Source organism: Cyprinus carpio, chromosome A1, assembly GCF_018340385.1.
Source record: "Cyprinus carpio isolate SPL01 chromosome A1, ASM1834038v1, whole genome shotgun sequence".
Taxonomy (NCBI): domain Eukaryota; kingdom Metazoa; phylum Chordata; class Actinopteri; order Cypriniformes; family Cyprinidae; genus Cyprinus; species Cyprinus carpio.
This window is the reverse complement of record NC_056572.1, coordinates 14285734-14357822: the sequence shown is the minus strand read 5'-3', so window position 1 is coordinate 14357822 and position 72089 is coordinate 14285734. Positions and strand designations below refer to the sequence as shown.

The following is a 72089-nucleotide window of genomic DNA, read 5'->3' as shown; positions in this document are numbered from 1 at the left end:
ACAATGGATTAAATGTAAAGTAATTTCCTTTTGGTGACATTTTTGACGACAAAGGTCTGAAATCATTTCAAGATATTAAGACTCTTTTTAATCTACCAGGTACCTCCTTTTTCATGTATCTTCCCATTAGGTCGGCACTTCGCGCGTATGGAGTTCCCTGGGATGCACAATTGCCTGTACATCCCTTGCGAAAAGTTATTCTCCCCACTGATAATTATATTATTTCTGCTTCAGTTATTTACTCTTTTCTCCTCAAACAAACATATAAACCATTATCCATAACAACTATCTGGTCTAAGGACTGGTTTTGACTCCAGATCTTTTCTTTTTAAATAATTTTTCAACATTGTCACTGTCTCCGCAACAGAGAAACTTACTTTTAGCTGCTCTTACTGCTGCAAAAAAAATGTTAGTTAGTCGCTGGGTTCCTCCCCATTCAATGACCAGACATGTATGGGGCTTATCTTTGCTTGACATTGTTTCTATGGAACTATCTACAGCTCATATTCATGGAGCAACGACAAAACCTTTGAAAGCCTGGAGTGTTATCTTTGAAATTGTTAAATCTTTTGTATCTTCTTTTTGATGTATAATTTATTTTGAATTTGTGTATAATTTGATTTATTTGGTTATCTATTTATTTATTTATTTTTTAATTTTTTGTGCTTGAGTATTGCAGTTTGAACTTTTCGCCACTGCAGTATCTTGTTTCTCTCGGGGTGGGTCTGCCTGGTGGGTTGGTGGGTGGAGGGTATGGCCGCAGTCTAGATTGGTGTCTCATATTTTGTATTGTACTGGAATGTCTGCTTAATAAAAACAATTGTTCACAAAAAAAAAAATAAAAGCCGTGGGGCAGCATTGACAAGAAGTTTCTGTGCTCACTGGCGCAACGCGACCTCTCTCTCTCTCTCTCTGATTCAGATTTTTCAGATTCTAATAGCTTTATTGGCTATACAGATTTACAACACACATGCACGCACACACACACACACACACACACACACACACACACACACACACACACACACATACTAGATTTAAATATGGAATATGGTTGAGAATATATTCAGCAACAGATTTTTTTTTTTTTTTATTTTTTATTTTTTTAATCTTAAAAATAATCAGACATAAAAGTGTCTGTGCATATAGTGAAGTGTGGAGGTAGTTCTCACGTTGGTTGTCCTGTCCCGCTAGATGGTCTTTTGTCATGACAGGACCTCACATCTCTCTATCTATATATATTTCTCAGGACCACACCCCTCTCTCAGTTTTTCAGGTGCTTTATTGGCATGATAAATATTTGTATATTCGCATTGCCAAAGCATTGCAGCATTGCTGCATACAATCAAAAAGAGTGCAAAATAATATAACAAGACAACATAAAGAAAGATAGATAGAAATACATAAGTTTAAATAAAATAAATAAATAAAATATATGGCATTATTATGGTGGCCAAGAGAGCTCAACTGAGCTGCAAATGAAAAAGAAAAAAAAAACCTGCAAATAGAAAAAAAAACACCAGCAAATTAAGAAAACATCTTCATCAGTTTGACAGCACATGCCTTGAATACAGAAACACTCTGCAAATACGCAAAATACAGCCAAATACAGAAACGCGCTGCAAAGACAACACAATTAAATACAGAAACGAAATGGTAATGGTAAAATGGTAAACACTAAAAACATAATTACTACACTTTTACTATAATAAAACCATGGTTAGTTTTTGTAAGGGTTGTTGGAGTCCCCTTGAAACATTTCTGTTGTGGTCTGTGCTACATGCAACACTTTTCAGTATTTGGTTGTGTTGTACGTATTTGCAGCGCGTTTCTGTATTTGGTCGCATTGTAAGTATTTACAGCATGCGTATTGTCAAACTGATGAAGATGTTTTCTTAATTTGCTGGTGCTTTTGCATGTGTTTTCTTAAGTTGCAGTGTGTTGAGCTCTCTCGCCACCGTACATTGAAGAATATAATAAATTCACAAGTAAATTAATTTCAATAATACAGTATATGAAAGTGCATTTACAAATTTTGCAGGAGACAGACTGGCGCTGGGTCACTCACTGTCCCTCATGTTGTGACAGGCAAACACATATACTGTGCTGTTAGATGTGCAGCAGTCTGCACATCCCCTATAAGATGGGCAGTTTCTCATAGTCTGACAGAGATTTAAAGTTGTGATGTACAGTATATGTTTATGATAAAAACTTTTTCAGAATTTGTGAGTATTTTGTGCATTCGGTGAGAAAGTGCAGCTCTGTCTCAATTTTGTTTTGATGACAGTGCAACTTCTCTTCCTGTGGCAGCCAAATTTTCCTGTGTCTGCCCGTCTCTATCATGAGCTTGTGTCCACTCAGTCTGTAGGTGGCTCTCAGTTTTTTATTTGTCACTTTGTACTGATATTCTGCCATTTTAGGGCCAAATAGCAGTGCAATTTTACTTTGTTGTTTGTGTTTCCTAATGATTGATGTATTTGTTTCATTTGTTCTGTAATTTGAATAAAACCCTTTAATGCACGAATGTTTCGCCAATCATTATTACATATTTGGGTCTTTAGTGATCCAGACGTATATATCCAGCACGGATGGACATCTAACTGCTGCAATAACAAAAAAAAAATATATAATAATAATAATATTCTTGATATTTTAAGAACAATTACAGAAGAATAAAATAAAGCATATTTTGTTTCCTTTTGAAACTTAAAAGTAAAATTTGAGCAGATGATTTTATCGCTGTCATGGTCAGAGCGCACTTCTCAACCATATTCTCAAAACTAGCGTTTTCATTGACTTCATATTCAATATTTTGATCACTGGCAGCTTATTTACCACATCCAGCATCAAATGGCAGTGACATTTATATTTCATTGCGTAAAGTAATTGCTCTGCAGTAAAGCCATTCAAACCAGTTCCATTTTTGCTAATGATACTCGACTGTTTTATGCCTGAGGTTATTATGAGTAAAACATCACGTCATCATTGTGTATGAAACAGTGCCACCTTGAGGAATAAGATGCATTGCACAAATTGAGATATGTAAATAAAGTCGCACAGGAAAAAATACTTACACATTTACACACCTTGGGTCTGTAGTAGTCTCAGCCTCAGACGCCACGCTCATGGACCATTGGCTAAACGTCTGATGCATATGGGACACAAAAGTGGAAACACTTTAGAAGTGTCGAAGTCATCATCGGATTGGTTGAATTCTACAGGATTTCCGGGAGACGTGTGTGTTGCGTTCTTTTATGTTCCGCCTGGAAACTAAGATACCGTGGCGCCAAATGCCCTCATGAAAGAAGAAAGCCATTGTGTTTACAACTGTGACAACGAGCGCTTATCAGGATCAACTAAACACTGGATTTTCGAAAGTATGTGAAATATTTAAAGTTTGTGGCATCAGTCTGAAGGTCTGACTACGCAAGACTAGGTCTGTAGCAACCCTATACACTTCTTACTAAAAATGTATCAGAAAACAGGCATTCTTTTATGCCTTTTATTACGTTTTTCTTTTTTCCTTGTTACATTGTTTCTAATGAATAGATTGAGGAATACTAAGAAAGTTGATATCTAACTTTAAAAAATAAAGGAAGGAGAGGGTAGAGAATGATGTCCTGGCCTGGGTTGCTAAAGACACTAGGTATGTACCATTTAAGGGTTAATTTAATTTGTTTGGCAGTATTGCTCTGGTCCAGAGCATCAGTGTGATTATAAAAACTTTTAAACCACGGCCTGTCTGAATCCTCTCTTTCCCTCTGTGTGTGTGTGCATCAATGAAAGCAGCGCATTAATATAGAATGGTGATTAAACTGACTTGGAACTAGCTGTGCATTAATTGTTTTGTTGCATACCTGCCAGCCAATCATAATTGAGTATTCAGACAGACAATGGTATAAAAGTTTTTATAATAGTTTATATTAGTGTGTTGCTATTAAGTTGTTAGGGTGTTTCTGGGGTGGTTTGAGTGGTTGCTAAGTTGATTTATTGGCCCAAAACAATATATATATTTTGTTATTATTTTTTTTTATTTTTGTGGTTGCTAGGGTGTTGCTAGGGTATTTCTTCCTATGTAATTCGACTGGAAAATCTGTAGTGATAGAGCAAAACTACTCTGTGCCAACTATGCAGTTGCTTTCAAAAACCACAAAAGCACTAATCAATGAATCGCATCTCAACTCCAATTACAGATCAGCAACTCACACATGTGAGACAAAGGGCTTCTAATCCTGAGTGAGGGTCTGACAACAAAACAAAGTCGTGCTTTGCACATCTGTGATCTTATCAGAGCTGCTAACCTCAACAGCTCAGCACACAAGGCACAATCTCATGCACCAGATATTCACACACACACACACACACACATTGGCTCCCTCACATTTCGGTGTGTGATGCCACTAGGTAGGTTGTTTCTTATTTTATATATATATATATATATATATATCTATATATATATATATATATATATTGCTGGCTTAAATAATTGCTATATTTTTATCTCACCAAAGAAACTTAAAAAGCTGGCCAGCTAGTAGACGGTTGAGTGTAAAACTCTACATGAGTGCATTCACACTCAGGTGGAGGGAGCATTCTGATGGCCCTCCTGAGGGAAGCTGTGGTGAACCTGTTGTGAAAGCCGCACAGGTGTTGATTTATGGAGTGAGCCAGCCAGTGTTAATTACAGCTAGAGGGGGAAAAGAGCAAATATCCAGACAGCCTACCTTTCCTTCTGTTTCTCGTTCTATCTCTGGTTTCTCCTCCATCTCAATTACTTCCATTTTCTGTTTTTAAACATTCTTGCCCTTCATATATCTCCATTCCAAGAAAGTCACCTATACGTTCCTTTACGTAAGATTTTTTTTTTTTTGATTCATCTCTCTCGCTCTCTCTCAGACCCTGGAGTCGTACCCACGGGCCATTAATTTCATTTCCACAATGCTCCAAAGGGGAAGACGGTCACCAATCTCAAATTTAAATGTAATTTTCCTTTGGGTCCTTGAAGGTGAGATACCAATCTTGCTCTCATTCTCTTCAGAACTGAAACATTGACCAGCCAATGTCACTGCTTCATAGAGAGATGTGGGACTCGCTGATTCACATCTGAAGGGTGCGGTGAGTCTGAGCCCAGAGATTGAAAACTGACTGGCATTTCACTAACCTCTGAATAGACTTATTCCTATGTTTAACGTCCAGAGACTGACACCAAATAAGAGATCTGACTGGTCAAGAAGCTTCTTTTAACACAGAGTCCAAATATACAGGGAACTGAGCTGCTAATGCTGGGAAAATCTTTGAATTACTTTCTGTTTGGAAAAATAACACAAAAACTGCCAGACCATGAAACTATGTCCCATTTTCCAGGTGTCCCAGAGATGATGGTCACAGGATGCATCCTGTGCCACTTTCCTGGCAGTGGTGAGGAAGTCGACTGCTATGCTGGTACATTAGCCAGTGCTGGAAGACCGTCCCTTTTCTCTGATCTGAGGACAGTTTTAAAGTTTCTGGTATAATGGCTTAGGGAAAACTTTGGGATGGTAGAACAGGTCCTAAATCAGGAGGAGCTGGTACATTACGCTCACAATTGACAAACTCCATGTACTGAGTACAGTGTTCGGCTCATTAGTTTCAGAGCTGAGAGGATGTGGTGACCGGTGGAGTGATAAACTGAGTGAGTCTGATAGGGTGCAAGATGTCTTGTAGGGTGGCTGGACTCAGATGAAAAGATTTTTATGAGGTCCAGTGATAAAGAATCATTCAGAGCAGAAATTCAAGTGATTTAAAAACACTGGACACCACTATAAACATTTTAAAGTATTGGAGAGTGAAGGCAACCATAGTTTGCACACTACACTGTAAAATGTTATGTCAAATAATCTAAAAAAAAAACTTTATTAATTGATTTTATGTAATATGATTTAATATGACTGAAACAACTTAAATACACTACTGTTAAAAGGTTTACAACACAGTAATAACAGTAATATTGTGAAATATTATTACAGTTTAAATTAACTGTTTTCTCTTTGAATATATTGTAAAATGTAATATATCCCAGTGATCAAAGCAGATTTTGCATTTTTTTTTTTTTTTGCCCCATCTTCAGTGTTACATAATGCTTCAGAAATCATAATATGCTGCTCAAGAAACATTTCTTATTATTATCAATGTTGAAAACAGTAATTGCTGCTTCATATTTTTTGTTGAAAATCATGATGTTTTATATATATATACATATAGAAGAAAAGGTTTTATTTGAAACCGAAATCCTGAATAACATTACAAATATCTTTACTCTCACTTTTTATCAATTTAATGCATCCTTGATTAATTATTATTATTATTATTATTTTTTTTTTTTTTTCAAAATACAATTTTAGGTAGTGTTTAAAAACACAGCTTTTTAAGATAATAACCTCCATATTTACTTTATACAGTGCATATACATTGATGAGTCATTACATTATGACCACCTATCTAATAATCTGTAGGACCTCCTTTAGGCCACAAAACAGCAGCCACGTGGCAAGGCATTGATCCAATGGCGATAGGTCTCCTGGGGTATTTGGTACTGTCATAACATCTCCCATAGAGATCAAGGGAGGTGGTAGATAGGCTCAGGACTCATGGATACCATCAAAAAGGGTATTTATTAAATGCCAGTGGAGATGTAGGGGGTGTATATGTTCGTAGCAAAGTGGAGAAAAAAATACATAAAAAATATTTACAAAAAAAATAAAAAAAATAAACACTTGACTACAAGCAGCAAAATATATTCAGATACTTTCAGTGGTATGCCCCCATTGTTCCTGTCCATTAACACGGGACACTACAGGGACATTAACACAAGACATCTTCAAATTCTTTAACATATGACCATTTAAATTTAAAGAAAAAATAAATAAACACATCAACATAATTCTCCAAATAAAACAGAACCAACAGCATAGGACATCTCTTCATGTCCATATCACCAAAACATAAGTTCCCTCCCTACTAGTTTTCATGGTTTTACCAAACACCAGAAAAAGGGAAGTGATGACATCATCTTAGCCCCCTTCATTACAATTACCATAATGTCAACAGTACATGTAGGTCCTCCAGTTCCCATATATTGCGGGGTGGTGGTGATGTAGTGCAAACCTGCTTTTCGAAGTCAAACCACAGATGTTTGATTTGATGATTTTGGTGTCTAAGGCATTAACAGAAATTCACCATCATCTTCCTCAAACCACTCCTTGACGATTCTGCCAGTGTGCCATGGCACATTATCCTGAGGTCGTCACTGGCAGGGAACACAGTTGCCATTAAAGGATGCACAAGATGTTCAGATACCTGACAGCTGTCAGGAATTGTGCTATTGGGAAAATAAGGCCTAAAACATCACCCACAGGATAACACTGCCATTGCCAGCCTGTGACCGCCCCACAGTGCATCCAGGTGCCATAGCCTTTGTTGGTAATTGACATATCTGTGCTCGGCCATCAACGTGATGCATCAGGAATCTTGATTCGTCAGACAAGGCCACTTTCTTCCAATCATCCATTGATCATCAGTGAGCTGCGGTTCGTCGTTTGGCCATCCGTGCACCACTTGTGATACATACTCACTACTGCGGTATGTGAACAACCCACAAGATGTGCTGTTTCCAAGATCGAAGTTCCGAGATGCTGTGCCATCACAATTTGTCCTTTATCAAAATCTGATAAATCGGCAGCTTTTCCCATTCTGACATCGAACACTGTACTGATCGAAAGCCGGTCCTCGGGTGGTGTGTGTACTGCTCTGTGTACCATTGCTCTAGGCTGGGGGTGGTCATAATATAATGGCTCATCAGTGTATATGTGTGGCTTATACAAAAAAAAGAGGCATAAAGGAAACTCTTTGTTGAACACTATTTGCTTGATGGATGTGAGTGACTCAACAATGTGGAGGAAGATTTTGTGGTAGAAATTAAAACCTGAATAATTTGCTCAATAATTAGAGTTATATTTAATACAAATGTGATTGAAGCATTACAGTATTTGTGGTTTGATTTTACTCCCCTGTGGGACAAGAAAACCCATCAAAACAAGTTTAAATATGCAGCTAAAGTACAAAAAATTCAGGAAAATGATGAGATTCAGTGCCCAAGAACATTCAGTTCAGGTTCAAACAAACCTGTGATGTAAAACACATTGCAAAAGCACAGTGTGGGCATGATCCTAAATTAACTCAGTAAATGCCAAATGTGAGTAAAAATTGGTGTGATGAGTGATTAACATAAAGCAGGAGGAAAACATTTTTAGAAACATAATAAATGCTCACAAATATCTGACATAAGTGAATCAAATCAAAAAGATGCAAATTTTGTACTAAAAAAGAGAAAAGAAAACCCATGAAAATGAATGAGAACACAATATTTGTTATTATACTATAAACGGTTTCACCGTTTGACTGGCACATAATTATGCACAAAGATAAACAACTAAATAAAAAAAAAGGTAATTTAAATAATTAAAAATTAAAATAATGCAAAATACAGTTTCTAGGTGAGTAATAAATATTTATTGCCATATTTTTGCCACTGGCAGTTAATTCTGGACTCTGGGTCTGTAAAAACCAAATGTTTAATATGGGTAAATTGAGTTAGTCAAGCCTAAACCTAATCCACTCAAGCAGCTGTGGAATGACAGATATTACTATTCATAATGGAGCTTGATGAAGCTTCTGCAGTTTTGCCTGCGAGCAGAACAAAAACACAACTTTTCAAATGCATTATCTCTGGAAGTAAATGTCAGTTTGCTTTTGACTTCACAGAATATTTGGTGTTGATATGAAGTAAAAACGCTCATTTAAATACATTACGGTTCCATACAGCAATGAAATATAAAAGAGGGGTCACATGCTTTCACTGGCACTGCACGCAGTGAATAAATCATTCTGCTGGCTTTGCTTTAGCTTACATGTCCAGCACAATTTGCACCTCTGAGGTCAAATACACTAATAAATAATGTGTGACGTGTAGGTTTGCAGTTAATTAGTATTCAGCAGACATTTTTATCCAAAGCAGCAAATAGTTGGCTAATGAGAGGAACAGCCTCTCTTGCACATCTCTGGGTTAAGCGTCGTTCACGATGCCACAGTGGTGATAGAACAAGATGGTGATGACAGTAACCACACAATTAAAGTGTCTAAATGATTTACCATTGCCCTTACAATAATTACTGTGGTAGCCATTGTTTCCAACAAAATTGTGTCGTTATTGTACATAAATCATCATTAATATGGTGGATCAGTGAAAGCAGCTTTTGGAATATGTTTGTCTTTTTGTTTGATTTCTTTTGTCTTGCTTACAAAGATTCAGTAGTTTTATTGTAGTAACTTTATGGTGTTTTGGCTGAAACTATTGTTACTAGGGTAAATGTTTGTAAGGATGAACCTTGAAACTTTGAAAACTTAAACTTAACCTAAACTATATAAAAATGATTTTGTTAACTGAAATAAACCTGAAATAAAAAAACTAAATAAAAACAAATATTAGACAGAACATTTTTATTTTTTTTAAATAGGGAAATTGTGAATTATTGAAAAATTAAATGCTTTTGTTTTTGTTGATTGAAATAAATATCAAATAAAAGTGAAGATTAGAAGTGTTGCCTTGGCAACTATAAAATCACATTTGAAATCATAAAATCTTATTATTAATATAAGAATTATTTATATGATAAAATCAAAATATCTGAAACCTGAAATAAAACAGTTAAGTTACTGTAATTACTACAACAAAATTAAACATAAACAAAACTTAATTAAAAAAAAATTGAGAAAGAAAGAAAGAGAAAAAATTAAGGATGAACAGAAATTAATTAAGAATAAGAAAAGAGAAACCCTCCCTTCCCTCCCCTCCCTCCGTTCCTCCCCTCCCTGAAAGAAAAGAAGAAGAAAGAACAAAAGAAAGAAAAGAAAAGAAAGAAAAAAAAGAAAGAAAGAAAAGAAAGGAAGGGAAAGAAAAAATAAAAGAAAGAAAGAAAGAAAGAAAGAAAGAAAGAAAGAAAGAAAGAAAGTTCCTTTACCAACTTACTGTACAGATGGAGGAGTTTATAGCCAGAATTCATAAGCTTCAAACACATTTCCTAAATGTTTATAATGGCGTTTGCTCAGTGGAGTCAATGATGGATGTCAGTAATAATGGAAATTTGCTGGAGTGTTGGTGTTTTGTCCTGTCATATAGAAACAAACGGAGATCAATGTGCCAGCAGCTTGACTCTGAGCATGTTTCTAATGTAAATCAGACCACTGTCAGCTCTTATAATGATGTCTTTAGACTTTCATGGACTCATTATTCAATCTCTAATAATTAGACTACAATAATTCACCTACGAATACCCTAGTAACTTCCTACAGGAACTAAAAACGCCTTAGTAACACCCTGGCAACCATCCAAAACACTGCTGCATGGTTGTGTTGAGTTTTGCACTAATGAACACCACTCATATTTTCTTCAGCAAGTCAGGTTTTACCATTTCATTTAACCATTCACTTCTTACAGGGAATATTGTGCATGTGTTGGTGCCATTGTAACACAGCCATGAAATAAACCTTTACAGAAGAAATCACTACTCAGTGCTGTGTGTGTGCACTTGGATGGGATAAATGCAGAGCAAAAATTCTGAATATGGGAAACCATACTTGGCCACACGTCACATCACATCACATTCACTTTCACTTTTTAAATCAAACTTTTGGGGGCAGTCGTGGCCTAATGGTTAAAGAGTCAGACTTGTAACACAAAAATCGCGGTTTGGAGTCTTGGTACCAGCAGAGATTGTAGGTGGGGGAGTGAATGTACTGCTCCTACGGTGTCACAGCAAAAAATGGCTGCCCACTGCTCCGGGTGTGTGTTCACAGTGTGTGTGTGTGTGTGTGTGTTCACTACTTACTGCTGTGTGTGTGCACTTGGATGGGTTAAATGCAGAGCACAAATTCCAAGTATGGGACACCATACTTGGCTATACGTCACATCATCATTACAGGTCCTTCTCAAAAAATTAGCATATTGTGGAAAAAGTTCATTATTTTCCATAATGTAATGATAAAAATTAAACTTTCATATATTTTAGATTCATTGCACACCAACTGAAATATTTCAGGTCTTTTATTGTTTTAATACTGATGATTTTGGCATACAGCTCATTGAAAACCCAAAATTCCTATCTCAAAAAATTGCATATTTCATTCCGACCAATAAAAGAAAAGAGTTTTTAATACAAAAAAAAAGTCAACCTTCAAATAATTATGTTCAGTTATGCACTCAATACTTGGTCGGGAATCCTTTTGCAGAAATGACTGCTTCAATGCGGCGTGGCATGGAGGCAATCAGCCTGTGGCACTGCTGAGGTGTTATGGAGGCCCAGGATGCTTCGATAGCGGCCTTAAGCTCATCCAGAGTGTTGGGGTCTTGCGTCTCTCAACTTTCTCTTCACAATATCCCACAGATTCTCTATGGGGTTCAGGTCAGGAGAGTTGGCAGGCCAATTGAGCACAGTAATACCATGGTCAGTAAACCATTTACCAGTGGTTTTGGCACTGTGAGCAGGTGCCAGGTCGTGCTGAAAAACGGGAATCTTCATCTCCATAAAGCTTTTCAGCAGATGGAAGCATGAAGTGCTCCAAAAATCTCTGATAGCTAGCTGCATTGACCCTGCCCTTGATTTAAAACACAGTGGACCAACCACCAGCAGCTGACATGGCACCCCAGACCATCACTGACTGTGGGTACTTGACACTGGACTTCAGGCATTTTGGCATTTCCTTCTCCCCAGTCTTCCTCCAGACTCTGGCACCTTGATTTCCGAATGACATGCAAAAATTTGCTTTCATCCGAAAAAAGTACTTTGGACCACTGAGCAACAGTCCAGTGCTGCTTCTCTGTAGCCCAGGTCAGGCGCTTCTGCCGCTGTTTCTGGATCAAAAGCACACGCCTGTGCATGGTGGCTCTGGATGTTTCTACTCCAGACTCAGTCCACTGCTTCCGCAGGTCCCCCAAGGTCTGGAATTGGTCCTTCTCCACAATCTTCCTCAGGGTCCGGTCACCTCTTCTCATTGTGCAGCGTTTTTTTGCCACACTTTTTCCTTCCCACAGACTTCCCACTGAGGTGCCTTGATACAGCACTCTGGGAACAGCCTATACGTTCAGAAATTTCTTTCTGTGTCTTACCCTCTCGCTTGAGGGTGTCAATGATGGCCTTCTGGACAGCAGTCAGGTCGGCAGTCTTACCCATGATTGCGGTTTTGAGTAATGAACCAGGCTGGGAGTTTTTAAAAGCCTGTGATGTAAAATGCATTGCAAAAGCACAGTGTGGGCATGATCCTAAATTAACTCAGTAAATGCCAAATGTGAGTAAAAATTGGTGTGATAAGTGATTAACATAAAGCAGGAGGAAAACATTTTTAGAAACATAATAAATGCTCACAAATATCTGACATAAGTGAATCAAATCAAAACAATGCAAATTTTGTACTAAAAAAGAGAAAAGAAAACCCATGAAAATGAATGAGAACACAATATTTGGTTTGATACTATAAACGGTTTAACCGTTTGACTGGCACATAATTATGCACAAAGATAAACAACTAAATAAAAAAAAAAAAAAAAGATTTTTAAATTAAAATAATGCAAAATACCGTTTCTAGGTGAGTAATAAATATTTATTGCCATATTTTTGCCACTGGCAGTTAATTCTGGACTCTGGGTCTGTAAAAACCAAATGTTTAATATGGTAAATTGAGTTAGTCAAAGCCTAAACCTAATCCACTCAAGCAGCTGTGGAATGACAGATATTACTATTCATAATGGAGCTTGATGAAGCTTCTGCAGTTTTGCCTGCGAGCAGAACAAAAACACAACTTTCAAATGCATTATCTCTGGAAGTAAATGTCAGTTTGCTTTTGACTTCACAGAATATTTGGTGTTGATGTGAAGTAAAAACGCTCATTTAAATACATTACGGTTCCATACAGCAATGAAATATAAAAGAGGGGTCACATGCTTTCACTGGCATGAAAAGGTTCTCTAAACGAGCTATTAACCTAATCATCTGAATCAACTAATTAACTCTAAACACCTGCAAACGATTCCTGAGGCTTTTAAAAACTCCCAGCCTGGTTCATTACTCAAAACCGCAATCATGGGTAAGACTGCCGACCTGACTGCTGTCCAGAAGGCCATCATTGACACCCTCAAGCGAGAGGGTAAGACACAGAAAGAAATTTCTGAACGAATAGACTGTTCCCAGAGTGCTGTATCAAGGCACCTCAGTGGGAAGTCTGTGGGAAGGAAAAAGTGTGGCAAAAAATGCTGCACAATGAGAAGAGGTGACCGGACCCTGAGGAAGAGTGTGGAGAAGGACCGATTCCAGACCTTGGGGGACCTGCGGAAGCAGTGGACTGAGTCTGGAGTAGAAACATCCAGAGCCACCATGCACAGGCGTGTGCTTTTGATCCAGAAAACAGCGGCAGAAGCGCCTGACCTGGGCTACAGAGAAGCAGCACTGGACTGTTGCTCAGTGGTCCAAAGTACTTTTTTCGGATGAAAGCAAATTTTGCATGTCATTCGGAAATCAAGGTGCCAGAGTCTGGAGGAAGACTGGGGAGAAGGAAATGCCCAAAATGCCTGAAGTCCATTGTCAAGTACCCACAGTCAGTGATGGTCTGGGGTGCCATGTCAGCTGCTGGTGTTGGTCCACTGTGTTTTATCAAGGGCAGGGTCAATGCAGCTAGCTATCAGGAGATTTTGGAGCACTTCATGCTTCCATCTGCTGAAAAGCTTATGGAGATGAAGAAGATTTCGTTTTTCAGCACGACCTGGCACCTGCTCACAGTGCCAAAACCACTGGAAAATGGTTTACTGACCATGGTATTACTGTGCTCAATTGGCCTGCCAACTCTCCTGACCTGAACCCCATAGAGAATCTGTGGGATATTGTGAAGAGAAAGTTGAGAGACGCAAGACCCAACACTCTGGATGAGCTTAAGGCCGCTATCGAAGCATCCTGGGCCTCCATAACACCTCATCAGTGCCACAGGCTGATTGCCTCCATGCCACGCCGCATTGAAGCAGTCATTTCTGCAAAAGGATTCCCGACCAAGTATTGAGTGCATAACTGAACATAATTATTTGAAGGTTGACTTTTTTTTGTATTAAAAACACTTTTTCTTTTATTTGGTAGGATGAAATATGCTAATTTTTGAATTTTGGGTTTTCATGAGCCTGTATGCCAAAATCATCAGTATTAAAACAATAAAAGACCTGAAATATTTCAGTTGGTGTGCAATGAATCTAAAATATATAAAATATATTTTATCATTACATTATGGAAAATAATGAACTTTTTCACAATATGCTAATTTTTTGAGAAGGACCTGTATGTTGTTTTGTTAAATTTTCCTGTTTTCAGTTTTAACAGTGGTAGCTCAAAGTAACATAAGGACCTTAATCTTAGTTTGTCTTTCATTTCATTTGATTATGTAAAATATGATCTACAATAAGATTCTGTGTTGTAAGTACATTCTATTTCTCGAGGGGAGAGACGTAATGTTTGCATGTAGTCCTGTTCTATGTTTTCTGTTCAAGATTTAACTGTGATGTAAACACATAGAGCAGGGATAGGCAACTTCGGTCCTGGAGGGCCACTGTCCTGCAGAGTTTAGCTCCAACCGTAATTAAACACACCAGAACCATGCAATCAGTGTTTTCGGGATTACTAGATAGATACAGGCAGGTGAGTTTTTATGAGGGCTAAAGCTAAACTCTGCAGGATAGTGGCCCTCCAGGACCGGAGTTGCCTATCCCTGACATAGAGGATAAAAACAAAAGTATCCTGTGTGATTGTCATGGGGTATAAGAGAACGGCATCCCTCATCAAACACCTTCATTTTTAACCATCCAATCATCATTAATAAAATAAAAAGTCCCACCCTATCTTTTTTTAATCAGAAATATGATGGAAACAAAATGGTTTGTGAATGCAGTTTCATATATTAAAAATTATTCATATTATTACATTTTTAGACTTTAAGTATTACTGGTTTAATTGTCATTTTATTTCGCTTTGCTGTTTATTTAATATGTTTTGTTTAGATTTGTACAATTTCATTCTTTTCAGAAGGAAAGCTCCTCTCAGACGCACAGTCTCTCAGCACTGTATCTTAAATTGAAGCGGTTGTGAATAGACCCAAATTAACAGAAGTGCATTTCCAACAGCACATAGACACTTCCTCCATTTCCTTGATGCAGGAAACATCCCTGCTCACACTGATGCCAACAAGCCGATCCTGAATTCATCCACTTGTGTTTTGAGGACCTGCTGTCTCACAGCTGGCTGCTTTTAAGACCTACAACCTTTATCATCATGACTCGGGATACAATCTGAACCGAGGCCTTGCAGGTTCAATTTCGAGAGAGTTTGAGCTAACTGAGCCAGCTGACTGAATTCCCTTTAGATCTGCAAACCTCTCCTCTCGTTTTCCCTAAAGCCATCGCCTCTCAGACTGATATGACCCAACCGGCACTGCATAGAGATAATAGAAGTGACTGAATGAATTGTAGGCCAGCATTTGTGTGTTTCTTGTGGGGAATGTTGGGAGAGTGTAAGGAAGGTCATATGTCTGTTATCTCATTCCACAACTGAAAATAGATTTAACCTTTACATGCCTTGGTCTTTCATTGTTGATAATTTGGGCCCTATAAATATTACCATGGTTTTAGATACCATGTACCATAGTTATTTTTTTATTATACAAAGCAATGTAATTAAATTAAAAGCAATTGTCTCTTTTCTGGTTTTGTGTGGAAAAAGCATGAATGTATACCACTGACCGCAACCATGAGTGGGGTATAAGCTGATTGTCTGAAAAACGTTTTGTTACGAAATTGTACAGTGTGATTCATACATAAATGTGTGTTTTAAAAAACAAAAAAACAAAAATGTAAGCATGAAGGTCCACGCAGTCAGAATGCATAAACAGTTCATACGAAAATGTATGAATAAGACTGTATGAATCCAACTAAAGCCACCAATCGGACAAAATGTAAAATAGTTACAGATAATCAAATAATGTTTCTTAAGAGGAAATGACTCACATGTGTCTCCTCTAAAGCTTCAGAAGAGATATTGACAATGTCTCAAAAAATAAATAAATAAATAAATAAAATAAAAAAGGTCTGGACCAACCGGATCTCATGAGAAAACTTAGCAATGTCGCATAAATTAATTTAATGTGATTTGTATGGAAACATACCCAACAATCAGTGAAGTATATCCAGTTCATAACGTTTTTTTTTTTTTTTTTACAGTGCATAATTCAAAATATTTTCTTTATAATTAGAAATGTTTAAGTTCATACTGAGTGGCAAACTGATTGCAAAAACCTGTTAAAATGGCTAAAATCCATTTGATATCATGCCAGCCCCTGCTGAAATAACAGCCTGAGGTGGTTAGCTGGTACACCAGCCAGGGCAAGCTGTTAAGTCAGGTCTGTTTTGATGGTTTTAGACGGTTTTGGGACACTTGTCGTCTTGCCACCTTAGGCTGTTATTTCAGCAGGGAGTAAACATTTTCAATGAGCCTCATACAGGCCTCAAATGTAAATGTGTGGAAGTGCAATTTGAAATAAACCAAAACAAAAGTAATTTGGGGGCATTATTTAAGAACTCTTCACAGTGCAGCAAATATGGGTCATCTTCAGTCTTCACAAGCAATCCAACTATTTTTCTGGCCTCTAATGTAAAACCAAATGCTAAGACTTCCCTCTGTTGGTGAAAACACGCAATAGCACAAGGTCACGAACAAGCCTATTGAGATGTGCTGCCAGAATGTGTCATGAAATGATGGATGCTCTGAGGCCGAATCAGCTGTATTACAAATTTCTCTTAAAAAAAAAAAAAAAAAAAAAAAAGTAGTAGTGGTGCTGACGAGTTGTCTTATTCTTGCAGTGTGACAGAAGGGTAACCAGTGCAGATTTACACCGGTGAAGATAGTGTGTGTGTGTGTGTGTGTGTGTGTGTGTGTGTGTGTGTGTGTGTGTGTGTGTGTGTGTGTGTGTGTGTGTGTGTGTGTGTGTGTGTGGGCTGTCACCTCAAAAGAGAGAAAACATGTACACACTCACTTCATTCAAGAAAAAGCCTTTAAACATTTTCTACATTCACTCATCATGAATCGAAGTAAACACTCTGCAAACAACAGCAGTTTGAAACAGTAAAGAGTAAGAGTAAAACATTTAGAGATGTTAATGCAAAATACACATATATTCAAAACTGATTCTCTGAAAGTCTTAATGAGTGCATCTCAAAGAGCATACATGAGTCATATGCACTCCTTAAAAAAAAACCTTGGAATGTAACTTAAAATAAAGTTATTACATAAAATCAAAGTCAATACTGAGTCATATGCAATCCAATATTTTTTAATAATATTTATATAATATATAATATCTCTGTATCTCTGCCTGAATATATTAGAAAGCAAACCCGACTAAATGATTTCTGAATTGGCCAGACAATTGGTTGAGAGTCCTGAGCTTATCCTTACTGAAAGCCTTTAGGATATGATGTAGTCGACTTTACAGAGTGATTAAATTCTCGTGTTGTCAATACAAGATCTCAGCTAAATATTAATACAACACTTGATAGAAATAACTGTTGCGATGTTGCATAATGTTGTTGAAACATTGCCACAATGAATGCACAAATAATCAAAACTAAACATGTTCCAAAAGTGTGACCTTTTTTTTTTTTTTTTTTTTTTGGCAGTGTAAAGTCAAATCCAGCACATCCCAAATACTTTGATTGGGTTTGAGTTCATGACCCTGGTGGCCAATCTTTCACAATTGCAGCCTGATTAATCTCGTCATTGTCATTCTGGAATATGAGTACATTTTCCGGCATGGTTGTTTAAGAAAAGAAAAGCTACACACTGCATCGTTAAAAGAATTGTTGCCAATAATTTGGAAATGTTGTATTTTTAAAAGTTAAAAGAACACATTGAATGGAAAAATGATTTTGGTGTTGCAGCAATTACTGAAGCGCTAGTAAAAGCAGTTGATTGCATGTGTTGGTGGCAAAGGCAAACATATGCTCTTTCTCTCTCACTAAATCACTATTCATGTCAAAGTCTGTTGTTCGCATTATTCAAACACATCTGTCTCTCCGCGTTTGTCTGTTTGTGCGGGTGGAAGCATGTATGTGACACTTCAGCACATCACTAAACTCGAAATAAATGCACATGAAAGGACTTACAATGTAATACATCACTGAGAACTCATACTTTCATCCTCCATCGACATCTGTTCCTGCACCTCAAACACTTCATACAGGTGTGTTTATGCCTCCTTTCATCCAGGATGTTTGCAGATGTGGGAAATCATTTACTGACTAAACTAAGCTGGCAAATGGCAAATTTAAACAAATTGGCCCACAAATGGTCCAAGATGAACACAGGGACAACTCAGTTCTAAAAATCACGAGAACTGGTGTGAAACCCGAAGGAATTACCAATTCCTGCTGAGTTCTGCAGGCAGGGAACAGAACCTTCCAGATGCTTTCTGATGGATATCAACACTGGGATGATCAAAGAGGAACTCAGTGAAATAAACAGAAGAGTTTCTGGCTGTAAGTCTGCAAAATAATTTGCATTATTGATTTTAGTGGTGCTTTGCTTTTCCAAAACCTCTTAAGTATTAAGGACAACATGAAATCAAATCTGCAGGGGAACTTTGCATGGACAAACACAACTCATGCTGTTCTTCAGAGAAATCTAGTTTAGCAATGACACAGAATAAATTCTGGGTACCTTTATTTATGTGTTATTTTCTTCACAGTCTACAATCCAGCACCTACTGAGACGAGGCAGGGAACAGAACCTTCCAGACACTTCCTGATGGACATGAACACTGGGATGCTCAAACATGAAGTTGGCGAAATTAACAGAAGAGTTTCAGTCTGTATGTCTGCTAAGTTATTTTATAAAATATAAATACACATTGTAGATTCTGGGCATATTTAACAAGTGGTTTTAACAGCAATGTCATAGAACCAATTCGAGTTCCCCAAAACTTTTCAGTGAACAGTTCTGAAATGAACCATGTTAAGAATTTTTTTAATTATTCTTCATGGAACCATCAATGCCATTAAAGAACCTTTATTTTTAATTGTGCATATTTAGAATATATATATATATATATATCTAAATACTGTTTTTTTCCCCTCTACAGTGGATGAGTCCAGACAAGGCACTGAGTATCAGCCGCACATCCTACAGGAGCTCAGGATGCATGACATTATGAGACCATACAGTGCTTAAAATGTTGGTGAAAGTCACAGGCAGAGAGCTCATGCTTAGAATAGGTGAGATTTCTTATCAATGAATATTATCTTTGCTGGCTAACTGAAAAACAAAAAATTAAAATTAAAAACAAAAAATGCCACCACGCAGGAAATGCTGAAAGCAAAGTAATTTTTTTTTTTATCATTTTTTCCAGATGAGAGCTGGTGGACAATGTTTGGCTGTGTTCATACCCTATGGCCGCATGAATATAATCTCTGTGCATAAAAAGCAATTCTCAGTTTTACAAAATCTGTGATCCTTCATATATATAATGTTCTATTTATGTAATTTTCTATGCAAGTACACTTTATTGCTGTATTCAGAGGTTTCATGCAATAAAAGTCTCATGCAATATACTTGGTCGGCTACATCAAAATTTATTTAACTTGGTACACCATTATATATATATACCTCTTATACATTATATATACTGTATTTTTTTATTAAAAACTTTACAATCAATAGTAACATTAAACTTTTTATTTTTTTTTATTTTTTTTATGTTTCCTCTAAACCATGTTTAGAATTTAGATTTATCTTCGAGTTTTATTATGCCTTCCCCCGCCGTTGTGATTCGCTGTGATGACCGGAGGAAGTAGACGCTACTGAGGCTTTCTGGGATACTGACGTACTCAGCAGCATTCTTAGTGTGACGGAGAACAATATAGAGCAGATTTTCAGGGATTTTGTCATGAACAAGATTAAAGAAATCAAAGATGAACCTCAAGAAAACAGGTAAAATGTCAGATGTTTTACTTGTGCCTTACTAGATCGCGTTTTATCATTACGTTATATCAGCTGTGGTTTTATTTGGTTTAGCCAGCTAGCTAAACATTAGCTGTAATGTTTTGACCGAAACGTGTTGCGATTGTGTTGTGACTGAATCGTGTGTTTAGCTGTCATTGTTTGTTGCCATGTATTAATTGCTACTTTGATTTACGGGTATATCTTGATAATTACGTTACTCCAATTTACATAAAAAATACAAAAAAAAAAATGACTTTTGGTGATTTTTGTTATTATAATTAACGCAGTAGGTACAGAATACAAGAGGTAAACATTTACAAACCTGCAAAGGTTACCAAGGTAAACTACGGGTCCACTATAATTGCTTCATATATATTTATGACGTCGTGACTTTTACAGATCAAAATGGTTCACTCTTCATATGTACCTCGTGTTCAGACATGTAGACATGCTAATGCTACTGTTGTCAAGCAAGACAGAAATGTTTGTATTAATGTTATACTTAATTTGGAACTATTTTAAAACATTTGTGTCTATTTAAACATCCTTAGATGAGCCCATATTGATTAAAAGACTACTAATGTAATAGATTGTGGTGTACTCCTAGTTATTTACTCACCCCCTAATGACGTTATAACCTGTATGAGTTTCTTTCTTCTGTTGAACACAAAAGAAGACATTGTGAAGAATTTGGGTAACCAAATAGTTGGCAGTAGCCACTGACTGCAATAGTATGTTTAAAAAATAAAAATAAAAATAAATAAATAAAAAAAGAAACCTGGACAAAAAATAAATCATCCTTATAAAGAACAAAAAAAGTTTTAAGTGTGTTAAATTAAAGATTACTAGGAAACACTTTTTAGTAAACATCGGATCTGTTGTGGTTTCCTAGTATTCCTGAGAGTAAGAGATTACTTTGAATTCTGTTGTACATTGGGGATGACAGACACATGATTGGAACTTCACTCAGGAAATCTGATTTTAAATGACTCATGCGGTGTTTTTCCATTCAGTGTGAAAGATGAGCCACTGTCTGATCTTGTAACAGAGAACAGAGAAGATGGACTTAAGGAAGAAAAAATGAACACATCAACAGGTTAGTCATCAATACCTCTACATTCTTTGTATTTGCTGATATATATTCTGTCATTAATATGTGTTTCTCTTCATGGCAGATAATGTCATGCATACTGACCTCCAAGACCACCACGGTGAAGAGGACACCAGCACTAAACACAGAAAAAGTAAAAAGCACAAAAAACAAAAAAGTAAAAAGAAGAGAAAGAAACGCAAAGAAGGAAAAGACAGCAGCTCAGACACGGAGTCTGACAAAGAGATTCAAGAAAGGTGCAACAAAGTTCTTTGTACTTAAAAAAATAATAATAATAATGTTTGTATTAATCACCTTGAATTGACGATACATTGTGTTTTAGAAGTTAGATTTACAAAATGTGAAAACTTAAAATTTGTTTCAATAGTTTATTGGGTAAAAGTCTTTATTCTTAACTTTTGATCATATATATCGTCGGCTCTAGCAACACTAAAATGGTTAAAAAAAATTGGGACTATTCAAATGAATTACAAATGAAAGTAATTAATCTAAGTGGGTTGGATTTTAGTTTAATTTGGACTCTGTGGTTAGTTATAAAGTCTTTTTTCCTAATGTGCTGTTGTTGTTTTGTTTTTTCTTCATGTGTTTGTGTCTAAAGTGGGAAGAAAAAGAAGAGAAAGAAAAAGAAAAAAAGCAAAGATGCAGACAAAGTGAAGAGGTCTGGCTCACGGTCCGAAAGCTCTTCAGCATCTGGTTCTGAATCGGAGTCTGAATTGAAACCTTCTAATGAAAATACAAAGTCCTCTTCAGCAGATAAGACTTCAAAGTCTGAGCTCAGAAACACATCTGGTGTTGGTAAACCTCAGGAGTTGCCTGACATTATTCCCAAGATGGAGAATTCGGGCCACAAAAGCACAGAGAAGTTAAGGACCAAGGAAAAGAAAATAAGTTCTAGCAGGACATCTATAAGCAAAGAGAGCTCTAGAAGAAGACAAACCAGATCAAAATCACCCAGACTGAAGTCCGAACACAGGTCAAGATCCCCAAAACAAAAACGGCAATCAAAGTCAACCCTCTCTAGAGATAGTTGCTGAAGGAAGGTGTCTTATAAAGAGAGAGAGAGGAGGTTTTAGGTAGGTAAGAGACACAACAATCGGTCCAGATCTCATTCTGTCAGAAGAGGCAAACATTCAAGATCCAGGTCACGCTCCAGGCAAACTAGATCAAGGTCTGTTGTCATCTCAAGGAAGAACAGAAGGTCCACATCAAAATCTAGGTCTCGCTCACCACGGCATAGATGCCATTCAAGGAGTAAGTCTCAATCCAGAACAAATCCTTCAAAATCAAGGTCCATTTCGAAATCAAGGTCTGATCTAAAACTGGAAACCGAATTGATTGAGAAAGATATAGATCCAGCAGTGGACAATAGTAAAAGTTGTGAAACGCAAACAAATGCGTCTCAAAACACAACTGAGAATGAACAAGATCCAACAGTGACTGTGAAATCTGACACCACGTTGTCTGAAACTGCATCCATCATCTCAAATTCTGGTTTCAATGCAGTTGGTGTCAGAGGATCTTGGCGACCAGTTCCCTTCTTGGCAGAGCCATCTGAGACCACGTCTTCACAAAAGTGCATTACACCTGAGGTGACTTTGGAAGTGACCAATGTGTCTGAAGAACCTTCAACATTCTCAACTGTTAAGCCAAAAGATTCAGAGGATGCTGCCAGTCCTGAGAAGAAAGAAACCAATGAGAATCCAACAACCAGTGAAGAAACCTCAGTCGAGAAAAACTCAATGTCACCATCCCGATCTCTCAGTCAAAAAAGATCCAAAGTAGCTGCACGATCCAGATCAAAGTCATCATCAAAAAAAAGAAAGTCCAGGTCGTCTTCACGCAAGTCTCGATCACCCTCTGAAAGAAAAACGCACAAGTCTAGAACAAGCAGCAAACGCTCAAAATCGAGGTCGCCTGAGAAAAGGGAGAGATCAAGAAAGAGGTCACACTCACGTTCGAGGAGGAGATCCCGGTCTGGTTCACGTCGAAGAAGAGGTTTGGGAAGCCAAACACTAAATCAGCGGGACAGATGGAAACGAGAACCCAGTCGCTCTCCGGTCCTCATTCTCCGTAAAAAAAGCTTGGCATCCAGAACTCGACACAGCACCAGCAAGACGCCTCCACGTCTTACAGAACTTGGTATGAAGAAACTCTGAAAATATTTCCTTTGCTTTTTTAGTAGCAGTCACATGTTCAATTCAAAGAACACATTTCTTTTGTAATATATTTTAAAATAGAATTTATTTCTGTGATCAAAGTTGAATTTTCAGCATCATTACTCCAGTCTTCCGTATCACATGATCCTTCATATTAATTTGCTGATTTGCTACATAAGAAACATTTCCAATTATTATCAGTGTTGAAAACAGCTTCATATTTTTAAGGAAACCGTGATGCATTTCATTTTTCAGGATTTTTTGATGAATAAAAAGTTCAAAAGGAAAAATCTTTAAAAAATCTTCAAAATATTTTATAACATCATGAATCTGATTACTAACAGTTTTGAAGAATTTAGTGCATTATTGTTGAATAAAAGTATTAATTTCTTTTAGTAAAAAAAATTTATGTTGAAAACAGTTTTTGCTGCTTTAGTAGAAACTGTTATACAGTTTTGGGGTAAGATTCAAAAATAAATAAATAGACAAACAAATGAACACTTAATGAGAACCATTAGTAGTTGTACACCAGTAACAAATGATGATAACTAAGCAGCAAATCAGCATATTAGAATGATTCTGAAGATTCTGAAGATCATGTGACACTTAAGACTGGAGTAATGATGCTGAAAATTCAGCTTTGCATCACAGAAATGAATTACATTTTAAAATGTGTTCAAATAGAAGACAGTTATTTAAAAATGTAATATTTAATTATTGTTTTTATTATATTTTTGGTTCAAATAAATGCAGCCTTGATGAGCATAAGAGGCTTCTTTCAAAAACATTAAAAATCATATTTATTCCAAACATTTACCCAGTAGTGTATGGTTCATTGTTTTTCTCCTAATCTTGATTTTTATTTTTTTGTCTTTCCTTTTTTCCTTTTCCCAGATAAAGATCAGTTGCTGGAAATAGCTAAGGCTAATGCTGCAGCTATGTGTACCAAGGCCGGTGTGCCAATCCCGGAGAGCCTCAGGCCCAAAGCTTTTCTTCAACTTCCCTTGCCAACCTTAAATTCCACATTCTTGTCTTTATACTTGCCAATGATGTCAAACATGACGATGAACGCTGCTATGGCTAGTATGACTGCAGCCACCATGACCGCTGCTTTGTCCAGCATGGGTGCTTTGTCTTCCTTGCCACAAATGGCACCATTACCCACAATCCTCAACAAGCCACCATCTACAACCACACAGAATCTCGCCAGTATTGAAGAAGCCAAAAAGAAAGTAACAAAACAGGCGAACAGCTTCAATATTAAAGAGCTAACAGAGGTAAGGGTTGTGCATGTGCTTGCACTTGTTTCTTGATCTGCATTGGATCAACACTTTATTTAATCTTTCAGAGATGCAAAAAGATAACTGAGAATAAGGAAGAGATGGCCATCGCAAAACCACATGTGTCAGACGATGAAGAGGATGAAAGGCTATTTGGAGCTTCCCTTAAGGAGAATAAGGGCATCACATTCAGTCTCAGTGTAAGTGTCTCATTTTTTCACATCACTGTTATATAATTTCTCATACTTTAGTTTAGGGATTTGGTTAAATCATATCACAATTCAGAGTATCACCTCCCGTAAAGACACGTGACATGTAATGTGACTTGTACCGTTCTACTAAGCTGGCGAACGATCTCAACTTCAGCATGGATAGTGAGGAGCGCCCTGATCAACTTGTTTAGATTTTTTTTATTTTAGACATTATATAGTATAGAATTATAATACTGGCCCAAATTTAATATTGTTGTGTCCCTATTTTACAGTAACCGTGTTCCCATACGCCCTCTTTTCCTTCAGAACACCTCAATAAAGCCATCCGTCCAAACCGACGCGACCTTTGCTAAGGAGTTCCTGGTGTTTCCCGGCTCGCAACACAAGAATAAAGAGGCTGATGGTGGATATGGAGCATGGTTACCTGTCAAAAAGAAAACAGTAAAGCCATCTGCATCGGGTTCTTCTAGGACTGTGGACATTTATAGTGTTTTTCCTAAAGCACCTTCTCGAGTAAGTGTTTAACTTCTAAAAATCTAATTCGTCTCAAATAAGCCTTGTTCAGCTTGTATAAGCTCTTGTCTTTTGTTTCTAGCCAGTGGACATCACGTTGGCTGTCAGTGAGAGAGCAGTTGCCCAGAAGAAACTGGCGGAAAACTCTTCTGACATCAATGCCATATGCATTCTGAATCGGGCTCAGGAGCAAGTACGTTTCCTCTTTTGGACATTGGGTTTGAGAATGAGGCATCATGGTCCATAAATCACAGAAAGTTTTACAGAAATGCTTCACAGAAAAATCTAATTTTGAGCTATTAGTATGCATGTAACAGTATTGCTATTGTAAACTAAAAAAAAATCACAGAACAAAATGACTAAAATTACACTAAAAACTGAAAAATAAAAATAAAAGGTCATTCAAAGTGTTAATAATTATAATAATATTTAATAATAGAAAACATAAATGTTAGATGGAAAACTTATTGTTGCCCTGACTAAACTAAATAATATTGTTAAAGTACTAAAATGACTAAAACTTAAACTCAAAAATAAAAAAAGCTATATAGAAAGATTAAAAAATAAAAATGAAAAAAGCACAAAATGAAATGACTTAAAATAAAGGTTCATTCAAAATATTCCTAAATACTATTAGCATTTAAATAATATAACACAAATATTAGATTAAATAAGTGTTGATATTCTAAAATGCCTAAAACTGAAATAAAAATAAAGGTATATAAAAATATATAACAATAGAAAGAAAATATAGAAATGTTACGAAATAAAAATGACAAAAGCACAAAATGAAATTACTAAAACTTCAAGTTAAATAAAAGTGAAGAATATAAAAATACAAACTCATTTGAATATTAATAAATACTATAAAAGTGTATAAATAATACTAAAATAACACCAAAGAGTAGTGCTCGCAGATCCATTTAACATGTTTTATCACATTTCCCCCACAATCAGTGCAGAAAATATGAACTGCATGAATTCTGCGCTAGCCTAGGTTTGAGACTTTGTTTCCATATTTCATGATTTTATAGCTCACATCTGGTAATTAATGTTTACAGGTTGATGCTTTGGCCCAATCCAACACGATTCCCGGCCTCTGCACAGGCTCAGCAGGCGCTCAAGTGCTCTCATCTGATGAGCTCTCTAACAGCGGCCCGCAAGCGTGGATTAAGAAGGTAAAGCCATGAGTCGACGGCAACACTCATACAATGATGTCAGACAAATATTGTGTTTGATGGTTTGTGTTTTGCATCACACGTGTGTTAAATTCCCTAGAATCAAAGTATACTTCATTTCTTCATGCACATTGGCAAAGTACAGTCAGACCCTTTTGACTTGTGCTTAATTTTGATTTACACTCTTCTGGCCCATGGAGGGTAAAATAGATCCTGAAACACTCAAAATACCCAACATCCCTTCTTATAATATGTCATATACGAAAGAATTGTCATCTGTGTTGACTTTGCCAGTTGGTGTACCCAACTTCGTTGTTCAGACCGCAGATCAGTCAAGTCGCACAATGATAGTCTGCTTTTTATGTAATAAGCATTGATTTTGGACCAAAGATGACGTCAAGGTATCCTCGGAAATGATCTTGCCAAAAGACAGCCCAGAGCTGTGTTTACTGACGTCATTATGCTTTTTCAGCTGGAAGAAAGAGAAACGGCTTTCCCTCCTAAGTGCAAATATTTGCCCGCATCGCAGTGTTTTGAGGTTCTTTGATTAAACCCACCAGCAGTTGTACGGGTACACCACTTGTGCACGGTCATGCAGATATATTATATCCGAAATTCTGTCATAGCAGAAAAGTGTCTTTTGAGAGAGGGGAGGAAGGAGGAGGATGTGAAGTAAGAATCTCCGCCCCTCCTCTGAATGACCAATGAGTAAAGACATTCACATCAGGATCCGAAATTGGATTGGAAAATAGCCAATGTATGCACACTTGTGGCCACACTTTTACACCATTAATAGCCTACAGTTAGATTAATGAACTGTAGTAATGTACACTATTGTTCAAAAAGTTGGGGTCGGGTTTGAAAGAAATCTCTTCTGCTCACCAAGGAATATTTGTTTGATCAAAATTACAGTAGAAATTGTGAAACTAATAAAAATGACAACAGCACATAACAAAATTACTACAACTTAACCTAAAATTAAAATTGAAAACTGGACATATATGAAAATAATGGCTCATTCAAAATATAAAAAAAATATAATAGTGTTAAAACAATATAAAATGTAAATAATACTTTTACATTTGATAACTTTTAAGAATTTTTAAAAATTAGAAATGTTGCCTTTACAACTTGAAGTGGTGGTAATTACTAAAACTTAAACTGAAATAAAAATACAGCTATAAATCAAATACAACTGTTTTCTATTTGAATGTATTTTAAAATGCAGTTTATTTTTATGATGCAAACTGAATTTTCAGCATCATAACTAGTCTTCAGTGTCACATGATCCTTCAGAAATCATTCTAATATGCTGGTTTGTTGCTAAGAAACATTTCTGATTATTCTCAATGTTGAAAACAGTTGTGCTGCTTCATATTTTTGTGGAAACCATGATAAATTTATATAAGGATATAGGATTGTTTAATGAAGAGAAAGTTAATAAGTACTGCATTTATTTCAAATTTAAATATTTTTTAATATTATAGATGTCTGTCACTTTTGATCAAATGAATGTGTCCTTGCTGAATAAAATGTTAATTACTGACCCCAAATATTGAACAGTAATGAAGTTATTCATTGAAAATTTGTGTATTATCATATTGTTGTTCATGTAACTTTATTAAAACAATAAATCTCTTGCAGTTGTATGTTATACTTATTCTAAGAGTTTTAAATGTACACAACAGAAACCTTTCAATCAATATGTTCAAGACTCATTTTCCTGAAGGCTTTGGATGCTGACTGCTGTGTAATGCAAACGTTTACATTAAGACATGATAATCCCAGTTTTTATTTAGGCACGGGATGCTAAATAAATGCTAGCAAAATAACCTGGTCTCTATAAAGAGAGACCAAAGCATTCACACAACCTGTCTCAGGGCAGTGTTTCCAAAATGGCCAACTTTGCCTAGAAAAGAGTCTCAACGAATCCTGGGATATGTTTGGAGCTCACTCTTGACTTAAGAGCGAAATCCAAAATGTTCAAATCATATCAAAGTTTTTATTTGATTTCTGTTTTTTAGTCTAAAGATGACTGCTTCGTCAAAAGGGCCTGGTCATGCATTAACTGCAATCAAAACAATGTTTGCTCTTGGGATTTGGCATCCAGTGGGTACAAGGTTGAAGCTCGGTGGGTTTGGGGAACGGATGGATGAGGGGCGGGGGCTCACAGTTTGACCTGTGAACTCTCACCCCTCTGTATGGAAACTTGTTGCAGGGTCAGTCCTTGTAGCTGCCTTGTTGCCATGGTCACAGTCAGGCCCCTTCTATTCACGTCAGATGCTCGGCCGATGATGGGGGTCTAGGTAAGTACGTCCTCCAGCATCCATGCATGTGGATTTGTGTGTGAACTGATTTATTTCTGCCATGTCCTCCTGTTTGTTTACAGTGAGCTGCCTCAGAACCTGAGATCTGTTCAGGGTGGTATTATTGACCTTAAATTATTTGTGTTATGTTAAAAAAAATGCACTGCCACTCAAAAGTTTGGATTTATGTTTGAAGTTTTTGAAAGTCTTTGCTCACCAAGTCTGCATTTATTTGATAAAAAATACAGTAAAAATAGTGAAATATTATTCTTATTTAGAATAATTTTGCCACAAAGCACTGGCAAAAGTAATTATCATGAATGTGATGGGGAAATAGTAAGGAGAGATTTGAGTTATTTACTAATAAACTAGTGTTTTCTGAGTCTGTGTCACAAGGATGAAGTTGCTGTTCCTGACTCGCCTTTAGAGAGAAGTGCATCTTTACGGATTATGATTATAATGAAAGAGTTTTTGTTTTTGATTTGTTTTGTTTTATTTCGTTAAGTAATCATTTAAAGGTTTTTATAGATATATTTATCATGTCTGTGAGGCATGTTTTCACTGAGTTTCGGTTCATTTTTGTACTCCTGTTAAAGACGAGATGCAGAAAGCGCATCGTGTTTGTTTTCTTTATTTTATAAAAGCACAAAGTTTTGTTGATATTGTGAGTGCACACAAACAAAAGACCCTTTGCAGTCACAAATGATGTATTACTCTTACCTTTATGTGCAAAAATGACGGCGTATCTACCGAAAAAAAAAATGTAAGTGATCACGCTGGCGTCTACATGTCATGAAGCGTCTCCGCACAATCTATTGGATATAGCACACATTTATCTGAGTCTAACGTTTAAACATTTTTATATGCTTGAACTGTTTTTATATCTATAGATTTTATTTTAGGTGAGTTGTGATGATTTGAAAAGGCTAAATTGATCAAACATTGGCTCACTGTCTAACACTTGGTCGTTACTTAAAAAAAAAAAATTTAACAAACAAAAAATGCTCCAAACGTTTTTCTAAATTAACAATAAAAAACTAAACACAATATAATCACTTTGCTATTACATATAAAACTGAACTATTTTAATAGCTGAATTAGTAGTATAAGCTGTTTAGGGACTGTTTAGCTGTTCAAATCAGACACTAGAGCATCTCTTCATTCAGACACAGTGGAAGATGTGATAAAAATCAGTGTAGAGGGGCCAAGTCTGGAAGATTTTGATACTAGAGAGAGTGTGGCCAGCGGGATTAGCCAAGGCCAAAGATCAAGAAGGCGACCTTGTGAAACCTTGTAAAACTGCGGTGCTAAATGTGATGCAGTCGAAAATTTGGGTGCACCTAACCTTTGTGCAAAAAGTTAGTCTAGAGCCCTGTGTCATCAAAGTATTTATTTTAAACGATTGCGTACCCCAAACAGTAGCATCCACCTCCAAAAGCAATAACCGCATTCATTGTGTTTCGTCTGCTCGTTCTGAGGTGCAAGTTATTTATTTTATAGGAAAATTATTGTGTTCAGTAGCTTCTCCTACTTTTCTTAGTGATGTATAGTGCCAGTTTATCAGGAAGTGACGATTTTGTTCTATTTGACTCGTTGAATGTAAAAGGTGCTTGTTCGCAAATGTTTTGTGCGATATTCCAATTTTGCGCAAGTTAAATTCGCTACTTTGGATGGAAACAAAGTTAATGAAGACTACAGAATATTCAGCTTTGCATCAAAGAAATAAATGCAATTTTTAATTATATTCAAATAGAAAACTTTTTTATTGTAACAATATTGCACAATATTACTATTTTACTCTATTTTTGATCAAATAAATGCAGCATTGGTGAGAAGAGTCTTCTTTCGAAAACATTTTAAAAAATTATAATTACTCCAAACTTCTGATCAATAGTGTTTTTTATTTATTTATATATATATATATATATATATATATATATATATATATATATATATATATATATATATATATATATATATATATATATATATATATATATATATATTTCTACTTATTTAGTTATTTAGACCTGCTGCAGGTGAGAAATAAAGGATTCTACATTTCACATAGTCCTAAAATAGAAACTCACAAGGCTATTATATCTAATATTTTAATTTTAACACCGCTCAGGTGAAGTGACGTGACCTTGTTGCTCTGAATGAGCATATCTCGAAATAAATGAATTATTTATTTATTTTTAACAATATTTCACAATATTACTGTTTTACTGTATTTTTGAACCAATAAATGCAGCATTGGTGGGCAGAAGAGTCTTCTTTCTAAAACATAAAAAAAAAAAAACATAATTACTTCAAACTTCTGATTGATAGTGTTTTAAATATATATACTTATTTAGTTATTTAGACCTTCTGCAGGTGAGAAATACAGGATTCTACATTTAAACATTTCACATATTCTTAAAATAGAAACTCACAAGGCTATCATATCTAATATTTTAATTTAAACTGCTCCAATTGAAGTGACTTGACCTTGCTACTCTGAATGAGTGTATCTCTCACTGCTTCCCGTTTCCCTTCGTTTGCCTCTCTCTGTCTGAATCTGTCCCGTTCCATTCAGGACCAGTTCCTGCGGGCGGCGCCGGTCTCAGGTGGAATGGGGGAGTTGATGAGGAAGATGGGATGGCATTCGGGGGAGGGTTTGGGGAAGCACAGAGAAGGAACAGTGGAGCCCATCATTATTGACTTCAAAACAGACCGCAAGGGTAAGAAGAGGCTGTGCAGAAAAATTATTGAGTCATATTATAATGATCATAGTGCTAGATGTTTCTGTACATACAGGGCTTGTAGCAGAAGGAGAAAAAACCCAGAAATCTGGCAACATTGTCGTGATGAAGGATCTTCTAGGTGGGTGTTTGGTACATCATTTTTAGAAAATCATGTTCAAATGTGAGTATTAAATATGATCATCAGGCTTCTAAGGGAAGTCGTGGCCTAATGGTTAGAGAGTTTGACTCCTAACCCTAAGGTTGTGGGTTCAAATCTCATGCCGGCAACATCACGACTGAGGTGCCCTTGAGCAAGGCACCAAACCCCCAACTGCTCCCCGGGCACCGCAGCATAAATGGCTGCCCACTGCTCCGGGTGTGTGTTCATAGTGTGTGTGTGTTCACTGCTGTGTGTGCACTTTGGATGGGTTAAATGCAGAGCACCAATTCTGAGTATGGGTCAACATACTTGTATGTCACTTTCACTTTTTTTCACTTTTCACTTTAAGGAAAGTTTTTTTTTTTTTTTTTTTTTTTTTTTTTTTTTTCCCAGAACCTTTGCTTTCACTGGTCCTTAGTGTGCCTCTGAATAAAACAATTTTTTTTTCTCTCCATATTCTTACCATATCATCTATATAAACCATAAAAGACTGATGGATCAAATTTGATACTGAACAAAAAACACCTATGCAAACTTTTAAACTTTAGTTTTAAAACAATTATTTTAAATATAATTCTTATACTAGTTTGCAGTAAAATAATGTAAAACACATTACATATAAAACCAGTAGTTTCAAATGAGTGGTGAAGTTAGACATCACAAAATTATAATTAAAACTAGGGCTGCACAATATTGATGAATTAAAAAAAAGAAAGATTGCAAAATTTACTTTTTCTGTGATCTGAAAAAACAATCATTCTACAATGATTGAATCTGCATAGAAAATAATTTAAAAAATGACTTTTTACTAAAGACTTTTGAGTGTCAACTATCCTTTTGGGGCAGAACGGATAGGAAGAACTTGAAAATGTTGGAAGTTTTTTTCTTTACAAGAATCAGCTCAAACTATTTTCAGTAACCATAAAGTGAACTTAAAGTCCCTTTAAGGCAAGTCATTTCACTCGGTGGCCATCTTTTAAATGCCTCTCAGGCATGTGCATCTCCTATCTGACAAATCTGATAAAAAAGGTCTCATAAATGTTGTTTCTTTTGTTCAAATAGTGTAAAAAAAAAAAAAAAAGCTTATTTTTGAGGCTAGACCAGCCCATGCACAGTCCTAAGTGCACGTCTCGGAGAGCTGACTGTTTCTATAGAAACCGGGACTTATAACGGTAGCTGCAGTGATGCACTGTCTTTACCTATAAGCAATTGGCTGTTCTATATAAATAAACCACATATTTGAGTTTTAAACAACTACATTCTCGCCTGAAATACTTTTAAAACTACATTTCATGACACAATAACAGTAATATTTTGAAAATTATCAGAATAAATGGTGGTTGAAATAACAATGCTGTGTGAACTCAACCAATCAGCATGTTTAGCGCCCAAGTCCCGGCCCGAAAGTCCGGACCTTTGAAAAAGTATTACCTCACCAGCAGGGACTTTCTGAGGGGCAATTTTTTACCCGGAACTTTATTTATCCTGGTTCCTGCGGTGGAAACACACGGAGTACCAGCCCAAAGTCCCTATTTCATGGGTAAAGTTCCAGCGGTGGAAACGCGGCAATATGCGAGTGACACGTCTTGGGTATTCTATAGTCTTTGACTTCATCTCTTTCCTCTCAAGTGATTGGGCCATATTCCCACAGTTTTTGACCTGTTCAATATCGTGTTTATTATATAAAATAGATTATATTTTTTTTAATTATTATTTAATTATATAAAATATTTATTATATATATATATATATATATATATATATATATATATATATATATATATATATATATATATATATATATATATATATATCTTATTGAATGGTTCTTATATACGGTACTGTGCAAAAGTCTTTGCACAAGGAGTCTGACAACTACCAGTGCTCCACAGAGATCTGATCTCATCATCATCCAGTCTGTCTGGGATTACAAGAAGAAACAGGAAAAAATGGAGACAGACTAAATCCAGAGGAATTTACAGAGGAAATGTGGCAACGTCTCAAAGATGCTACAAGAAACCCACCTACAAAGCTACAGTACCGTGAAAAGTTTTAGGCACTTGTGTAAAAATGCTTTAAAGTGAGGGTGCTTTCAAAAATAATGTTATAAATAGATTTTTATCAATTTAACTAAATCAAATCAACATTTGGTGTGACCACACTTTGCATTTAAAACAGCTTTTGTCCTAGGTGCACTTGTGCAGAGTTTTTTAGGTAACTCTACAGGAAGGTTTCTTGTAGCATCTTTAAGTTGTTGCCACAGTTTCCTCTGGATTTAGTCAGTCTCAGAAAGAATCTGTTATTTCCTACTGACAAACTAAAGCAAAATATAAAAATAACTGGCTTAAAATAATTTTTTTGTTGGTGAAAGTACTAATGGCCTAAGACTTTTGCACAGTACTCTGTGTGTGTGTGTGTGTGTGTGTATATATATATATTCTTAGTATCTTAAGTAATAATACTATTGTGCTGTAAAATAAAATAAAAAAATATATGTATTTAATACAATTATTTATATAGGGTTTTTATATCTTATTTATATCTTGACTGAAAGTATTAAATACTGGTTTCACTAAATAATAGTTTTGAATCAGAGATTGTGCATTCAGCCCCAAATAGTTTTGTGTCAATTAGATGTGTTTGTGTGAACAGGTGGTGGTGAACAGATGTGATTATCAGCATCAGACTGCCAGTCCCAAGAAAAAACATGCCAAGGCAATGGCAGCCACGGTCGCGCTACAGGCCATGGGAGAGGTGGCAGGCGACAGTTTTCATACAGGCCCCATGTTCCCAGCACATGATGTCAGCATACAACATGCTCTAACACATTAGTATGATTTCATTTGTCATGTTGTCCATTAAAGCAATATCATCTTTATATGGCATATCTGTATTTTTGTAATTTTGTTGTTGTTGTTGTTGTTTTTCAACGTTGTCCTACTTGATTTGGTAAACTAATGGCCTTGATGACTATGTAGTTGACTAAGTTTGGAACGTTAAGATTTGTGTTTGATGCATTTGATCGAAGGGCTCCATTGTTTTAAACTTGTGTCTGCTCTTGTAAATGTGTCACACATGCATTAAAACTCTTTTATCTTTATAAAGCTCTAAAGTTTTACCTTAGTCCATTACATCTACTTAGGAAGTCTTAGGAAGCCAGAGAACATGTTTTTTGTGATGAAGCAGAATAAATGAAAAATCATGTAACTGGAATATGGTGCTTTTTATTGTGTACAGTCAGTTTCACATATACTCTTTAGAAAAATGGCAAATTAAAAAGTAATCAATGCCTGCTTTCAATTCACAAGAAGAATAAGTAGCTATGTAAAACATACATAAAACTTATTTTAGGTCATCAGTTTGAGAATTAAATTCTTAAAGCACACCATACAAACTGCAATCAAACAAACAAACAAAAAAAAAACAATCTGCATGTTCTTACTTTTCAGTTTTAGCAATTTTATTGTGCACCACAGCTGTCATCTGAATCTTTATATAGTTAGGGTTTCTGCAGGTCTTAATTCACCCTTCTACAAATGAAGGCCTTAAATCAGAGCAGAGTCTTAAATGCATGAAGTCATGGCATTAAGTTTTGAATGCACTGCAAAAAAAAACAATCATAATTGTTTTAATGGAGATCAGCTGGAAGATGCATTTTCAATATTTGAAATGTTGCTAATGCAATTCATTGTACTTCCTAGACATTTACATTTAAAGAAAATATTGATGTATTTTGTTCCCTTCAATTTATTCCTTAAATTTTCTTTACTTGGTCTTAAATTTACCTTTATAAAACCTACAGAAACCCTGGTAATATCACAATGATTTCAACAAACAATGTCCAGGTCATTTTATTAAAAAAAAAATCTGTCACTCATTTTAATCCATGGCAAGGGTTAGTTATTAAAATCCTGCCAGACCTTTTTTTTTTTTTTTTTTTCTGAAATTGTTTATAATGCAGGGTGTCTGCAAACGTTCCAAAACAAATAAAAACACCTTTTTCTGAAGTTTTAAATTAATATGAATAGATGAAGATATAGTATATTTCTAGAATATATAGAATTACACGATTTTTATAACATTTTAAAGTATTGAATAGTATAGAATACTGTAAATAAACAGTAGAGCTCTACAGATAAAACAAGGTGTGTACAGTAGTCAACATTTGAAGTGGATCAAAACATTTAACCAAAGTTGTCCTACAACAAAAACAATACCTGTTCTTGTCTTGTAGGACAACTTTGATGAACTTCTTTGATCCACTTCAAATGTTGACTACTACTGTGTTTGTTTTTTTTTTTTTTTTTTTTTATATATATATATATATATATATATATATATATATGTATGATTCAAAAGTTTCTTTATATGATTCAAATAACATGAATCAAAGAAAAGATAGTTCACTCACGCAAGGGTCATTCTCAAATTATTGGAATATTGTGAAAAAGTTCATTATTTTCCATAATGTAATGATAAAAATTAAACTTTCATATATTTTAGATTCATTGCACACCAACTGGAATATTTCAGGTCTTTTATTGTTTTAATACTGATGATTTTGGCATACAGCTCATGAAAACCCAAAAAATTAGCATATTTCATCCAACCAATAAAAGAAAAGTGTTTTTAATAATAAAAAAAAAAAAAAAAGTCAACCTTCAAATAATTATGTTCAGTTATGCACTCAATACTTGGTCGGGACTCCTTTTGCAGAAATTACTTCTTCAATGCGGCGTGGCATGGAGGTAATCAGCCTGTGGCACTGCTGAGGTGTTATGGAGGCCCAGGATGCTTCGATAGCGGCCTTAAGCTCATCCAGAGTGTTGGGTCTTGCGTCTCTCAACTTTCTCTTCACAATATCCCACAGATTCTCTATGGGGTTCAGGTCAGGAGAGTTGGCAGGCCAATTGAGCACAGTAATACCATGGTCAGTAAACCATTTACCAGTGGTTTTGGCACTGTGAGCAGGTGCCAGGTCGTGCTGAAAAACGAAATCTTCATCTCCATAAAGCTTTTCAGCAGATGGAAGCATGAAGTGCTCCAAAATCTCCTGATAGCTAGCTGCATTGACCCTGCCCTTGATAAAACACAGTGGACCAACACCAGCAGCTGACATGGCACCCCAGACCATCACTGACTGCGGGTACTTGACACTGGACTTCAGGCATTTTGGCATTTCCTTCTCCCCAGTCTTCCTCCAGACTCTGGCACCTTGATTTCCGAATGACATGCAAAATTTGCATTCATCCGAAAAAAGTACTTTGGACCACTGAGCAACAGTCCAGTGCTGCTTCTCTGTAGCCCAGGTCAGGCGCTTCTGCCGCTGTTTCTGGATCAAAAGCACACGCGTGTGCATGGTGGCTCTGGATGTTTCTACTCCAGACTCAGTCCACTGCTTCCGCAGGTCCCCCAAGGTCTGGAATCGGTCCTTCTCCACAATCTTCCTCAGGGTCCGGTCACCTCTTCGTCGTTGTGCAGCGTTTTTTTGCCACACTTTTCCTTCCCACAGACTTCCCACTGAGGTGCCTTGATATAGCACTCTGGGAACAGCCTATTCGTTCAGAAATTTCTTTCTGTGTCTTACCCTCTCGCTTGAGGGTGTCAATGATGGCCTTCTGGACAGCAGTCAGGTCGGCAGTCTTACCCATGATTGCGGTTTTGAGTAATGAACCAGGCTGGGAGGTTTTTAAAAGCCTCAGGAATCGTTTGCAGGTGTTTAGAGTTAATTAGTTGATTCAGATGATTAGGTTAATAGCTCGTTTAGAGAACCTTTTCATGATATGCTAATTTTTTGAGATAGGAATTTTGGGTTTTCATGAGCTGTATGCCAAAATCATCAGTATTAAAACAATAAAAGACCTGAAATATTTCAGTTGGTGTGCGATGAATCTAAAATATATGAAAGTTTAATTTTTATCATTACATTATGGAAAATAATGAACTTTTTCACAATATGCTAATTTTTTGAGAAGGACCTGTATATTGTTGAACCTACTAGTACATTTTTACAGCACACAAAATCATCTGTTTGCTTGGAAATGTCAGAAACTTTAACACCTCCTTTACTTTTCATGTGATGACTCAGATTCTTCCAAATACCTGCAATAAACCCAGAATGACCGCAGTAAGAAAAAGAACTCCACTGATGAGACCGATGCGAATCGGAATCTCATCCAAGAGAAACTTGAGAGGATCACGCTGACCTGAGAGGGAACATCTCACATTAAAAATGAATAACTGAAACTGGGGAAATGTTCATGCTGAAAGTTCATCTCAGCCTATTGTTTTCATACTGTTGTTGTTATCAGTTTAGAGAATTTGTGGCTTTTGATATTTTGACATATATTTTGATATTTTGACTTTTTTCTGATCTCTGAAATAAAAGAGCTTATTACACTGCTCTGTGGAATAATTGATTCTGATTGGTCAGTCACGACATACAGAGGTATGTTATCCCTCGTTAACAACCAGTAAAAGCTAATAACACAGGCTCATCCGGGTAACTGAAGTCGTCTCTATACTCTTGCTATGAACAGTTTTTTTGGTGGAAGTTTTGCGTTTGGTTAGCTAATAAAATATTAAAACTGAATTCAATATTATGTGTACAATTATTTAATTATGTCATCCTGGTATTGTGGACTTGCTCTCTCGTTTTTCAGCTGCTGCCATCATCCGTCTCGCCCCCCGCCTGTCAATCTCCTTATGGAATGCTGGTGGAAGGTGAGCATCCACCATCCAAGAACTCTTGCAAAAAGGAAAGAATAATTGCAACCGGGCAATTCGCCGGGCCTTCTGTCCTAGAATTGCACCAGTTTTCAAAGACACTCCATTTATGAGTATACAGGCACCTAGTAGAAGATGCTCTTGCTTCAGAAATAGTATTCAGCACGTGCTGAGGGATTGTAGCTACTAGCAAGCTCTGCTGAGTGGCCAGACATGCAGATGCCTTTGTTCCAGATTGGGATGCCAGATTGAGCCTCTTGCTTGAGATAGGAGGTCCTTCCTCAACTGGACTGTCCAGGGTGACCCCGTCAGTAGTTCTAGCAAGTCTGGAAACCAGGGCTGGGTGGCGCGACCAGCAGCACTGTTTCCTTCTCCTCCCTGATGTTGCACAGCACTTGATGGAGGAGTTTTATTTGTTGAAACACATATTTGCACACTATCGGCCAGTGTTTGAGTGAGTACATTCACTCCCAGGGTGAATTGCTTCATTAGTGAGTGAGTCTCAGTGAGTGTTCTCTGCCGATGCGAAGAGGTTGTAACCTCCATTCTCCTTGGAGTATTTCCGCTCTCAATAGCTTGTCCGCTCCACAGTTCAAATGGCCAGGGACAGCTTGAATAAATAGAAGATGTTGATCTGCCCACAACAGGAGAGTTGTCGCAATCCTCAAGGGGGGGCACAAGTTAATCCCCTGCTTGGTGATTTATGTACGCTACCACTGCCATGTTGTCCGAACGAATGAGAACATGCTGGTGATGAACTTGAGCATAAAATTGCTTGAGGACTAGATGACAAGGCCTTGCATGATGCATCTGTTTTGCGTGTGCTTATCTGTGATATCATCACATCCCATCTGACAGTGCATTGCTTATACAAGGGGACATCGCTTCCAGACATCTGCGAGTCACCACCACATGCATTGATCCTGAATGCCAGGCATGTGCCGGGGAGCGCTTGCATGTGAAGCATAACTAGGTGACACACCGCCGAGGCTGCCATCATCAGACCAATTGCTGCATAGAGATTGAGGCTCACACCCAGGAATGAAATACATTGTGTAGGTTGGAGTTTGTGTTTTTGAAAATTGATCGTAAGCCACAAACAATGTAGGTGGCTGATAAGCATACTCTTGTGAATGTCTAGCGCACTCTCTAAATGAACCATAAGCAACCAGTTGTCCAGATAGTTTCGAACACGCAATCCATTCAGACATAGAGAGGAGAGAATGGCATTCATGCACTTTGTGAATATGTATAGGGCTAAGGACAGGCCAAGGGGGAGGACTGTAAACTGGTATACAACTCCCTCGAATGCAAATCTCAGAAATCTGGATATGGAAGTATGTGTATTTGAGATCCACAGAAACAAACCAATCCCATGGCTAAACTACCGAGAGGATTTGGGATCATCCTGAATCAGCGCTTTTCCAGGGCTTGATTAAGTTGGCGCAGGTCCACAATAGGGCAGAGCCCACAGTCTTTCATGGGAACCAGAAAAGAATGACTGTAAACAAACTCTTGCACTCTTCGGGATGAACTATCTCCACAACTCCTTTTGCCAGCAAGTTGTGAATTTCTGCTCTCAGCAACGGGGCGTATTTGTATATATTTGTGTATATATATATATATATATATATATATATATATATATATATATATATATATATATATATATATACTATATATATATATATATATGTTTTTATCTATATATATATGTATATATACAAACCCGATTCCAAAAAAGTTGGGACACTGTACAAATTGTGAATAAAAACAGAATGCAATGATGTGGAAGTTTCAAATTTCAATATTTTATTCAGAATACAACATAGATGACATATCAAATATTTAAACTGAGAAAATGTATCATTTGAAGGGGAAAATAAGTTGACGTGGCATCAACACATCTCAAAAAAGTTGGTACAATGCCATGTTTACCAATGTGTGGCATCCCTTCTTCTATTTATAACAGTCTGCAAACGTCTGGGGACTGAGGAAACAAGTTGCTCAAGTTTAGGAATAGGAATGTTGTCCCATTCTTGTCTAATAAAGGCTTCTAGTTGCTCAACTGTCTTAGGTCTTCTTTGTCGCATCTTCCTCTTTATTATGCGCCAAATATTTTCTATGGGTGAAAGATCTGGACTGCAGGCTGGCCATTTCAGTACCCAGATCCTTCTTCTACGCAGCCATGATGTTGTAATTGATGCAGTATGTGGTCTGGCATTGTCATGTTGGAAAATGCAAGCTCTGCCCTGAAAGAAACAACATCTGGATGGGAGCATATGTTGTTCTAGAACTTGGATATACCTTTCAGCATTGATGGTGCCTTTCCAGATGTGTAAGCTGCCCATGCCACACGCACTCATGCAACCTCATACCATCAGAGATGCAGGCTTCTGAACTGAGCACTGATAACAACTTGGGTTGTCCTTGTCCTCTTTAGTCCGGATGACATGGCGTCACAGTTTTCCAAAAAGAACTTCAAATTTTGATTCGTCTGACCACAGAACAGTTTTCCACTTTGCCACAGTCCATTTTAAATGAGCCTTGGCCCAGAGAAAACGGCTGCGCTTCTGGATAATGTTTAGATATGGCTTTTTTTTTGACCTGTAGAGTTTTATCCAGCAACGGGGAATGGCACGGTGGATTGTGTTCACCGACAATGTTTTCTGGAAGTATTCCTGAGCCCATGTTGTGATTTCCATTACAGTAGCATTCCTGTATGTGATGCAGTGCCGTCTAAGGGCCCGAAGGTCACGGGCATCCAGTATGGTTTTCCGGCCTTGACCCTTACGCACAGAGATTGTTCCAGAATCTCTGAATCTTTGGATGATATTATTCACAGGATGATGATAACTTCAAACTCTTTGGAATTTTTCTCTGAGAAACTCCTTTCTGATATTGCTCCACTATTTTTCGCCGGAATTGGTGATCCTCTGCCCATCTTGACTTCTGAGAGACACTGCCACTCTGAGTGGTTCTTTTTATACTCAATCATGCTGCCAGTTGACCTAATAAGTTGTAAATTGGTCCTCCAGCTGTTCCTTATATGTACATTTAACTTTTCCAGACTCTTATTGCTACCTGTCCCAACTTTTTTGGAATGTGTAGCTCTCATGAAATCCAAAATGAGCCAATATTTGGCATGACATTTCAAAAGTCTCGCTTTCAACATTTGATATCTATTGTGAATAAAATATAAGTTAATGAGATTTGTAAATTATTCCATTCCTTTTTTACTCACAATTTGTATAGTGTCCCAACTTTTTTGGAATCGGGTTTGTGTGTATATATATATATATATATATATATAAACTTTTTTGGAATCGGGTTTGTATGTATATATATATATACGCACACACAGACACACATTCTATAACTTCCGATAGTGAATTTTAATGGACTGTATCAAACTATTATATGTTATCAGACTTGGAATATAGTGCATGAGTTTACTACATATGATTTATAAATAACTCCTTAAATTGCATAAATGTGTCCCAGTCTTTAATATCTACAGTCAAACAGAAACAAACGTTAATACTTACCAGAATCAGTGTCTGTCTCTAGGACTGACATATCCATTGTCACTAGAAGTAGAATTCAATGAGAGAGACACAGACTAAAATTACTAAACCTATTAAATAATAATATATTATAATAAAGTAAACTGTTAAAAAAGCACATCGAAATTTCTAAAACTTTTACTAAAATTAAGATGAAAACAGAACAAAAACTGATTTGAACTATGAATAAAAACTATAATACTGTAGTATCTCAGTGACACTAAGACTGGTTCAAAACTACAATTATAAATGACCCCACTGAATGCAAGTGTTTAGTATCTATAGTCAAACAAAAACAAACTTAATACTTACCAGAATCAGTGCCTGTCTCCGGGACTGACATATCAGTCATCACTGTAAGTAGAGTTGAAAGACATTAATACGCAACCAATATTAAACACCACCAACTTTAAATAATCAAACACTGAAAGAAATTTATTGACTACTAATCAGGATATGTGAGGAGGTCGCTGTGAGTGTTTGTAGTCTTTGTGGCCCTGATCAGCATTAGTACAGTACCTTCGGCTCTTTCAGCATATGTCAGCATTGGCAGAGAGCTGATGGTTTGAGTCTGAATGCTGCCAGCATATGTGTGATTTGACACAGAGCTGCTGATTTCGGTCTGAGCACTCACTTTAGTCTCAACACTCACAACAGACGCCCAAACTGGCACGCTTGTGCTTGTGTAAGTAGGAGAGACCACGCTAGAGCTGGAGAGAGACTCTGTGCTGCTTGTCACATCTGAAAACACACCTAAGAATGAGAGAGAGAGAGAGAGAGAGAGAGAGAGAGAGAGAGAGAGAGTTAGAGAGATTACATGACAACACTGACTTTTAATGGGCCAGTGAACCTCACAAAACATGTCAAGAGCATGTCCAGGTCTTATTTCACACCAAAATAAAAAGACAAATTTTAATAATTTTTTATTTAATGATTTTTAATTAAACACATTTACTACCAAATTATCATTAACACAAAGCAAAAATTAAAATTTTAATTACTGTTATACAAAGTCTATTTCAATTGTCCATTATTTATATATCAAATTTGTTTCATCTTAAGCATCTAATGTTATTTCATGCTGACTGAAATTACAACTGTATATTTTTTGTATAAAACTTCAGTTACAGTAAAAATGAGAAAAAAAAAATATATATAAATGACCCCTCTGAATGCATAAATATGCCTCCGTGTTTATTAATAGTCAAACAGAAACACTCAATACTTACTAGAATCAGTGCCTGTCTCTGGGACTGACGTGTCTGATACATCTGTCAACACTAGAAGTAGTATTGAAAGAGAGAAACACAGACTAAAATTACTAAAACTACTAAATAATAAAATAATAATATATAATATACAAACAATATTATACTATATATATATATATATATATATATATATATATATATATATATATATATATATATATATATATATATATATAATATTGAAACTGTGAAGTATTTATTTATAGAATTTTTTGTACTGTTGAATTGTAAAAAACACACAACTATATAAATATAAATAAAATATATTAAAAAATATATAAGAAATTACTAAAATGTAAAAATTGTGCCTTGTGAATGTAATAAGAATTTAGAGGTAAAATGTGTCTGTTTGTCATTAAAAATAATTTAATAAATACATAATGGTAAAAGCTGGTTCATCCTACACAAGTGGCTTATCAAAATTATTGTCCAATTAAAAAAATAAATAAAACAATGCAAAAATTTAAATTTTCATTACTGTTAAACAAAATATATAAATTATTTAGTATGTATTTACCATATTTGTTATACTGCCTTTATTTTATGTTTATTGAAATAATTGTTCACTGTAATTTTATATAAAAATATGAATTAGTTACTTAGTTTTGGCATAGAAATGACCTATTTCATGTTTAAATATTTTAGCTAGTAACTAAGCCAACAGAAATTACACCAGACTACTTCATCAAGAAAAAAAAAAAAAAAAATGGCCTCATCGAAATAGACTTTTTATTCATGCAAAATATTTTATTTTGAGGATAAGTATGAACTGTGCATGTTTTGACAATAGAGTGGTGCAGGTATGACATCAGAACCCGTCTAATTCGCCACTGGTTCCTTCGAGATTTTCCTGTTTTGGCCCTGTCACACCCTGTAAACACTAGTGTTCTTTCTCTGAGTACACACTTTCATGACATAATGTCACTTTAACTGTGGGGTAGAAGTCTGCTGTTGAGCTTGCCTCAGTGCAGACTCAGCAGAAGTGAGCAACGAGGGCGCATAGCGGCCGAAAATGGGGCACTTGCGAGCACCCTTCTGAAAACTAAAATTATGAATAGAGCAGGCAAACTGGAGCTAAACTCTGCAGGACAGCGGCCCTCCAGGACCCAGTTTGGGAACCCCTGCCATATGGTCTCATGGACTTTGTAAGTCTGTCATTGTAGGTCCACAAGACTGCAAGTGTGCCATTTGGGACAGGGGCAGAGAATGGAAAAGTGACATCACAGTGCAAAGAATTGGACACGGGAGCTGCAGTATAGAGACCCAGACCTGCAGATTTGCTTTATACAACTTTAGGAAGATCAGGCCCTTTCTTTCAGACTATTGCAATGCTCTCTTAGTAGGTCTTCCAGCCGATTCTATCAAACCTCTACAACTAATCCAGAATGTGGCAGCAAGATTAGTCTTTAATGTGCCAAAAAGCATGTCACACCTCTGTTCATCAATTTGGCTACCAATAGCTGCTCGCATAAAATTCAAGGCATTGATGTTTGCCTAAAAAAACACCACTGGCTCTGTACCGCTTTACCTAAATTCACTACTTTATGTGCACTCTAGGAGCTTGCATTCTGCAAGTGAAGAGACACACAATCACTTTGACAGACCTTTACATGAACTGTTCCCTCCTGGTGGAAAGACCTGCCCAACTCAATCTGAGCAGTCCTTAGCCATCTTCAAGAAAAGGCTAAAAACACATCTCTTCCATCTTCATTTGACCCTCTAACTCTAGCATTCTATATTTCTATTTTCTTTATCTCTGTTCTCACTATTTGTCTTCTTTAAATAGAGAGAGGGAGCCTCTGAAACTAGCATTCTTTATTCTTTTTCTATTCTTACTACTTGTTTTCTTTATTAAAATCAAAGCCTCTAACACTATCGTTCAACCTTCTTTTTTTATCTATCTTCTTGTTTTCTTTTTATTTATTATAAAAAAAATAAAATAAAAAAACTTGGTATGTGTACTGCATTAACCTTAACGAGACTTGACACAGTACTTACATATTATTGCCCTTTTGTTGGTTTTGATTGCTTCTATTGTCCTCATTTGTAAGTCGCTTTGGATAAAAGCGTCTGCTACATGACTTATCGTAAATGTAATAGAGACTGAGTAGTAGTGAATGTAGAGATTTTATATCCTTTTATATTTATATTATTCAAGTAAAGATTGCATTGGAATTATTAACGCATACTGTATCATCAATTGCCATAGCCTTTCTAATGGCTGGCGTGAAAAAAATTGCTTTTCCACTCTAGAAATCAGAAAATGTACACGTATTCCACACAGGCAGTGAGAATAATACAGTAAGCGCTAACAAACCCAACGAGTTCTTAAAGGGATACTCCACCCCAAAATGAAAAATTTTGTCATTAATCACTTACCCCCATGTTGTTCCAAATCCGTAAAAGCTCAGTTTGTCTTCGGAACACAATTTAAGATATTTTGGATGAAATCCTGGAGGCCTGTGGCTGTCCCATTGACTACCAAATAAATAACAGTGTCAAGGTCTCTAAAAGGTATGAAAGTCGTCTTCAGAATACTCAATCTGCCATCAGAATCAAAGCTAAATACACATAGAAACAGCGCATCCTTGTGGCGCGGATGACACAGAAGAGCATACACAGCATACAGTGATATGGAGAGAGACAGAGGAGACCGTTGACAAAGGAATTATTGAAAAAAGTCGCAATTTTTGTTTTCTTCTCTTACAAAAAGTGTTCCTGTCACTTCATATAACCCAGATTGCATGTCTGATGGCAGATGGAGTATTCTGACGATGACTTTCATACCTTTTATGGACCTTGACACTGTTATTTATTTGGCAGTCTATGAGACAGTCTCAAGCCTCCAGGTTTTCATCCAAAATATCTTAAATTGTGTTCCAAAGACGAACTGAGCTTTTAAGGGTTTGGAACGACATGGGGGTAAGTGATTAATGACAAAATTTTCATTTTGGGGTGGAGTATCCCTTTAAGTTTGGTAATATAAACATCAAATATTATATAACTACATTCACTATTGAACTCTCTTAAGACAATTAACCATGGTTTTACTACAAATAAAACAAACAAAAAAAAAGATGTTCACTAAGGTTTTACTATGGTTACTACAATAACCATTTTTAATTATGGTATTCATAGTAAAACTGTGGTTATACAAATGGTAATCAATAAGCCAAAAAAAAAAAAAACTAAGAAAAATAAAAGGACAAAGAAAATGCATGTGAACACAAGACGGCAAGCTCTGATAAAACAAATCTAGCAAATCTTTGTAGTAACGTGAGTGTAAATGTTGTTTTCACAATACGACTTAAAAGCCCAACTCGGGAAATGAGAGTTTCCGAGGAGCATGTGAATGCAGTAATTGCACTTGCTCTAAAGGCAGCAGGTAGCCTTCTGTTAGCTAGATGAGTTAAACATGTTTAAATTAAAATTCCTAAAATTGAACATTCTAAAGTGTGGTTGTATTTCACAACAGAGGTTTCTGACACTGTGACAAAAATGTCTTTCTACAATTGCATGTAAAGGGGGAAACATGCCAAACCTATTGAAACATTTGAAGACACACAGGATGAACTTAAAAGCAGAGGGTTCAAAAGCTTGTGGATATCAGCTGGCAATGTGGGCATCCCCAGCCCCAGTCAGACCAGCCCTAGCAAAGTGGAGGACATTGATTATGACGATGACAGCAACCTTACATAGTAGACTAATGTAATGTTCATTGTAAAATGCAAATCTTGCATTTATGGTAACAAATGATTTGTAAAATATTTAACATGAATTATGTTGATCATTTTGGCTCTCCAGCTAGAAGTACTAGTAGTACAGTGAGCCCAGTCACCTTGGCATAGAAGGCTATATTGACAAAGTAGAAGTTTATTTAATACAGAGAGATGACCACTGCCCTTAATCCTCGCTACCACCCACCATCCAGGAATGATCTGTCCAACACTTTTATTCCTGTATGGTGCTCTGTTGAGAAACGACCACTTTCGGGTGGACCAGTGTGTCACAGAACCACTATTTAACAGTTACTGTGCACTGCACCAGTGATGGCCACAATAAGCAGAAGATGCTATACACCAAAGCATTGCAAAGTCACAGATAGGCCTCCTGGTGGCAGACAAGATAAATTCCATTCTCCGGGAATTCCAGATAAACACTAAAGTTGTAGCTGCCACAGTAGACAACACCAGCAATATGGATGTTGCACTGAAGAATCTGAAGATTTTTAAGCTTGGGTGCTTTGCCCATACCCAAAACCTGGCAGCACAGAAGGTTTATAGCATCAGTGCCATTACAAAGTGGTGTGCCAGAATTCTAGCTATTGTGGTGTGGCTGAAGAGGTTCGCCGGGGCTAAGACCATCCTGCGGGAGAAGCATCAACTTCTCAGTAAGTATTAGAGTAGCCTTATAAATCTTAAAACTTTTGTTTCAAAAGTTACATCTTCAGTAGATTGTAATTCAAAAAGTATATATTTGTGTTTCAGATCTGCCAGAGTTTTTATTACAGGATGGAGACATTCAGAAAGTCCTCCAGGAGGCCACTTTGATGGACCCTCGCTTCAAAGGCAAACTTGCGTGTGTTGTTGCTGATGCTTCTTGTTAATTCTGACATACTCTCCTCACATACTTTTGCCTCACATATTTTTGTTTTTTGCCAACTATATAAGGGAAGTATGTGTATGTACTTAGAAACATACATTTTCAAAAATAAGCATAAATTCACGTTTTCTGTATGGGTGTGTGCAGTTTATGTTGTAGAACAAAATGTCAGAGTATCGTCAAGTTATGATCACTAGGCCTATACAGGCATTATTTTACTCAGAAATTGAAGAACCTCATTATAAAACCCTGTAGAAAAATCTTGAAGGAACCAGCAGCAAATTAGTCTTCCAGGTTCTGACTTCATACATGCACCACTCTATTACTCATTAAGTACAGTCTTAACTAATTGATCAGCTTATGTTAAATGATTGAACACGTTACGTACCCCAAACAGTGAGTTTGTACGTCTCTGGGAACCCGCTCCGCGGCGCCTCATAATCTGTGTTCTTGTAACGACACTGATAAACACCCTGGTCAAAAACACTTACTGACGTGATGCTCAATGAGAAGATACCGCGACTGATGTCGTGTTTGGACGGTAATTTCATGATGCTGTAATCAATACCGAAGTCCATCTTTCCAGAGCTCAACCGCAGGATTTCTCTGTCATCTTTCAGCCATTGGACATAAATGTCTTCCCATGGTTTATTTTTAGGAATATTTCCAAAGCACTCCAAAGTGATACCGTCACCCTCAAACGCTTCCACATAACTTGTAAAAAAAGCTGGTGCTGCAGAGACACAAGAGAGATTTACGTTGCATTTTTTCTACCTGTTGAAGTTTTTACTACAGGAAGATTGATATTATAAAGTCAGCAAGACTCTTTATTTTCTTAGACATAAAGGTTCTAAAAAGGGTTTTGATTTCAGAAAGATCTGATTACAAAGGAGAACCTTTTTTTTATGTTCTCTGTGACCCAAAATCTTAACATTTATGTTTTTTTTTTGTTTGTTTGTTTGTTTGTTTGTTTGTTTGTTTTTTAAACCAAACAGCCGATTCACAAACTCTGTATAATGAAAAATGGTTCATTTAGAAGTTATTTACTGCAAATATTTATAGAGGAAGCTCCATTTTTTAAGAATTTCATTTTTGGGGTCATTCTCAGGAATTCGTGCCGTTTGTGTCCCCACAAATGACTACTGAAGTAATTAACAGGATACTGAACTTAGTCACATTTATTGATACATTGAACTTTACTGGTGTGTAAGAAGTCTCTTATGCTCATCAAGGCTGAATTTATTTGATGAAAAATACAGAAAAGAAAAAAAAAGTAATCTTGCAAAATGTTATAACAATATAAAATAATGGTTTCTATTTTAATATCCTTTAAAATATAATTTATTTCTGTGATGCAAAGCTAAATTTCCATCAGCCATTACTCCAGTATAAAGTGTCACATGATCCTTAATAAATCATTCTAATATGCTGATTTGTTATTAGAATTATCAATGCTGGCAAAAGTTGTGCTGCCAAATATTTTTTATTTTTTATTTTTTTGGAAACTGTGATAATTGTTTCAGGATTCCTTGATGAATAAAAGAACATTTATTTATTCAAAATATAAATATTTTCTAACAATATAAATCTGTGCTATCACTTATAAATTTAACACATCCTTGCTGAATAAAAGTTTTAATTTCTTTAAAAAAAAAGAAAGAATAAAAATTCACTGACCCCAAACTTTTGAACGGCAGTTTATATTGTTAGAAAAGATTTCTATTTTAAATAAATGCTCTTCTTTTTAACTTTTTATTTGTAAATCCTGAAAAAAAAGTATCACAGGTTCCAAAAAAATAAATTAAGCAGCACAACAGTTTCCAGCACTGATAATAAATCAGCATATTAGAATAATTTCTGAAGGATCATGTGACACTGAAGACTGGAGTAATGATGCTGAAAATTCAGCTTTGAATCACAGGTATAAATTAGACTTTAATGTATATTAAAATAGAAAAACATAATTTAACATCGTAATGATATTTCACAAAATTCAATTTTTCCTGTATTTTTGATCAAATAAATGCAGCCTTAATGAGCATAAGAAACTCCTTTAAAAACATAAAAAAAGTTCTGATCCCAAACTTTTGAACGGTAGTGTGTGTGTGTGTGTGTGTGTGTGAATATATATATATATATATATATATATATATATATATATATATAATATATATATATATATGTTATATATATATATATATATATATATATATATATATATATACAGTATATATATATATATATATATATATATATATATATAATATTACGTATATATATATTAGTGCTGTCAAATCGATGAATCGCAACCAAAATAAAAGTTTGTTTTTAATATGTGTGTAGTACATACATACAAACACATATATTTAAGAAATATTTACATTTATAGATATACTGTGTTCATATTTCTATATGATTTATATTATACATAAATATAAATATATATGTGACGAGTGAGGCGGGGCTGAGAGCCGTAGGAGTGGAACATGGCCGGTGGAGTTGATGAGTTACACCTGCGCAACTCACTCGAGTCCCATGGAGGTGCTCCGAAATTATAAAAAGAGAAGTAACAACAGTGAAGGACGAGAGAGGACCAGGCCTGGAGGTGAGTGGCGCAGGTGTCATTCATTATCTTTCCCTCCACCGGCCTCATTCTGACTCGTGGGAGCGAAAACACATTTGTTGAGCATTAATCTATAATAATGATGGTTCCTTAATATTTGTGGCAGTTATGGACCTGCTACTTAGGTGGGAAAATATGATTTCTTGAAAGTTCAGAAGTACCTTTTTGCAAATTCAACAACAAATATTCATTAAGGCCCGGTTTCCTGAGAATTATTATTATTTTTTTTTACATTTACATCTAGTAATTGACAACTCTGAATTGTAAGTTTTTGCCATACTTACTCGACACCTGTAGTAATACAGAGCAAATGGGTTTTGTTCCCTCCCAGAGACATTCATATATATCTCCATCATTCAGCATCACATCTGACAGAATGAGGGATAAGTCCTCAGATTCTGTAGGATCACTGAGGAAGTTCACCCGGTCTTCAAACCCTCTCCCGACCATGACAACATCTCCACGTAGAGAGATGACGTCTTTGCCCATTGCCTCCCAGTGAACGTGCAACTCTTCCACAGGGAATCCTGAACCATTGCAGGACAAGATCACGCTTTCTCCTAGATATGCCTGGACCTCCGACATCTGAAGGTAGAAACCTAGACAGACTGGATGAGAAAATGCATTAATGCAGATAAAGCTGATTAAATATGGAAGAAAAATAATGTCAATTGTCTTTGAAAAAAATAAAAATAAAACCATGTGAAAGTGAAAAAATAATGCATTGCATTATCAGTGCATTATCACTTCTAGAGAAATATTCTATCTAGGGCTGCACGATAAATCAAAATGAAATCGAAATTGCGATTAGGCAGAATCTGCTATTGTCATGCGTATCTTTTAGTGAAGCACGGTTCTTTGATCAGTAGTAAATCTCCATCCAAAGACCAGAGGGCGCTCTCGCGCTGAAACTCCAAATACGCCCCACAGAAGAAGTCCGGAACCTGCCTATAGCGGTTGCTGAATAAACAGAAGATTTAAATGCTTTCATTGATTCAACCTGACTAATAAACACATGACTACAGCAATATATGGTTTATCTGAGTTCTTATCCTAATTTTCATTATAATAAAGTATATCTATAATGCAGTGCTAATCGACATAGCCTTTATCACAGCTTAGAATACTATGAAATATGTTGGGTGCCTTATTCTGTGTAAGAAGCCACATCATCTCACAGAAGGATTTATTTCAAACACTCGGCTGACGTTATGAAGTGAGTTTGGAGTAAAAACATGTTATTAAATGTGGTATTTTCATGTGCTTTCAGATGGAGCAGCATTTACTAAACAGAGCCGGAGTTCCATTCGAAGCTACGTAACCAGCTGTCATTATCTCGAATGATTTCTTCTATTTCATAATTGTACGATTATATTGTCTGCAATTTTTTTGCATAGCTTGTCAAAGAACTACGGCTCTGTGTAGTAAATGCTGGTCCATCTGAAAACTTGTGAAAATACCACATTTAATAACATGTTTTTACTCAACCAGTTTTGTATAAAGCGCTATACAAATAAAGATGACCTGACTTGACGCTAATGGGAAACTCCTGTTTCTCTGTTACTGAAGCCTGATTTGTAAACATTTGTGTAGCTGCACAAACCAGTGGTGCTTGATCCTGCCAGAAGGGCAGTACTGACCGCTATATAAGTCGGCTCGGAGTGCCATCTCATCAGAATCATTTGACTGAAGCAACAGCCAATGATTCGCGTGCAGCTTAAAGCATGGATTGCAATGCTCGTTCCCTTATTTTAGAGAACCGAGGTTATGTTAGTAACCGGAGCATTCCCAATTGAACAGGACACTAATTGACGCTAATGGGGAACACATCCAGCAGCTCAGTGCTATGAGCAGAAGCAGAACTAAGCCTGCTCTACAAGCCCAACTCTGGAGCACTCATTAGAGGGCCCATTAAGCCTGAGCTACAGAAGAGACCGTCGTAAATATGAGGTCTACTTAACTAAGCCCTTCCGCTCAAAAGGGGAATGGGTAGATTCAAGCAGAAAAGATATGCGCCTGCATAGCAGGGACATCCAAATGGTAAAATCTAACAAAGGTAGACGGCGACAACCAGCCGGCAGCCGCACAAATCTCCCCAATATAAATCCCACTGGACCATGCCAAGGAGGTAGAATGGGCCCTCACACCTATAGGGCATTGCAAGTCAGGGCTATAGCATCAACTATCCAGCGAGATAGTAACTGACAGCCCCTTAGAGCAGCCTTCAAAGCACACAAAGAACTGCTCTGATTGTCTGAACAACCGAGAACTCTCAACATACAATCGGAGTGTCCAAAAAGGACACAGCAAGTTGGGACCCTGGTCACCATTCTCTGTAAGGAGAGCTAACAGGGAAATAACCTGGGCTCTTAATGGAGTTGAGAGCACCTTAGGTACGTAACTGCTTCAAAGTTGTAGAACAACTTTACAGTCGTTAAGCCCAAATTCAAGACAGGAAGTGCTGACTGACAGAGCTTGAAAGTCACCTACTCATTTGACGATGCCAAGGCCAAAAGAAGAGTGGTTTTGAGTGACATGGGCTGCAGGTCAGTCGTTTGAAGCAGCTCAAAGAGAGGGCCCTTGAGTGTCCTCAGGGGTATAGACAAGCCCCATGTCGGCACAGTTCTAGGGTGAGGTGGGTTCAGTCTCTGAGCTCCCCTTAGAAATGTAATGACCAGGTTGTTTCTGCAGATAGGGTGGCCAGCCATGAGAGAATGATTTGCCATGATGGCTGCCACAAAAAGCTTGAGTGTGGAATGGGTACAGCCCTTGTCCAACTTCAGATCCAGACTTCGGGCTGAACACCAATGTAGCGTCTGGACCAATCAGACACACCATTTTTCATTTGATTCAACAAATCAATTATTCATTAGATTAAAAAATAATCACAGATCCCTCATAAACCCAATAAACATACTGGGCACCAGCATGTCTGGGAATGACACAATGCCCCTGGTTACCATGGAAACCAGGACCCCTCAGACAGATCAGATAAACCTTTACAACCTAATGGCATGTTGAGAGTCCTCCCTCTCACTACATTTTCCATAGGAAAGACACATAATGCACAGCAAAATGGACTCTTCTCTAATTAATTAATAGGAAAACCTTTCTTTGAATGAGCACACATATACTTCAGGTCATTGTGTATGTTTTTACTCTTTTTGTAAATTGTCTTTTGTATTTTATACTGTTTTATGCATGTCTTACCATGTTTAGTATCTATGAATTCTTCTGATGATCTAAACAAGAGTGTGTATTATATGTTGGTACATAGGCAATATAATAGTGTTCTAAGAATCTTTAGTAATTTTGCATTAACACTCAATAGAGTCCCATATGTAAATTACCATGCTTTCAGACAAAGTATTCCCAACCTTCCACTTGGAATTTCAGCCTTCTCATTGGACAAACCCATCCTGAGAGGCGTGGATCTTCTCAGACCTTAAAAGGCTCACACACAGTTCTACCCATGGTCTTCTTCTTCTGCTAAGTCTTCTGCTAAATCTTCTGATTGCTGAATGTGTGGAGAGCCTGAGCCGGTGCGGGCATGCCCAGTAGGCTCCAACACAAAGCCAATCAGTCTGCGGTTCTGTTAGATTCTGAGAAGATGAGGACGTGAGCTAGAACGCTTCTAAGGACACATTAAGTTTGTGCCAGGCCTCGTGCCTCTACTTTCCATTCACCAAAAGTCCTAGGATCTCAGATGATGTCTCTCTTAGCTCTTTTTCACTTTCCACTAGGAAGAAACTCCCAATCACCACTGAGTCAGAACATCACTTTTCAAACCCGGAAGACGGTGTTCGCGACTCCTATACCTCCGAACCTCCAAATCATCAAGACTTTCACCCGAGACTGCATCCTGACGCTCATTCCAGGCTAAGGCAATGCAGGTATCGTGCATTTAACTAAACGAAAAAGAGGTTTAGTATAAGCTATAGACCCCATTATAAACAGCGCTGATGGTTTTACATTTTTCATAGCTTCAATCTCTGGTTTTCCTGATGGTATCATCCATCAAATCTCATTTGCCCTTTCCCCTGTATGAGTGATTGTATGCATATTTGTTTGTTTGTTAGACTAGTTTGTGTTAGTGATAGATAATAAAACTGTTGTGCACAAATTACATGAGTTTCTGATTCTGCCTTGCAAATTAATTGTCCATTTACGATTTTTATACTTGCTTAATGCTCCGATGCATTAATACTGTATGAAAGTATTTTCTGTGGCCACAAAAATATCCTTTCTTAGAGTTTATATGAAATTACGCTAAATGTTTGCTGGATTAGTTGATGGCAATTTAATTCTGTTACAGTTACTACTGGCAGCTCATATAAATAATTGTAATGAATCATAATTAATTGTAATTGATTGTTTATATGCCTTGTATAGCTGCTTATAAGCTGGCTAGACTCCCATCAAGGGGCCAAACATGAAGGCTCCACAGCTGTGGCTGGGGATGCCAAATCTTGCCCTTTGCATGCGTGAAAAGGTCTCTTCTCTGTGGTATTGGCCACGGGGCTGCAGACAGCAGCTGACTCAGCTCTGGAGATCAAGTTTGTTTTTTTCCAGTGTGGGGCCACTAGGAGGAGTGAGCATTTTGTTTCCCTGAGTTAACCTGAGGAACCAGGGTGATCGGAGGCAAGGTATTCAGACGGGTGTTGGGCCAACTGTGGGCCAGAGCATCCTGTTGTCTTGAGAAATAGATTGAACATTGGTGGTTAATACTGTATAAGCTACCACTGATGTGTTGTCTGAACAGATCAGGACGTGGTGACCCTTTAAGGCTGGCAGGAAGGTTTTAGGGCCAGTAATTTCGAGGCAGATGATATGTAGGCGTCACACGTGGATCGACCAGCCGTACGTAGGGTTGCCCTTGTAAAGAGCACCCCAGCCCGAGATGGATGCACCTGTCATGACTACCTTTCTTCTGGAAATTATTCCTAACTGAACGCCTGATGAGAACAGGTGAAGCGTTGTCCAAGGGGCCACAACTCTGATACAGCGATTGATTACCCATAGACTGTATAAAAACATGGGGGTAGTGTCCGTGACGTCTCCCGTAGATCCCGTAAGAGCGTTTTTGAAGCTCAAAGTGGCCTTAGCGGGCCGTCACCATTTTGGCAGCGTGTCACCGCATGTCACTCCCGGATAATCGAAAATAGGCAAAAAGGCGGGAGCTGGTTGCTGAAGCCACGCCCACCTAGCTCGACAACAGTGTCAGCAGTGGCAGTCCACCTGTCACTCAAGTGGTCACGCCCTTAATTATGCAGAACTTTAAGGCTTAATATAATTTAAACAGATGAGATATTGAAAAAATCACCCCCCTCACAGTTGTCATGAAGGACAAAATTAGCTATATAGATCAAAATCATTTTTTGAACCAGGCTGTAAACATGTTTTTTCCTGTTGTAAAGTTGGCCATTTTAACATGGGAAGTCTATGGAATTTACTCCCTTTTGCAGCCAGCCTCTAGCGGCCAGTTGACGAATTACAGTTTACAATCACTTCCTTGTTGTCTTCATGAGAGAAAGCGGAAGGTTGATGCTTGTGATTACCCTGATATATCACCAGCCCAGGCACCAGCCATGGGACCAACATGACTTTTGACCCAATACTGGAGGGTCCGCATGTGTAGCAGGCCCAGGGGAATCACAGAGGAGACGGCCGACATGAGGCTGAGCAACCTGTGAAAGATCCTGAGGGGAGGCGTAGTCCCTAACTTAAACAATGCCACCTCTCGCTGAATGTTCAGGGAGCGTTCTGGCGTAATCCGGTCTATAACTGTTCCCCGAAAGGACACTCACTGTCTGTGAGTCAGAAAACTCTTGGCTGAGTTGATTCTCAGCCCAAAACACTCCAGATGTTTGAGCAACAATGACCTATGAGCCAGGTGTCGAGGTAGTTAAAGATGTGGATTCCCATCTGTCTCAGAGGGGAAAGAACCACATCCATGCACTTTGTAAAAGTGCAAGGGGCCAGGGACAGTCCGAATGTTAGGTCTGTTTACTGATAGGCCACTCCCTCAAATGCGAATCTCAAGAACAGTCTGTAAAGGGGGGCTATTTGGATGTCAAAGTATGGATCTTTAAGATCCACAGACAGAAACCAGTCCTCGGGACATATTTGCACAAGGATCTGTTTCAAAGTTAACATTCTGGGGAAGTTGTGGCCTAATGGTTAGAGCGTTTGACTCCTAACCCTAAGGTTGTGGGTTTGAGTCTTGGGCCGGTAATACCACAACTGAGGTGCCCTTGAGCAAGGCACCGAACCTCCAACTGCTCCCTGGGCACCGCAGCATAAATGGCTGCCCACTACTCTGGGTGTGTGTTCACTGCTGTGTGTGTGCACTTTGGATGGGTTAAATGCAGAGCACAAATTCTGAGTATGGGTCACCATACTTGGCTGTATGTCATGTCACTTTCACTTTCATTCTGAATAGCTGTCGCATGACAGCATGATTCAGATGTATGAGAATTGGTTTGAGCCTTTCATCTTTCTAGGGAACGAGAAGGTAGCAGCTGTAAAAAACTGACTTGTTCGCTGAAGAACCATTTCTATGGCACCTTTTGCAAGCAGTGTTTGTACTTCAGACTGAAGAACATGAGCTTTGTTGTCCTGTATGAAGTCTGAACCACGACTCTGAAATGAGGCAGCCTGTGAGTGAGTTGGAGTGAGTAACCTTGTTCTAAGGCTTTTAAAATCTAAATGTATCTTTGTTTATGTGTTTTTGACTGTACATGACGTGAAAACAGTTATCTATTTAGGTTTGTACGTTAGCATGGACTCACTAACTTTAACGTTAGCTAGTTTTAGCCAGAGATACCTTGCTGAACAACAAGATAACATTAATGTTCTGCTTGAGCAGATGTAAATTGTAACTTAATGAGAGTATGACAACCAGAAAATGAACGTTTTCATCTTCATTTGGATTGGGGTTGAATGCTTAGGGACATTTTGCTGTCTTATTTGGTTTTAGGAAATGAATAAAATAAATCCCATTGCCCATCCTCTCAGGATACATGGAATCAGTGTTACAAATGCCCCAGACACACCGTTTTTCCATTTTTGTATAATAAACACCATCAAACCGATGAGAGCTTTGGATCTTCCAATGTTTCTCTATGGCGCTGAAACCTAAAGATGTCTGAGTTCCGTTCCCCATGCAGCTGATACTCAACTGCCATTGGCTTATCTGCATTCGATGGGAGGGGCTTACCAATAGGTCAATTCAGCATTGCAGATCTAGGAACTGTTGGAATAGCAGTAGAGAAGCAATGCATGATCTCCATCTGCTCTTTGCTGCTCACCAGTAGGTGGCACAAGCGGGTGTTGTTGATGAAGACCAAAGCAACAGGTAAAGCAAGTCATTCATACACAAAACTGATTTGCTGAAATGGAGCAGTGTTATCAGGGCCAGTGTGTGTAGGCGAAAAAGCTGATTAAGACACAAAAGCTGTGTTTACGTTTAATTCAACATCTTGGCCTTCATGTAAGCTGCTTTCTCTATGAAAGAAGATTATAATGATATTTTACCCGATGTGAGTTACACAACTAACATATCAAAGGGAAGGCATATATTGTTTTTGGTTGCTTAGTTTCCTTAACTTTATACGTCATACTCCAGGTTTCCCCAACTACCCTTGATGTGACTCAATGAACTAATACAGTTATATAAAAAAACACCAAACTCAGAATACACCTAACTGATGATGCAAAAATACAGACCAGATGATGTTCCTAGAATATGAACGCAAGTTACGCAACATGCAAAACTGAATGTTAAACTTTTCCCATAAAGAAAACACTTAACGTGTTTTATTGCCTCAAGACAGTGGCCAAATGATCACATCCTGTATCTGATAAAATATTCTGTTTACAGTTAAGCAGATGATCTCAGAATATTAATACAATGCACAAAGTTTCACCTAAGCCTTTCTATCCCCAAGAATGGCACAGTAAAGTTAGTTTTTATCTCCCTTGCTGTACATACAGCACACAAATGTCTTGATGAAAAAAAATGACTGTAATCCACCAAAATTTTTTTTTTTTTCATGTTCCAAAGGATATAGTATGTTCCTAGTTAAAAGACAGACATACTACAGGTGATATTTTGCTAATACCTCTTTTATATGTTAAATACACATTTATTTAAAAAAATTACTGTAAGTCCCCAAAAGGTTTTTTTTTTTTTTTAGTTTTTTTTGGAGGATTAACATCGTCCAAGTTGTTGAAATTTTGAAAATTGCAAAGTGAAAATGGCACCTGTTCGTATAATGACTCAGTTCCTCTACCCATAATATTGCATTTGCAGTGAACAAGTTATCTGGTCTGAATCAGGAGAGAAATATGCACAGATCAAGCACCGTTAACAAGCCAAAACAGCTCTAAACAAATATGAGGGTGGATTTTGGTGTGACAGGACAACAGGGGATGGACTTTTTCATTGGAGGAAGCATTATTATGCGTTATGTACTCATATTTTAAAGTAGTTAAAATGCCTTAATGGTGGATTTGTTTTTTCACGGATATGCAGCTTTTGGCTTCACAACATGTTAATTGATTGACTGGATTCGTAATGGATGAACTTGTGGATTATTGTGCTGTTTCTATCAGCTGTTTGGACTTAATCTGACTACACCAATTCACTGCAGAGGATCCACTGGTGAGTAAGTGATGTAATGCTAAATCTAGATGCAAAATACATCTACATCTTTGATGGCATGACGATGAGGACATTTTCAGAAAACCTCAACTTTTGGGTGAACTATTCCTTTTATATCAGCAAATATACAGATACTAAACAGAAGAAATAACTTACCTTTGAGTGCCAGAATAAAAATGAATATAGTTCCAAGAATATGCATTTCCTCTCAGAAAACCTATTAAAAAAAATAAATAAATACATAAATAAATAAGGGTTATTAAATAATAGGTATTAGTATTTAAAACCTAATGGACTGTGTTTTGGGCAGCAGAATGATCATCTAATAATCTGCTACTTGAGCCCCCGCCTCTGTCACTCCCACAAACGCTTCTAAAGCTTTATTTAATAGTGCTAATGTGTGTGACACTGAGCCTGCAACCAAACCCACATAAAATACCTTTTTTTTATAGATTATCAAAAAATTATGACATTTAATTGTTAGACACAATACTGCAATAGTTAGATTAGTTTATTTCTAAAGCTCATGGGATTCTAAAATTATTTTAGTATTTACATGCTATTGTAGTATTCATTAATATTTTGAATCAATTTGAATCAGTTTTTAAGTTTTAGTAATTTTATGTGCTTTTATAACTTTCATTAGTATTTTTTTAATAAGTTTAGCTTGATTTTTTCTATTTATTTTTCAGGCATTTTAGTACTTTGACTTAAATATTTTATTTTTAATGTATATTTTATGAATATCATAATATTAATATTGTTTTATTACAATTTTACTTAATGTATTTTATTGTTAAATTTATTTTAGTTAATTGCCCAGATAAGTATATTTTAAAAGTTTACATTTTACTTTTAATTAACAATTACGACACTGGTTATGTACATTAGTCACTGAAACTAAAGATTTAACTTGTATTTGCCTATTGATGTTGACTGATGAGGAAAACACTGTATGGATATGTTATATTTCATATTATTACATCATGTTTGATGACAAAACAAAATTGAAAAAAGAAAAACTAAATAACATGAAAAAATAATGCATTAATAGTTTGTTTTACTTAAGACATTGGACTATTTACACAATGCATTTTATCATATACATTGATGTTTTAATTAAAACTTTCATTTCTACTTGTAAGTTGCTTAATTGTTTTTTTTTTTTTTTTTTTTTTTTTTTTTGCAGTCATTTCAGCACTTCATGATTTATTATTGAGCATTTGATAAATACTAAGCCTTCAGCACTGAAATGAAATGTTCCTCCAATATTGTTAATCGACATCATGGTATTTCCAGCTGAAACCATCACTGTACCGCAGTAAATCCACAATATCTTTTTGTAAGAGCTGAAGTGCATGATATGATGAGGAAATTAAATGAGTACTTACCAAGTGTTGAGTTATTCAATCAGTGTTTGTGGTTTAGTTTGCAGCATTCATTCAGTGTGTTTTAAGCCGCTCTTGTCTCGTCTTCAATCACAAAGAAGTTCAGTGCACTTCAGAGCCAAGTTACATGCTGAACAGAAAGAACATGAATCCAACAGCTCTGTACGTGAGTGTCATGCTGCACAGATGCTGCTTTATGTTTAGGGCCTGGGGTGACATGGGTGTTAAAATATGACCTGACGCAACATCCCAATTACATTACACTGCAGTAGTGCCATTAACATTGCAATACTGCATTGCATTTGGATGGACTTAATAAGTCGGAAAAGCCTTGTTTCTGTCCCCAATGCACGTTTAGTTCACCTTTGTCTTTGAGTATTTTTAACGTATAAGCCCGGGCTGTGAAACATTAGACATAGAGGCACACAGGCACCAGGATCATCTTCTGAATAATGGAATTTCTTGGCTTGACTTAAAGTATTTACAATCTCCAATCACCCTTCAACACTTCTGGCAGAAACGCACGCTCTATTTTAGGACTCCTTAGACTTATCTGACTCACAAGAGGACAATAACAGAGGAGTTTGTAAAAAGCATGATTGATTATATATATATATCTTTCACAGTGATCAGATAAAATAATATGCATGGCCAGATAAATTAAAATCCATGTAAAAATCCAAGTCAATTTCATCCCACAAAAATGTGCATAACATTAAACTTTAAATATTTAATATTTAAAAATACAGTTAAAAAAAAGACATGTACTCTTTAAATTATCAATATTTTCATATTACCATAAGACTAGGGAAAAATGTACTTTAAATAATTTCACAATTAAAATTGTCTTCATGACCCTAAAATCGCAAAATAAATAAAATCTGTAAATAAATAATAATTTGATTAGCTCGGCATGCAGAATGAGACCTGGTATTGTCTTGATCTAATAAACATGAACTTCCCATGAAAGATGTCATCTTAATGGCAGTATATTTCTCTGCGCAATTCCAATATATGCCTCTATGTCAATGGTATCTTCACACATTTGCTGGTCTGTTTGCTCTGCTGTAATCCCACGCCACTATTTTTATTTTATTTTTTTTCACAAACAGAGCAAGACCATGATTTTTGCGACGTGCTATTTTCTTTTCATATAACATTATTTGCACTTCAGTATTTCATGTCTGTAAATTTATTTATAAAGTAGCTATGTAAGGATAAGCAGGATAATGTAGTTAACCAGCCATTATCACTAAAGCAGACGGCAAATTATTATCCTTCAATTATTTCCCTGCTAGACACATTGAAACACTCACTTAAAACACATTTGTTTTGCACTTTCTCAATCATCTTTGACACTATTATGAGAAACACGAAGCAGAAAAAATGTAAACTCATTTAATATGATAAATTCATGCAAATGTGATAAATACACCACCACAGCGGATCTTAACAGTCAGGAATATAATCATAAAAGCTTTTAACAGTTTTGCGCATATATATATATATATAGACACACACACACACAGACTTCTCAAGGAAGGAATATTTTGTTTCTCATCTAGAGACATTGATTAAAAATTAAGCTTTAAATCACACATAGCCTAAAACACATTACAGTCCAATTTATGAAAAAAAAATTAAACTGTCCAAACTCCTAATGTTTTCATACTGAACTAAAAGCTACACACTATACAAGCACAATCTCTATGATCAAGTGAATTCAGCAGCGCTTATGGAAGCTGGTACATCTACTGTAAGAAGCCTGATATGCCAGAGATATTAATAGGCCTGGCCTGTCATGTCTCTATAAATGTTTTCCCTGTAGCCGTGGGGGCAGGAGAGCCGGACTGTACGACTCAGGACTTCCAGCTGTACGAATAGTCTCTCATGTGCAGCTGTCTGAGCGCACTCTTTCCCAGCATGCTCGGCACTGCCAGCTGCTGAATGGAGCTCTGCTGTAGGCCACACCTGCTGAGATCCTGTACCACGGCCTCCTAGAAAAAAGACCAAATGAGAGCATGACATTTTCTGTCTAAATAGACCTAATATAAAGGACGACGAGAGAAATGTCAATCATAAATAACATGCAATACCGAGAACTTAACTAAAACTGGTTATTGAGCAGGGCAGGGCTTCCCAAAAGGGGATTTGTCTAGGTTTACTTTATTTACACATTTGCATAATTTCCTAAATTTTTGTGGACAGAAGTTTACAGCATTTCAGCAGTATTCAGCCAAAAAACAACAAACAAACAAAAAAACATTATGATTTGAAATATTAAAAGAATGAGGGTTTAAATGTTTGACAGCGAAGAACTAATAAGGTGTAAATAGTATAAGGTGTAAAAAAATTATAATTATCACATACATTGCATTATTTAACAATACTTTTGTCATTTACAACAAAAATAAATTTCAATAATTTTTTCATAATTACAGTTAAAATACAGTTTATATATATATATATTATAACTAGTTTTAACTATAAGAAAAAAAGATATACTATATTAAAACAATAAATAACAATATTAAAAAGAATTTCATGTTAAAACTACTAATAATAAAAATAGAAGTTTAATCAATATATCTGACAAAATCACATCACATCAAAAATGTAAATTTTTGCCAGTCATGCAGCCCTAAATATGAATAATTTTAAAATAAAAATACTAACTAAAAATATCAAATATTTTAGATTAGATATTTTAATATAGAATATTTTATCTGTTTGTATATTTATATAATATTTATGTATATTTTTGTAGTATGTGTGTGTATGTGTATGTGTATGTGATATATATCTATATATATATATATATATATATATATATATATATATATATATTATATATATATATATATATATATATATATATATATATATATATATATTATATATTTATTTATTTATTTATTTTTTCAGCTGACCAAAAAAAAAAGTTTGGGAACCACTGAAATAGCTCTTGAAACAGCTCTAATGACACTGGTCACTAAAAAATATACAGTGTAAATGTAACAAACACAAAATGCTCTAAATGTCACAGAACTAAAACACTGCATGTGATTAAACGCACCAATTGTTGCGGTTCAGAGGTCTGGCTGACAGGAACATTGAGGACAGCTGTGGGTTCATGGGTGTAGAGACCCACAGAAAACTCTCCTTTCTGAGCGGGTTTCAGGAGCTGCGTCAGCGCGTGGAGCGTGTGGGGCATGATGGGTCCCGTCACCTCCAGACTGCACACGTCCTGATAGCCCATTCTCACCCGAGTCTTCACATTCACAGTACGAGCCTGAAACGTGCACAGAAGAGAGAAAATTTCATTAAAAAAATTACATGATGTAAACTGGGTTCAATAATAAAATAAATACATTTATTAATAGAAATTAAAATTGAAAAATAAAATGAAATACAATAAAGTATAAAATTCAAATGCAATAAATGCAATTAAATACAATAAAATACAATAGGACAATAAATAGAATAAAAAGTACAATAAAATCAATAAAAAATAAAAGATAAATAAAATTAAATAAAATATAAATACAATTAAAAATGGAAAAAGGAAATATATTGCAATAAAAAGTAAAAATTAAATATAAATATGAATATAAAAACTGAAATATAACATAGGAAAAATAAAACGAAAAAATAAGAAAAAATACAATAAAAGTCTTCACATTGACAGTACGAGCCTGAAACATGCACAGAATAGAGAATATTTGATTGGATAAGTTTAATTAAATAAAAAAAAAAAAATCCCTTTGAACACTGAGAATGGGACAAATCTTGAACATGATGCTGCGAGACAAACAAGAGGCCTTGTACCTTGAGCGTGTGCAGTGTGGCCCCTCTGAAGGCTGTAGGGGCCAGTAGTGTTGGAGGAAGTCCTGCCTGAGAACCGGCTCCAGCCACCAAACTCTTACAGTTAATGAGGAAGTTGAGCAGCGTGAAGGTGTTCGAACCCTCCACCAACACCACGGACTCTGGTCTGTGGTCCAAACGCACCTCTCTGTGCTCCTTACGCCTGGGGCACGACTTAAGGAACTATATCATGCAAATTTGAGCATTCAGGTTTAATAAAACCCCATAAAACATATGATGTCATGTACCATGAAGGGTTATTATAGTTAACTAAAACTGAAATGAAAACTAAAAAATTACTAACTTGAAATAAAATAAATGTTAACGGAAATATATTTATGTATATATATATAAAAGAATAAATAACATTTTATTTCAGCTTGATGCCAAACGTTAAATTTTTTTTTAATTTGGTTTAACTTAAAAATAAACTAAAATTACAAAATACAAACTATTAAAACACCATGTGTCAATATTTTAATTTTACGAACATAATTCAGATTTCATAACTAAAGAAAGCATTGCATAAATATGTGCGGCTCGAGCTGATTGTAAAGGATACAGTTTGATGGAAATGGCATCTGGTTTCTTGATCTTGTCTTGGACCCCCATCTCCTTCAGCCAGGAAAATCCACCATCATCATCATCATCATCATCCTCTTCATTTTCACTGTGCTCACTTAATCTGTAAAAAGCAAAGATGGCAAATGCATTAACCCATATTAAATGTAGAATCACCTCCCATCAGCTGTCAGTGGTCATGTACTCACACATCGGTGCTGGCCGCTTCCTCACCGTCGGTCTGCTGAACACTCTCACCCAGCTGAGATGAAGCAAGCTCTTTGCTCTTCCTCCTCTCCTCCAGCAGAGGGAGGGAGAACTCTATACCTGAACACAACAAACACAAGTACAAACACTGATATAGTTCATAAAACAATAAAACAGGTTGTGCATTACAGTGATTCAGCACAGGCAAAACTTAGGCATGAGACAAAGCAGCCACCATTAACTGTGGTAAAATCACTGTAATGCAAACATTTATTTATGCAAGTTTTATATATAAAAAAAAGACATTTATTTTGGCATGGAAAATAATTTTTCTTTAATGTTTTTTTTTTAAAAGGGATACAAAGAAACATTTACAAGCAAAACGATTAAATTTATCACAATATATAAATTCTTATATGTATGTTTGTGTGTATATAAAATCTATAATCAGATTATTGTGCTGATATACTAGCAAACTATATATTGAATGATGTGTGTTCTTAGTCTTTCCTTTCTGTAATGGAGCAGCAGCCCAGACAGAAGCTTAATTAAATCCCAGATACAGCTTACCAAAAGACCAATGATAACCAAGAAAAAAAAAAAAACTAAATTATTATATATATATATATATATATATATATATATATATATATATATATATATATATATATATACATACATACATATATACATATACACACACAATTAATAAATCAAAATCAAATTAAAATTGAAAAAATATAAAATTCAAATGCAATAAATGCAATTAAATAAATACAATAAAATACAAAAGTACAATAAATAGAGTAAAAAAAAATATAAGAGTACAATATGCATAACACAGGACATTTAATTATGAACAAACCTGAAATACACTGGTGGTCTTATTTTGAAATGTCTGTGCTTTACTACTTCCAGCTGCTCATTCAAAAAGATGAGGGAGATGTTTTCTTATAACCATCTACAATATATTACATTTAGGGCTGTCGATTTAACGCATTAATTAGTTATGAAAAAATAATGCACAACATTTTTTGACGCATTTAACGCACCCACCTGCGTCATCTTTTCCAACAGTTGATTGGTGATGAACATGATGCAAGGCAACATATCATCATATGATATAGTTAAGAAATTTCACACGAGAGTGCAAATGTGATATTGATTTTATACAACAGTTCAATAAAAAAAAAAGTTAATAATGTGTTATATTTTAGGGACAATATTGTGTTTTTGCTCAATTTTGCCAATGAAAATATATTATCCATACAACCACAGCAGAACTGTTGAGTGTCTACAAGCAACACACAATTTCTGAATGAATCCATGTTTTGAACGAACCAATGATGAACCATGATTGGGTGAACCAATGATTCAGTGGCCCATACATAAAGAGAGTCATTTCATTCCTGAATGAATCAGCGATTCAAATGAATGAACCATTAAGATATTCATTGCCACCCACTGGCAGTTTTTGTTTCTTAAAGTATCTTTTAATTTAAAAACTAATTTTATATTTCCATATTTATATAACATTTATTAAAGGGATTTTTACCCAAAAATGTTTAATTCTATCATCAGTTATTATTCTTCTGTCACATTGTTTCAAACCTGTATGACTGACTTTCTTTAACCAAAACCGAATGGTTTTGGTTACCACTGACCTCTTTTTTGATTTCTATTTGATGCTTTTCTCATTTAACACAATAATGGTTTTAAATTACCTTTTTGGGGTAATTTCTCATATTTGATGTGTAATTAATTTGTGATTAGATTAATTGCCACATTAATTAGATTAAAAATGTAATCTCTTGACAGCTCTAATCACAATATAAACATAATTCACTGACAGTAGAGCTTCAGCCATCTATTGGTATAAACGCACATTACTCATTGCTGGTGAACTGCTCTGAAACTGCAAGCCTATAGAATGTGTAACAGCACCCCTTTTGACTTTGAATGTGCTGTGCTCACATTTATTTAATTACATCACCTTTGGACATTTATAAATAACATTAGGTTGTTTCATTATTCCTGATCAGTCTCCAAGTTTAAGACCTCTTAAAAAGACATCTGTTATTTGCCTTAAAATAAGATTTTTTATGGCCTTAAAATTCATAAAACTGAATTTCTGAGACTTAAGGACACACAGGGACTTTTTAAATACTTTTTTAAATTTGAGCTATTTTTAGTCACCAATGCTAGTGTAACTCTCACTGCTGAGTCCTGGTTGAAAGTGCAGTGACTCTTACCCTCTGCCTTCATGGCCTCTCGCAGCCCTCTAGTGGTGGGGGACAGCAGTGCACTGATGCCTTTAGCACTGCTCAAACCGGCCGCCCTGAACAGCACTGTGAATTGATACGAGCACAGGTAGAAATATGGACACAGTCGGGCCTTCAGGAGACTGTACAGAGATGTCAGACTCACAGACCTACAACACACAAGAAAACAGTCAACAACACATTCAGTTGCATCTAGTTGAATAGTTTTTCAACGGCTGACAAATGGCAGCATCTAGAGGGCCGATGAATATATTCATGCATGTGGCAGACACTTAAACTCATTTTCCTCTCATACCAGTCACTCATCAGATTCTGCTGCAGTGTTGCGTCCTGGGCCCACGGCATGCACTTGCCAGAGAACTTCCGCTCTGCACCAATCCGAGGGAAGAGGGAGAGCCAGGGTAGTGATGGGTGCTGCCAGTACTGAAGACACTGCTGAAAACCACATCGCAGCTCCGCACAACCCCTGGGGTCCTGCAACATACACCAAAACAACATAAATACACATTTTACAGATCAGCATTATTTCATCTTATTAGAATGAAACTGTACTCCTGAAAAACTCTAAATAAAAATAAGTAAAACTATCAACAAATAAATATTAAAATGCTACAAAATCACATTAAAACTTAATGAAACTACACAAAATATTTTAGAAGAAAATACATTAACAATATAATATTATTAAAGTTTAAAATTCTATATTTAATGTATTTATTATTAAAAAACATGAACTGAGAAATCAAATTTCCCTTGATCTTTTGACATAACAGGTCAATGTACTATAAGAACATAATTTAAGTTTCAAAAATCTAAGCTTTCTCTTTATCTTAAAAACTGCTTTTATTGAAACCAAGCTCAGAAAATAACTTGTTGTGGAATGTGCCACTTTATGATGTAACAGTGTGGCAAAGCACTGCCTATAATAGGTGAGCGCCAGCCAATGAGATTACAGTTTGAACATTAGCTCCGCCCACTACCGGAAAACCCAGCAGTTCTTAAAAGCTGAAGAAATCCAAAGGAACGCCGTTATTTTGACAGGAAATTACAACAAAGAATATCGTTTACATGTAGTGCGTGTGTGCTAATATTAGACATCATTTAGTCGCCAGAATGAAGATTTAGTCACAAATTCGAGTGATTTACTCGCAATGTAGAGGGTTGATAAATCATTTATTGGTAGGCTGGTTTCTAGTATTATTTTTAAATCCCTTACAGAAAATATCTGAAGACAAGTGTGTGCCCAATAACTGTGTATACTTGTATATTAGCAGGTAAGCTGGTGTACTCGGCCCTGCAGTGAGAGCTCAAGCCCTGCGCCTCCTCCTGCGCCTTCAGATGTTCAGCCCAGGAGAACGACTGAGGAGACGTGAACAACACACGCGTTTTGAGGGACCAATCAGCCGGGAACTCCAGACACACTTCAGCTGGAGCCGCGTCACAAACCGCCACTGGACTCTAGAGACAAACACACGTCAATGAAGCTAATTAACACAAAAAAAAAACATGACAGAGAAATCATGAGTAACTATGAATCGTCATCAGACAGACACCTTCAGCACTGGAGCGGATCTCTCCGCCTCAAACAGATCCTCCTCAAACAAATCATCATCTTCAGAGAGAGAAACTGGCGTCTGCAGACAGATCAGAATAAAGTGAGCACATGAGCATCTGTAAATATGCCAAAAAAATTCATAGAAGTGGAATTATAATGATAAGCATTTTTACAAGGAAAATAACCAGTGATTATGATAAAGCTACTGTTTTTTTTTTTTTTAACAGCATTTATAGTAAAGCTCTGAACTAGAAAATTGCATGCTGACATGACCTGAAGTAAAAACAGAATTTAAAACTTTTTAACGTACAGAATAAATTATTATTATTATGAGTAAATATCAATCACGTCACCCCATGAGCCCACTATGAAACTAGAAACTAACAAAAAAAAAAAAAAATCAATAAAAAAGCAATATATTAAATCACAAAATAAAACTACATAAAACTGCATACAAATTATTTTAATATAAGTATAAATCAATAATTACACATGTTAATATTTTATAAAAAAAAACACTATAATTAATTATTGTTTACAAAAATAATAAACAGTAAATATTTTTTAAATAAGTAACAGTAAAAATAAAAGATATATATTAATAATTATGAATCTTGCACAACCACATGAGCCCAATATCTTCACGCAAAACAATACTTTAACAGAAAAAAAAACAAATATTATTTTATATTGTAAAAATAGCTTTAATAATACAATAATGACTTGGAAAAAAAAACATTTAATAAAAAAATACAAAAGCAAAACCATAAATAAGAACTAAAAACTACTATAAGTAACTTCTACACTCTGACACCATATAAACGTGAAACAAAATACTTGAATATTAAATATTTTATAAACAAAAATCATAAAAACATTAATGATAATAAAACTATAATATATACATTTAATACATTTATGCTACTAAATATTTATAAAACAATGCAAATATAACAATTATATTAAATCGTGTGTGTGTGTGTGTATGTGTGTGTATATATATATATATATATATATACATATATATATATATATATATATATATATGTGTGTGTGTGTGTGTGTGTGTGTGTGTGTGTGTGTGTGTGTGTGTGTGAAACGGATGATGGTGAACAGTTGACTGTAATGTAACGTTACCGTTATGTGGTGGTGTTTTTGTTGGTCAGTATTGAACAGCTCCTCTCTCATTGACACTCCAGCGGTCGGAGGCTCTTCTCTAAATTTCGCGTCCAAAACCGCAGCTGCTGCTTCCGCCTTTTTACCGTCCAGAGCGCCGCTGTGTCCGTCGGTATGTGATAAAGCTCTTTTCTTGGGACTGTTGTACGTGTTTTCGATGTTCGCGAACGGATTTCTGCGCTTCACGCCGCCGCTCGCCCGGCCCGGTGCGTTCAACAGCGACCCCGGTGAGAACGGACGGACTCCGTCCACCGACACCACCGGACTCGACGTTCTCCGGCCGGGACCTTCGCTCCGCACGCGCTTCCGTCTCATCCGGAGAACATCGGATGGTTTTTTAAAGCTGGGAGAGTAGCAGCCCAACTCCGACATTGTGAACGTTTCAGGCGATTGTTGCGTAAAGCGGGAACTGTGGTAGTTTCTTGACTTGTTTTGTTCGGAACGCAACCCTCAAAATTTCGCGCGAAGCGGAATTACGTCAGCGCGTTGCGTGATGACGTAAAATAAGCGCGTTGACTTTGTGGTAAAACACCCGACAAATGTAAAGTCTCTAAGAAAAATAAAACAAAATTAAATATTGCCTTTATTTTAAACCATTGCAGATATCTAACAAATAAATAGTACAGTCAGTGTATTCTGCTAGATTGCCTAGATACATTGTGGACGTTTAATGCAGTCACTGCTGTTTCAGACTTGTTTTCTTGTTTTTTTTTCTAATATTAATAACTACATCTCTACATTTATATAGGCATATTTAAATCTAATATATATATATATATATATATATATATATATATATATATATATATATATATACATACATACATACATACATACATACATACATACACACACACACACACACACACACACACACACACACACACACACACACACACTTTAGAATTAGTTCTAAATGTCCATTGTCCAAAAAGCTTGTGTAGGTCTACTAAGACTGTAGATTTTGTGGACTACTTAATCACTTAAATTATTATTAAAATTTAAATATTATTTCATTATTATATTATATTCATTCATTCATTCATTCAGAAAAGGATTTATAAGGATTTTATTTTATTTAAAGGGGTCATATGATGCTGCTAAAAAGAACATTATTTTGTGTATTTGGTGTAATTAAATGTGTTTATGTGGTTTAAGGTTCAATAAACACATTTATTTCCACATACCGTATATTGTTTCTCCTCTATGCCCTGCCTTCTGAAACACGTTGATTTTTACAAAGCTCATCGTTCTGAAAAGTGAGGTGTGCTCTGATTGGCCAGCTATCCAGCATGTTGTGATTGGCCGAATACCTCAAGCGTGAGACGGAAATGTTACGCCCCATATTGTGATGCCTTGTCCGGCCGGCGCGACAAGACATAAACCACATTATAAACGTGATATAAACATGATTTCTAGTCGTGTTTTCTTTTGGAAGGTCAAACAAAGTAGTTTTGCTTTCTCAACGAAACAGCGTCACACCACGGCCTTGAGTGAGCGGGGACCAGAGGCCTAGAGTGAGCAGAGGCGGGTGCCCTTGAGAACGGCGTGGCTGGCGGATATCGTCCTCTTTTGGAAGGCCAAACAAAGTAGTTTCGTTTTCACAGTGAAACACACAGCGTCTATACGACATGGCTGATGTAGCAACAACAATACTACAGCGAGAATAAAAGGTATGCCTTCTTTCTTTGTGTGAACATTTAGGTGGTGTTATGCAAATCTTCCCACATACTGACGTAGATACTGTATGTGGGGCCATGTTAGAACGGGCCGTTTCAGGGGGGCGTGGGCGAGTCTTAACTTTATAAAGAATATCTCTTTGGATTTGAGACTTTAGTCTTTGCAACTTT

General features: G+C 36.3%; 5 protein-coding genes across 7 annotated transcripts; 3 read left to right on the top strand and 2 right to left on the bottom strand.

The window, feature by feature from the left end:
• The first annotated feature begins 19942 nt into the window (after positions 1 to 19942).
• LOC109100862 (pre-mRNA-splicing factor CWC22 homolog) lies at positions 19943 to 22256 on the top strand. The gene is made up of 4 exons (XM_019114295.2): positions 19943 to 20099; positions 21125 to 21207; positions 21287 to 21458; positions 21821 to 22256. The coding sequence occupies exons 1-4, from the start codon at positions 20056 to 20058 to the stop codon at positions 22254 to 22256; spliced, it is 735 nt and encodes a 244-aa protein (XP_018969840.2). The 5' UTR covers positions 19943 to 20055.
• Positions 22257 to 22303: 47 nt separating this feature from the next.
• LOC109100860 (protein SON-like) lies at positions 22304 to 29017 on the top strand. The gene is made up of 8 exons (XM_042747689.1): positions 22304 to 23361; positions 24273 to 24655; positions 24727 to 24858; positions 25177 to 25383; positions 25466 to 25576; positions 26445 to 26561; positions 28586 to 28692; positions 28778 to 29017. The coding sequence occupies exons 1-8, from the start codon at positions 22962 to 22964 to the stop codon at positions 28854 to 28856; spliced, it is 1536 nt and encodes a 511-aa protein (XP_042603623.1). The 5' UTR covers positions 22304 to 22961; the 3' UTR covers positions 28857 to 29017.
• A 1843-nt stretch (positions 29018 to 30860) lies between these two features.
• LOC122141206 (protein SON-like) lies at positions 30861 to 34966 on the top strand. 3 transcript variants are annotated; one of them, XM_042747920.1, is made up of 3 exons: positions 30861 to 31590; positions 31667 to 31732; positions 33646 to 33724. In XM_042747920.1, exons 1-3 carry the CDS (start codon positions 31371 to 31373, stop codon positions 33651 to 33653), a joined length of 294 nt encoding a protein of 97 aa, XP_042603854.1. In that variant the 5' UTR covers positions 30861 to 31370; the 3' UTR covers positions 33654 to 33724. The 3 variants fall into 3 exon arrangements, with proteins under 3 accessions (XP_042603854.1, XP_042603741.1, XP_042603795.1); XM_042747861.1 differs by lacking the exon at positions 33646 to 33724 and adding an exon at positions 34406 to 34966 and having other exon boundaries at positions 30880 to 31590; XM_042747807.1 differs by lacking the exon at positions 33646 to 33724 and having other exon boundaries at positions 30867 to 31590; positions 31667 to 31886.
• Positions 34967 to 37666: 2700 nt separating this feature from the next.
• Positions 37667 to 61204, bottom strand: LOC122141197. The gene is made up of 9 exons (XM_042747586.1): positions 60598 to 61204; positions 59363 to 59423; positions 50826 to 51149; positions 48307 to 48651; positions 43275 to 43325; positions 42565 to 42798; positions 42358 to 42399; positions 42028 to 42069; positions 37667 to 37959 (listed from the first exon to the last, which is right to left on the bottom strand). Exons 2-9 carry the CDS (start codon positions 59406 to 59408, stop codon positions 37838 to 37840), a joined length of 1206 nt encoding a protein of 401 aa, XP_042603520.1. The 5' UTR covers positions 59409 to 59423; positions 60598 to 61204; the 3' UTR covers positions 37667 to 37837.
• Positions 61205 to 61976: 772 nt separating this feature from the next.
• LOC109092027 (protein downstream neighbor of son homolog) lies at positions 61977 to 70743 on the bottom strand. The gene is made up of 10 exons (XM_042747499.1): positions 70201 to 70743; positions 69062 to 69142; positions 68769 to 68966; positions 67804 to 67982; positions 67479 to 67657; positions 65229 to 65346; positions 65021 to 65143; positions 64423 to 64621; positions 63671 to 63886; positions 61977 to 62591 (listed from the first exon to the last, which is right to left on the bottom strand). The coding sequence occupies exons 1-10, from the start codon at positions 70609 to 70611 to the stop codon at positions 62454 to 62456; spliced, it is 1842 nt and encodes a 613-aa protein (XP_042603433.1). The 5' UTR covers positions 70612 to 70743; the 3' UTR covers positions 61977 to 62453.
• Between the last annotated feature and the right edge of the window lie 1346 nt (positions 70744 to 72089).

Coding starts and splice junctions, on each gene's coding strand:
- LOC109100862 (XM_019114295.2), top strand. CDS start 20,056: ATGAACAAGATTAAAGAAATCAAAGATGAACCTCAAGAAAACAG. Junction 20,100..21,124: donor GATGAACCTCAAGAAAACAG/GTAAAATGTCAG, acceptor TTTTCCATTCAG/TGTGAAAGATGAGCCACTGT. Junction 21,208..21,286: donor AAAAATGAACACATCAACAG/GTTAGTCATCAA, acceptor TCTTCATGGCAG/ATAATGTCATGCATACTGAC.
- LOC109100860 (XM_042747689.1), top strand. CDS start 22,962: ATGTCACCATCCCGATCTCTCAGTCAAAAAAGATCCAAAGTAGCTGCA. Junction 23,362..24,272: donor TCCACGTCTTACAGAACTTG/GTATGAAGAAAC, acceptor TCCTTTTCCCAG/ATAAAGATCAGTTGCTGGAA. Junction 24,859..25,176: donor GCATCACATTCAGTCTCAGT/GTAAGTGTCTCA, acceptor CTTTTCCTTCAG/AACACCTCAATAAAGCCATC.
- LOC122141206 (XM_042747807.1), top strand. CDS start 31,371: ATGAGTGTATCTCTCACTGCTTCCCGTTTCCCTTCGTTTGCCTCTCTC. Junction 31,591..31,666: donor CTTCAAAACAGACCGCAAGG/GTAAGAAGAGGC, acceptor CTGTACATACAG/GGCTTGTAGCAGAAGGAGAA.
- LOC122141197 (XM_042747586.1), bottom strand. CDS start 59,408: ATGCATATTCTTGGAACTATATTCATTTTTATTCTGGCACTCAAAG. Junction 43,326..48,306: donor GTACAAACTCACTGTTTGGG/GTACGTAACGTG, acceptor TACTACTTCTAG/TGTTGACAGATGTATCAGAC. Junction 37,960..42,027: donor AGAGACAGACACTGATTCTG/GTAAGTATTAAC, acceptor GTTCCCTCTCAG/GTCAGCGTGATCCTCTCAAG.
- LOC109092027 (XM_042747499.1), bottom strand. CDS start 70,611: ATGTCGGAGTTGGGCTGCTACTCTCCCAGCTTTAAAAAACCATCCGAT. Junction 63,887..64,422: donor CCACACTGCACACGCTCAAG/GTACAAGGCCTC, acceptor TGCACGTTTCAG/GCTCGTACTGTGAATGTGAA. Junction 62,592..63,670: donor CCTCTGAACCGCAACAATTG/GTGCGTTTAATC, acceptor TCTTTTTTCTAG/GAGGCCGTGGTACAGGATCT.